This window comes from Symsagittifera roscoffensis, chromosome 5 (assembly GCF_963678635.1).
Source record: "Symsagittifera roscoffensis chromosome 5, txSymRosc1.1, whole genome shotgun sequence".
NCBI classification, from domain to species: Eukaryota; Metazoa; Xenacoelomorpha; order Acoela; family Convolutidae; genus Symsagittifera; species Symsagittifera roscoffensis.
Genome location: NC_087066.1, coordinates 27887616 through 27959704, shown reverse-complemented (window position 1 = coordinate 27959704; position 72089 = coordinate 27887616). Strand labels below are relative to the sequence as shown.

Sequence of the window (72089 nt, the reverse complement as noted above, 5' to 3'; positions counted from 1 at the left end):
CTCTATTATCGGGTGCATCTACGAGGAAGGGGTAAATGTCGTCGTCATGTGGACTATCGTCACTTTGAGTGTGGCTGTGGCTCATTTTTTTGCTTAATGACTGTTAATATGTAACTATCGATGTGTCTAATTGGTTGATTCCAATTATACAAGTGTACTGGTTTGTGTTTATATTGCTTTTTTATTCTTCTTTTTCCTCTTTTTGATGAATTTGAAGTTGTTTCTGAGTCGGAAAAATATAATTTATCGTGAATGGAACAATTTTTATCAATTGATTCTTTTAATTTATAGAGTTCATCTAAATTGCTGGCTTCTGATTCTGAAAATGCGTTTCTATTCTTTGAAAATCTTTTTTCGTGTGATTTGTCTTTGTTTGTTTATTATTTTTCTTTTTATTGTTAGTCGTTTTGTTCTAATATATCCAACTGTTTGTGTATGAGGTGTGATTACAAGATCATATTTTTTGTTATCTATTTCACAGTTGTGTAAAACGATTGTTTGTTTATTTCCTAGATTTTTGAATGACATAAGGTTCAGGATGAGGGATGCAAAAAGTTGTTAGATGATTTCTACTTTCTTAAACTGTTAGTCCTTACGATTGTTTGGTTAGCTTTACCTGGGTCTATTTGTTCAGGGTTGGAGAGAAAAGTATATCGATTCCGAAGAATGATTTTTTACTTTCTCGTGGCTAATATAAGCTAAGGTGTTAACTTACTTAATCTTACTTAGGGGTAATGATTGTGTTCAAGGGTTGGAGAATAGTAAATCGATCCACAAGGTTCAGGTATAATTAGAACGCGAGTAGTTCGTTAGATACTATTTTAAACTTACTAAGTCTAAGATTTATCCTGGATCTGGTAAGAGGAGGGTTCAAGTGAAGGATGAATAACCGAAGTTCTTCACTGTTTATCCTAATTTGAATGGTTAGTTTTGTTGAAAAATTTCTATTAGTCTTGGGTTTTTTGGAAGGGTTGGATAGTGAATCGTTTGAGGTCGTTAGACACTTGCTAAGTGAGTGGGGGAGAACAAAATTGTTCTTTTTGATCCAAGGATTGGCCTTGATGATCAAGTTTTAAATTTAGTGAAATAGAAATTTAATTAAGATCCAAGGATAAGCCTTGATGATCTGATTTTAAAATTAAGTGAATTTAAATTTAAAATGGTTTAAATTTGTTTAAGAAAAAGATTTAGTGTTTTAATGATATTAGTGAGCTTATGATTGCTGTTATGTTTAGGTGATGAAGCTGGGACAACAGATGATTTTATGATTACTATTAATTTATTGTCATTCTACTAATTTTTGTTTTGATTTTCAATAAATATTTTCCAAACATGTTTTATATAATACTGCGGAATTTAGGAAAACGATCTGAGATTTTTTTTATCAATCGTTTTTGTATATTAATAATTTTGTTTAGCGCCTGAAATGATCATGATTATTGACTTCAAGATTTTATGTTTGCAAATGAAAATCTAAATTCATTGCTAATAAAATTCTAAATATAAAAGTTTGTGTTGGCTTTTGCCGTACTATCATATAACTATATGGTAAGTTTCTACTTTGTCGTATGTCGTCCTGGTTCGAGGTCTTCTTACGATTCCGGGTAGTTCTGTTATCGTTCGGAATATTGGCTCTGATCTATTGAGTCGTAGAGACATTTCGATTAAATTATCATCGTATAACATTTTGAAAATGTTTTGTCTAAATTCTAATCTATTTTTGGTTAATTCTAAGCTGTTAAGGTCTTGTTCGAGACTTATGGTCGCACCAGATGAGTTAGGACCGATGTGGTTAACTCATAGAGTAATTTCGGATAGGGTACACCGTCTGCTCGTCACGCTATCTTATTTTCGGCCGGATAGATTCGTGCAACTTCTTAGTCTAATACCGATCCTAATCTTACTCTTACACTATCTAGTCTCAGGTTGTTTAACTAGTCTCTGCTAGGCTCAATAGATCTAGGGTATACTGGTTTATTGCGGCTGCTGAAGTTCTCTTGGAGAGGCAACTAATTTCTAAGTTAAATTCAAATCTCTCTGGTGCTGAAATTACAAGTAATATCAGCACTTACAAATAAGTGGGTTGTTAGTTAGATGGATCATGATTGGTTAATATTAAATACTTTACAGTGGTAAAATATCTAATTTATCCAATCATAAAATATAGTTTAGATCAGGTTCCACCCATCCGGGTTTTACAGAGTTTTTTAGAATTATCTTTCTGCAATTCAAAGGATGGATGATGGACGTTGGTATTTGGCTAACATCGTATTCTGGTCCGGTTTCTCTTGTTAGAGAAGTTCCAGGACGCTGGAGTTAGGGACATTGATCCTGGTTCGTTGGTTTCCATTTTCATTGAACTGTTTGCGGCAAAACTGGCCTATTAGACTTCAATTCATTAGATGAGTGACATTCGGGAAAAGTTGCGCTATTCAAAAAAACATCATCAGTCTCAAAAATTACGGAAACATTTTATTGAAAGATTTCTTTTTCTAAATTCTTTTTAAGAACAAGTTACTAGTGGCGTGATGTGACAGTCTTTCACTTCATGACCTTCTGCTTTGGTGTTAAATCCTATCCGGATCTCGCCGGCAAGGTGAAACCGATTTTTTTTGCCGCGGGGTTGCAACTGAGGAGTCCAATGTATTCAGCATTACACTCATGCAAAGTGTAACACAGACCAATTAGTTTTGTTGAAAAAGCTCAGGCCTGATATTTTCAAACCCTGGATGCTAGGGTTCGCTACCAAGCACATCTGTTCAATAATACTTGGAGGGTTCAGTTTTCTCCTTCTAAAAAGGTTATCGTGCCTGCCTAGGTTTTACTTTGACTTGCTGATTTGAAAAAGTCGATATCACTTTTCGGTTACTGTTATCGTAATTATCGGTCTCCTTACAGGTTTCTTGTCAAATTTCTCGATGAGAATCAGGCACTGTTCAAATCGATGATGACTTGAAGAAGTCCCGGCCTAAACAAAGTAGTGTGATTTGTACATGTTCACCACCACCAGGAACTCCATCTAGAAATTTCATCCTCCCACTTGGAAATCTAAAACCGTAATCCCTCTGCCACTTAAATGCTTTCGCGGTCAACGTCAAGGGAGTATCAAGCGTTCGAGATGCAGCGAATGAGCTCTTAATTTGACCTTGAGGTCATGTCAAGCTGTATTATTAAATAAATCTTTAGGGCGACCTCGAGGTTTTGATTATCTAATTTGTAATTCAATTCCTGTTTTGACTCAACAGGCTTTTGATTAATCCGTCCGGCTCCTTGCCTATGGGCAACCGCCCGCTACTCAAGCCAAAAATCATGATCAACAAAATTACAAAAATTCTTCATCCGCCGTAAGCTTCGAAAAAAAGTCAGTTTTTGGATTTTAATTTTGTCTCAATATTCAAACTCCTCATCAGGTAGTTCACAGCTCACAGTTTAAGTTATCTTTTTCCAGATAAACTGTTTTGTTGAAATTCAGTGGGGCTGAAACTGTCTTCGTGTTACTCACAGGTGCTTTCTTCATTGGTTGATCCTGGACTGTGTAAAATTATTTGACAGCGTTGTGACTGCGCCTCTTCATGTTCTCTGAATAAATCCTCATTCAGAGTCTTTGTTTGTTTTCGAGCTGGTGAGGTTTACTGAGATTGTGATGATCTGTTGAACCACAATGGGAAACCAGAGTCCGATTTTGTCTTTCCACTAAGCCATTCGTCTGGGAGTGGCGCGTCGTAGAGTGAGCCTTCGCTACCCCCTGAAGGTCTCATGAGCTCCTTAGTAAGCTCCCCCATAAAAGCAGTTCCATTGTCTGATTGGAATGTCGTTGGGCATCCGTGTCTGGCTATCCAAGTAATGATCAGATGATCGCAAGTCTCCTCGGCTGAGGCAGTTATGCACGGCGCGGCACGGCACGGCACGACCTCTGCATACTTTGTGAAGTGGTCGATTATCACTATAACCTGATTGTAGCCACTGTCTCTCATATATATCTTCTAGTTGTTTATCTGCACCACTTCATTAAACCCGGATGACTCGATTGATTGTAATGCGAATTGTGATTTCCTTGAATTTTTCAGCTCTTGGCATGACAGACATGCCGTTACCCATTTCTCGCATGCCTTCTTCATCTAGGTAGCCACCTCTAGCCGAATTTTCAACAGAAGAGTTGGACAGCTCCGAAATTTCCTATCGATCAAGAGTTTTGGTCGAAATCGCGAAACCCTGGCCTTGCTCTACGGGAGTAGATTCGCTCGTTATCCTCCTGTTCCCATTTCCTTTCGTTCCACGTCCCGTCCAGTTCTCATAAAGAGCGGAGTTTGGAAGAATCCCTACTTCCAGTGTTTCCCTTTTGTCTTCGGAGGTCTTTTGACTCCTTGTTTCAACGATTCCGTCTGAAACTTTCTTCCCCTTTTTGTTCCGAGTCTTCTTGGTCCTTTCCACAAAAGGATCTTTCATTGATTTCCTTTGTTTCTTTTGTACGAAATTTCAGAGCTATAACTTAGCTTAGGTATCCTCAACTTGTCTAGAGCCATCTTAATCTATTGCTCTATACTGTTCTTTCACCTGCTTCACTTACTACTGTATTTTTTGTCTGACAACTGATAATATTAACACAACAGGATAATGTCCAAAAGTTTTAGGTAACAAGTGACCACGAGGCTATCGCAGTACAGCGCATATCTGTATTTTGCAGAAAAACTTATTATTGGTTTTAGGATAAAAAGATGATTATGGGAGCACAGTCTGTTGATGCTATTATCTTTTAAAAGATAGTGCAGTCAGCACCCGATTGCGAATAATTATTAAGAATTTAAAATAAAAAATTTTACCCAGCTTGAATAAAAAAATATCCAGAAAAGTGTGTTTACTGCAATTGCTCTGTCTCAAATTAATAGTCAAATTGGTTTCTAAAAAATAGAGTTTTCCCTGTTTAATGACGCACTAAACAGACAAAATTTGAAGGAAGTGTTTTTATCAAGTGGGCGACTATTGCACCCACCGAGTTCTGTGTTACCTTTCTGCCTTCGGATTGCCCGAGCTAGACCAACTAAAATCCTCAAGGCAACCACTCTTCCAAAAACAGTTTCTGATTCTACTCCAAATAAATCAGTGTCAATTTTTGTTTTCGGTTAGTTCTAGAGTCGCGCACTCCGGGCTTAAACCTGTTGTGGTTTTAGTAAAGTCTTTTCAGTTTTTATTCAAAGGCAAAAAATGAAAGAATTCACTGGTTTTCTGTTCTTGATGGTCTGCATATTTGTCCTAATATCTTAAGACTAATCAATAAATGTCTCGTTTTCCTTCATTAACGTATTTATTAAGATCACTACAATTGCGTTTGTAAAAAAAAACAATTTTTAGACCCTTCCGGATCGGCGTTCAGAGAGCCATCCAAATTGGCAAGACCGGACTTCTCCGAATTGGCAAACAAAACAGGACGCTCCAATGTGGAACCCCTCTGGATTAGCAAAAAATTGGATCCCTCCGAAGTGGGTCCCTCCGGATAGGCAAAACACAGGACCCCTCCGAATTGGGACCCCTCCAGATTGGCGAAAAACAGGACCCCTTCGAGTTGGGACCTCCCCAGATTAGCAAAAACTAGGACCCCTGAGAATTGAGACCCCCTCGGATGGCAAAATAGGACCCCTCCAAATTGGGACCCCTCCGGATTAGCAAAAAAACAGCACACCTCCGAACTGGGACCCATTCGGATTGGCGAAATCTGACCCTACCCTTCCGAGTTGTCAAAAAAGGTAATCCGAGACCTTTCCAGATACGGTCTCGGAGCCTAATAAGCAAAATCATATAACTAGGAAGGGTTCTTTTTGGCTCCAAACCACTCCGAGTTGAGGCTAAACTGCTTATTTGACCATTTCCCTTGACTGTGAGGGGTCTTTTAACTCGCCTTTTTCCGACTTGACTGTCGTTTTCTAGGTTCCCTAACCCTTCCTTTGTAGTCGAGGACAACGTAATAGGTAAATAAATCTGACGAATTTGACGTTACCTCATGGTAGGGGTATAAGTGTTTTCCAAAAGAAGTTTTACGAACCGCGACGCGTCAACCTTAAAAAACCGGTGGTTTTGCTAAAAACAATCCAAAAAATTTCTATGCTTGACTTCTTAGAAAAACAATTTGCTTGCGCCTAAGCCTACTTAATTCCTGTTCTAACAGTTTCAAGATAAGCTGGATTTTTCTAATTGTTTTAGAGTTATAAATCTAAACGTCTTTTTGCAAACTCAAAAAAATTTCAAATTCAAGGGTTCCTCTTAACTTTTTCCGTAATTCGTCTTATTGACCTAAAAATCTTTGATTCGAGCTCAAAAGGCCTGTGTTTCTCTTGTTCAATGCAAAAAAAAATCCGACCTAAAACGTTTCAGTTGAAAAACTCCCCAAAAACAATGCTACTCTGACCCCTCTGCACTGATGGCTCCATAAAATCAAACACGTTAAGTTCGATTTCACTGGGGCCAGGAGGGTTGTTGGCAAACGGGGTTTTAAACCTGTCGATTCACTAGTGTATGTTAGCCGAACAATAGTTTTTATCGCACTTACTCAAAAACTTCGAAAACTTGTTGTTATTTTGGGTAAAATCATGAAAAACCGGATTTCGGTACCCAATTAGTTCCAATCACGTCCAAAGTAAATTCAACTGGCTGCTTTAGTTATTTTAGTCAAAATACGATGTGACTCACTTATTTCGCGCTTTTTTCCGATTAAAAAATTAGATATCTGAGAAATTGCGATTCGTGGGGGGTGAAAATATCACTTTTTTGGCCCTGAAAACCTGTCTGTTTACGGTCTTTTTGACTGAAAAACGGTTTAAAATTATTAATATTAGTAGTATATATAGTAGTACTAGTAGTATTATACCCCTCTGGCTGCGTTCAATATCCGAATCAAGATGCTTAAACCGGAAATTCGCAACTCGGTGGAGGGTCACTACAGTGCAGTCACTGTCAAGCACCCCACAGATTGATATCGTACTTTCTGTACCAAAAGGGATACAAAACTTGTTAACGATACCCAACAGTCGATTTTTGTTGTCCTTGAGACCTTTTTGCTGCTCCTTGCACTGCTTGCCCGATCAAACTTTACTCTAATCCTGTGACCCTTCCAAATTGAGCGCAAATTAGCATTAACGCGATTCCAACAACACAACAGTACAGCGGGAAAGCCGATCCCCCACACATCACGATACGTGAATTTTCGGTCTTAACCAAGTAAAAAAACTCAATCTGGGAGTCCGGCTTTTCTCCGCGTTCCGAACCACCCTTCCAGCCCTTGGCTAAGGGCCTTATATAGAGCATCGCTCGGCGGATAGTGCTTCGTTTACGGGTCTGCCGATCATGATGTTAAAGAATAACAACCAGGAGCGCTATAAAAACATTTATGTAACATTCGCCCGGAAGTACACAACGACCTAAAATAAAGCTAGATTCTAAAACGACTGGCTAGCCTCTAAGCACAGCTTCGCATACTTTAAACCATCTCTACAACAACCAGTTCAAAATGTGGTCATTACTATGTAAGGCTATCAGAGAAATCGCGCAAAAAAAATAGTTGTTTGCAGAATTAGTGAGCTTATGGCTGGGTCTCAGTATCTCCGCATCACGAGATCACTCCTTAAAACAAGGTTAGTTCTTATAATGATACTACTATTCTTTTTTGTTCAGTAGATATAAATCATCATATCAATCGGAGATGGATCAACCCTTTCTCTCAACTCCTAGCTTCTCATGTTCTAAAAAAACAATTTGATGTTATTTAAATTCATTTAAAGGGATTCCGAGAAAGCTAACAATTGTTACTATCAATGTCTACTGTCTTTCATAGGACGCCTCCAAGTTCTCGAATCCGGTCGAGGAGCTGTCTTCTCGGCAATCAAGAATGGTAGCAGATCTTCCCAATAGCCCTCGTGAACAGCTCGGTGGTGATTGAACTGTACAAACGCAACACCTCTGAGCGTTTTTTGAATATTGATGTCGTTCGCTGTTTTTTTTATCGCGTATCTTGTTTTCATCAGCAAAAGTCGTTGTTGTCCCTCTTCTGACTAGCAAAACTCACCGTTGTGTTTTCTGCGCTTTTCAGTAGTCGCGAAATCTCAAGGTGGTGACGTGTTTTTAATATCGAACGAAATTTCAAAATTGTTTCGTCACCACAATTTCACCCTTCCCGATTCGTTTAATTGAACATTTAACACCGTTAATTTTTCGAACTAACCCATTTTCTCACTCAACAGCTACAATTAAAAAATCAATTCTGCCATGAACTTCAGGTCATTCTGGTCAAATGTCACATAAAACAGCATACAAAGGAGCAGCAGAACATGGCGGGCATTCTTAAACCTCAAATGCCGGGCAAACATCTCGTCTCACGCAAATCTTGAAACAAAACTGAATGCTTTTATCGGTTTATCGGTAATTTTGTCCCAGTCATTTCATATGCATTGGAGGTATGGTACCCTTCAAAATCTGAAATGAAGAAAATGAAAAAGTACAACAAAAGCAACATCATGGAAACTAAATGAGACAATTGGATACAAAGAAAGACTACGAGATTTCAAAATGTTGCCAATCTCGATATACATTGAATTCATGACATAGTATTCTTGCAGTTAGTGATGGACGGTAAATACAACGTCAAAGACGAATCAATCAAAGTAGCTCTGAGGAACAGCACCACTAGACAGAGCAGCGATTTCGAACTCAGCGAAAATCGCCTTCACAAAACAGATGAAAGTTTTTGGACGAGAGCCGCTTAACTATTTAACATGCTCCGAAATCATTTTCGCGACAACTGGACAAAAAAAACAACTGAGAGAATGTTACTACAACTACTTTAAAAACAGCTACAATCAACTAGACAGATGCACCTGGTGTGTACTGTGATCCTGTGGATCGTGCAACCCATATCAAGAAGAAGAAGAATTTTAAATTAACATCTGAAAATAACATCAGATAAACTAAAACTAAGAAACTGCGATGAAACTGTGATGGAATGATGAAGTCAAGTGAGTTCACCAGTGCCTTGGTCCTTCTGGCTTTAGCACTCTATCCGGATCTATTTAGGACGCCTTCCGACGCGTTTGGGCGGTTGCAGCATTTTTGGAAGAATCATTGGAAAATCAATCAGAATCCGAAATTTCATTCCGGTCAAAAGGCTCTTAGCAATATCAGTGATTTGTAAGCCAAGTTATAGAACCTTACTAATAGCGCTTATATTCCGAGACCTCTCAGAGATTTGTCCCAAGTTTCTAAAATTTCCTCAAGAAACTGTCAGGAAACATAGATCCATACACCTTTTTGACTGCCAATTCGGCAGTCGGGGGCGTTTTCTTAACCATTCGGAATCGTAATCGCACCTATGCGGCAATATGTCATATAGTTGATGCTTCGAACCAGTTTTAGTGAAGTTATTCAGAAGTCTCGCGTCTTTGACTTTAATGTGTTCTTCGAAGGAACAAATTTTTTTATAATACCCATACGAACAGCGCGTTTTTGAACAGCGTCCACTTTTCTAAAAACCGTTTTCGCAGCGCCGCCCCATACTTCCGAGCCGTATGTTAAGACTGATAGAACAAGTGACTGATATAGCAAAGAAAGATCATCTGCACGATATCCCATTCGCTTTACTTTAAGAAGCAGAAACAGGTTTGAGGAAGCTCCAAGGGTTGTCCTGGATACATGTGGTAGAAAAGTCAACCTGCTGTCTATAATAATTCCTAAAATTTTCATATTTTCAACCAGCGGTATGCTTTCGATATCTGAGCAGATGAAGGGTACCTTTATCTTGAAATTGAACCTAATTTCTTTGAATTCAAGGGTGTTGACTATAAAATTATGATGCATACACCACTTGATGATTCCTTCGATAATGATGTGCTAGGGTCGTCGAGTCCTCTAACGCCAATTACCGGTTTATTGTCGTCTGCAAACTCAACTAGACAAGCATTTTCGTAAAGACACTTCAAGTCGTCGAACGACATATTGAAGGACGGTGGTCCAAGTACCGTCCCCTGAGGTACACCTTGGTTGATGGAGGCTGGTGTTGACAATTCATTCTGATATGATACAATCGGCACTCGGTCTGATAGGAAACTTTTCAGCCAATTCACTACATGTGTATTGACTCCTGGGTATATCTGTTTGATCTGACTAATTATAAAATGATGGAGCACTCTGTCGAATGCTTTGGACAGGTCCAGCGAGAAGAGACGTACAACGCCATAATGATGAGTATCGAAGTCACGGACTGTGTGTAGTATTCGAAGAGCAACGTTGACGGTTGAGCCTCCTGTTCTGAAACCAAATTGATAATTATTCAGTGAAATTTCGTAGTTGTTTTTATAAACTTGGTGTAGACCAAACGCTCAAAATGTCTGCTGAGTACTGGTGTGATTGATATTGGCCGTAATTGGTCCACGCCGTCTGGTTCCGGGACTTTGGCAGGAGGAACAATTTTTAAAATCTTGAAAGCCTTCGGGAAAACACCATCTCTGAGTGACAAATTGTAGATGTGTTGAATACTAGGAGCTAAGTTATGGGCATTTTCGCTCAAGACCCACGCTGGAATGTCATCAAACCCCACTGCAGTTTTTTTAATTTTTCTCAGATTGTGATGATTTTTGTGAAGAGTCAAGGCTGAGTAAGCGCCGTTGTGACTTTCTGTGTTTTCTGGTTCTACATAGTTGTCTGTATGGCAAATATTAGCGAAATTTTCATTGATATTATCAGGAGTAAAGTACAGTGTCGCCGAATCTGACTTGGTTCGTCCCCTGGTCTGATTCACAACACGCCACCAGTTTTCGAACCTTTACGATTTGTAAGACTCAGATTATCGCGTATCAATAATTTTTCTTTGGCTTCCAAATCAGCAGTTTTCTGATTTTTTTAAGAGAGTACGCTCTGTTTTTTTGCTTGGTAAGAAATTTTTTCAGTGGAGCGAAATAAAAAGGATCTCTGGTTTTTAGTTTCACTTCATTTAGCGGACAGTAGTGGTTAAATTCAACCATTAAACCCGAATAAGTTCATCCATTGCATCGTCAACATTAGTGTACTCCAGAATATAGTCAAAATCTTGAATATTCCAGGACAAGACTGAAAGATTGTCGATTCCTATCCCGCTGGTCACAAAATAAGACTGATTTTCGGAGGTTTTTTGGTCTGTTTGAAGGGGAAAAAATTACAGCCAGATGATCAGTTGGCACGGTGAGACTACTCACTTAAACATCTTGCAATGGAGATGGAAATGACGTGAGAGTTCGGTCAAGCTGAGTGCTTCCTCGTGTAAATGCTTTAAAAACCTGCTTAAAACCGGATAACAAAGTTATGTCGAAATAATTAAAATCTTCGCTCAGAAAAATCTCTGAGCAGGACAAATGATGAATTTTGTGAAGAGTCAAGGCTGGGTATATCGAATAATCAGCAGCACTGGAAACATGTCTAGATAAGTCAACTTCATTGATAGCATACTCTGAATCCATACACTGAATCCATCTCGGTAATATACAACTACGCCAACACCAATTTGTTTGTTAGAATTTTTAGTCGCCCTGTCCGACCGCAAAACACTGTAGCCATCGTTTTTGATAAAAACTATTGTGTACCTCTGAATTAAGCCATGTTTCAGTAACAAAACACATATCAATATCATTTGCAATTAAATCAGCAGCTAGACGCTCAATGCAGTGTGGGTTTTTTGAGTGATCTAACTTTTATTAGCATTATTTTTGGAGCAAGTCATAGTTTGATATTTTGCCATTCTGCCAGATTGGCACAGCGCGACCTTCCGGCGGGACAGAAAAAAACAAATAAAGGCCTTAGTAACGAAAAAGTATTGCGAAGGAGGGTAGGAATATTCTAGAGTTTTTATTTTTAAAATTTCGATCGAAGAGTGAATATTTCTGAGAAATAGAAAAAGACGGCCATTTTGACTGAAAAGGACGAAAAAACAGAAAAACAACAAATATAGTGAGAAACGGTCGTGCGGGAACACGAAGAAAACGGAGCCTCTTATCGTGACAATAACACATGATAAGAACCTTAGCAGTGGATATTAGTGGAGAAGGAAGCTTCAGTGGGGAAGGAATATTCCACGGAACCCTCCCGTGCCACAAATTGGGAGAGATAACAGCGTTATCTCGGGAAGATTACGGGAGTGGAGGCTTGGTCCCCCAGAGACTGTTGTATGTGAAGGGACTATATAAAACTGACTTTGTAGCTACTTGGATGTCGTAGAACTCTGAATTAACACCGGTATAATTTGATATTTTAGAATATGAGTAGCTAGAAAGAGTAAAGGGTTAATCCATCTCCAATGGATTTAATATAGAACTGTAACACAAAAACATGATAAAATAGGGTATTCGAGCCGAGTTTTTAATAGAAATTACGTAGTCTGAGGATCCGAGACTCAGCTATGTGGTTGTGTTCGCATGTAAACGAAAGCTGATCAAAAGTCGTTTGACTGATGGCCTAAAAATAGTAACTTTTTACTTAGCCCTAAACAGACCAGAAAAACAACTGGCAAGGTCGAGACGCTGAAAAACGAGTGGAATTAAGGTGACTGACGCCTAACAGTCGTTAATAGGTACTTTTTCTACGCTCCGTCGCTGTGTAGTATTTGGGCGAATGTTACATAGACGTTTTTATGGCGCTCCTGGGTGAACCTGTTAAGGGCATGAGACCATCATGATCAGCAAGCGTTTCAGCGACGAACCCTCCGCTCCGGGCGTATTCCCGATTTGGAGGCCTTAATGACCGTTATTGTACTAGGGGGAAGGTGCGTACCCTCTGTCTAGTACTATTTAGCTTTTTAACTTAGTTAACACCGAAAATTCCGGGGGCCGGAGGGTTAGGTGGGAAATCTAGAGCTTGCTTGTCTCGAGGTCCCAGGACCAAAAACAATTAAAGAGAAAGCGTAAAACCAAACAAAAATAGTGTATAACCAAGAAAAAGCCAAAAATAAATTTATTTGAAAACAAAAAAGTACAAAAAACAGTAAAAAATCCAAAAAAGACCAAAAACAGTAAAAAACATAAAGTGACAGTTTATATGTTATTTCCGGACGAGATGTGATCTGACCTTCCTATTTGTTGTTGTTTCAGATTGATCTATATCATTTCTGATAGAAAGATTGTGTGTTTTAGTGAAGGGTTCGATACCCTCCCTTGAGTGTAATTTGAGTATTTAAGCACGTTAATGGTGATTTTGCCGAAGACGGAGGGTAGAGTGGCAAGCTGACCGACGTATTCCACACTCAACAGGGACATAGGGACAACATCCACAACGACTTTTGGGTATCGTTGAAACAATTTTAGTATCGTTCGGGTACTATTTCATTAAAACTTAAGTGGTGGGGGGCACGATTGGCGCGGTCCGATTGTACCCTCCGTCGATCACAAATTTCCGAGTTAAGGGTCTTAATTCGTGTATTTTGGTGCAAAGGAGAGTATAGTAATATTCATTAACGACTACTAATAGATTATTGTCCTTAATATATATTACTTATCTCCTATTTAGACCCAAGAAACACCCAAATTTTGTCGAAAATTACCGATTTACGACCAAACTATAGACCCCCAAATTTTTGGATATCCGAGCTTTTCCGAACAGCATAAAAGCTTTTTTATAGAGAGTAGCTACGTCGTTTGATCCCCCTGACAAGAGAAACCGCGTGAGAAAGGACTCAGTAGAAGTTGGAAAAAATGAAAATTTTTTGATAAAAACTTCGATAATTTTCTGAATTTTGTCAATCTGTTTTGGGGATCGAGTTTTTGAGTTTTTAGAGTTAGAGCAGTAAAATTTTTGTGTCAAGAGCGTCCTAGCATAACGTGCTCGGTTGGCAGAAAAATTCTTGAGTAACCCTCCGATTAGCTCCGTGGATAGAGCTAACGACTTAAGGATTGGAAAAAGAAGGAATCGGAGGGTCCAAATTTGATAGTTATTGGCCAAACTTTTGTCTCCAAACCAATTTTGGTCCGTTTTTTTGCCTTATTCCAGTGCCGTACAGGGCTACTACGCTCGTTTCAATTATTTTTAGGCACTTTCAACAGGAATTGCGGAAAAAGTTTCTCAGAACCTATATAGGTGGTGAAAAAAGGCCAGTTGGACAAACTCGTTATTGGCAATTTCTCAAAGACTAGCCAATCGATTGGAATAATTTTGGTCGACGTTTTGGACCATTTTTCCGGACCGCAACTGTTTTTGGGTTGATAATCTCGGAAAAGAAAATTTTTTTGGAATTTGTTGGTTTGGAGGGTCCAAATTAGAGGTAACCCACCGAACGGCAGAAAGTTTTATCAAAACACCTTTTTATCCTGCTGGGAAGGTTGACCGTGTCAACCAACCTGGTTTTAAGCAAGTAACACCGCATTCAGAGGCTTTTTTGCGGTAAATTAACCCCTTTTTCCTGATTTTTGCGGAACCCTCCGGAGTAACCCTCCGGAGTGACTTAAGCCCTTTAGCAACCCTCCTTAGTGGAGATTTTCCACGAGACCCTCCGAAGGAGTTAAAAACAACACCCCATAAGGAATTTAGCTTGTTTTGACGCTTTCTTAAGCTAGTTGAAGGCCCTTTTTAAAGACTTGGAAATTTTGGAAGAACCCTCCGAGGTAACCCTCCGGAGCATATTAAGCCTCTTGTTGACCCTACTTAGTGAGTTAAGGGGGACCCTCCGAAGTCTCTTGGGTGACTAACGTACCCTCCGAAGTAACCCTCCGGAGTAGGCTAAGTGTCTTAACAACCCTCCGAAGTAACCCTCCGGAGTGACTTAAACCTTCTAACAACCTTCCTTGTTGGAAACTTGAGGAAACCTGTGGCAATTTGGGAAACGGAAAACATCCATTTAATTAAGATCATATTAGGATATTAGGCGTGCTTATTAGGATCATAGGAGCCCATTTTGACCCGGAAATTCGTGATCAACTTTGGAGTCTAGGTCGGGTGTATCGGAAGTACCCGAACAAAATTTTTTTTGATTGTGATTTTGGTTGTGTGGTTGCCTTGAGCTACTTAATAGGAAGGTTCGAGCAATCCGGGAACAAATAAAAGAAGACCTCGGTGAGTGTATTAGGCAAATACACACTCACTTGAGAAGAAAAGTTGTTCCCTGCTCTCGTGCACTTGGAGCGTTCCGTGTGTGGGGGAGCTTTTTCATAGACTTTAGAAAATTTCAGTCAGAGGTTGTCTTGAGCTACATAATAGGACAGCTCGGGCAATCGCAGGACACCTAAAAGAAGACCTCGGTGGGTGTATTAGCCAAAAACACACTCACTTGAGAAGACTGTGTCCTAGGCTTCGTTCTTTCGGATCGTTCCGATTGAGGGAAGTCTTTTTCTTTAAGACTAAGTTTTATTGATCTGTTTCTGAATCATCACTGCTTTTTACCAAAGATTGTTTGATTTTAACAAAGCACTGACTTGAGAAACTGTGTGGCGATAAATTGATACTGACGAGAGGTCGCTGTCACCTGTAGGATATTCTTATCTGATTATCGATTGTGTTTTGTGTGTTGATTATATCTTGTGAAAATTTTGTGATACTGTTATACTATACAACAGGGTTGAGTTAGCATTATATCAATACTGAGCAAGCCCTGTGTGTAACTTTAGCTGAATCGCTAAGATTGTCTTTGAGAAGTCTAAGAGACATTTTTGATACCTACGAGATCCAAGAGGCAGCGTTAAGTAATTTAACTTGAACTTGTTGCGGTACGTGTGCATCGCCATTAAATAATAAGAATATTGTTATTTGTCACAAAGTATGCAGCGCAGGGACTCGTTAGGATCGACTACTAAGATTCCCAGGCTGAGCAAGGGCAGCACGCGAAAATTTAAAACTAGGCGTAGCCAGTCCTCGTTTAGCAGCGCCTCCGACGTGTTTGCCGAAACCGAATCGACTAAAGGTCAACCTGATCTTTCAGTGAGCGAAATGAAACTAAGGAGCGAGAAAATGCTTGATGGCGATCAAGGGCGGAGCGCCGAGGCCGGACCCGCGAGCGAGACGCTTGTGGACCCCTTTGACGAAGGAGAACGTACGCTTATTCGACCTGACCTCGAGCCGAGCGAGGACCTCCAGCGGGAGGAAGTTGAGAGGACGGAGGAGACCTCGGAGCGTTCCGAGGTCGAGCCGCGAGAGGAAGTGTTAATCAAGGGAATGTCCAAATCGGAGACCAAAAGTCATAGGTGGAGGAGAGAAAATTCACATTCAGCTAATACCCACGCATCTCTGGCCAAGCAGAGCAACAACGCGATGATGTCGAGTATAAGCCCGAGTGAAGAACAACCGGGTTCGAAGGCCAAGAAGAGCTGGAAGTCTTTTTACGATGAGCGCATGGCGTCACTACGAACTGAAGGTTTATTTTCCAGTTATGACTACCCGGAGATAACCCATCCGGATGTGAACTTCACACCGTGCCCAAGGAACGACATGAGCAGGAAGGCGTCGTCCGCCTCGCCGACCAGGCCCATGTCAACGCTCGACAGATTGATGACGTCGATGAGCAAGCAAAAAGGCGGTGCGTCATCAAGCACCAGGCTGCAGCCGCAGTTGACCTCATCATCTTTGGGACTAATCCCGCCATTGGGGGCAACTGGCGATATAAGTGACATGTTCGCTGGTGTAATGAATGGTCTGGATGAATTGAGACGGGACATGACCAAGAGGATAGATCAAGTTGACGAGAGAGCTCACCAGGGTCGGGAGAATCTGAGAGTCGCAAGCGAGGGTTGATCAGGCTCAATTGATTCGCAACACCGATCAATGCCTGGCGGAGAGCCTGGCACAGGCAAGCAAGGAGTCTGAGGAAAGGAAGGCTAGGATGACAAGAGAGATCGAGCGATTGTTGAACGATCATGATAATACCTACGCCCATACGATGACTGGCATGGAAAATAGGTTAAATGCCAAATCTGACTTAATGATGCGGAAGCTTGACGCGATCTTGAATGGGAGCAGTTGGGAGGAGCGTTCCAACCCAAGGCATCGCTCACACCATGCGAACGATGGAGATGGGACGGGCAGCTATGCCAGGGCCCAGCAAAGCTCGAGAACGAACTACGAACCTAGGATTACGGAGCGGCCAAGGGCAGCCCCGTCTAGGCCTGGCTGGACGAATTCAGTCCCGCTGGAGGCAGATGCTACTCCAGAGACAAGGTTGCCAACTGTGCCACAAGTCAGTTCAGTGCCAGATCTGACTACAGTCTCACAGGACACGACGATGTATGCCTCGATGTTTGAGCCTCTGAACAGATCTCTCGAAACATTCATCACCAAACTCTCGAAGTCAACCGAGAGAGGAGAGAGGTCAAGAAGGACACTGAAAAAGCCGAAGTCATACAAAGACGAGTCAGACGGCTGCATTGATACTTCGATAGAAGTGATGAAGTTACACTTTGAGGAAGAGAGTCTCTCCAAGAAACAAGAGTGCAGCGCGCTAACAAGCAACCTGGAGGGTACTGCACTAAATTGTCTAATGGCGAAAAGAGCCAATGAGAGAGACAGCGCTCGCAAGATATTCGACATCCTGCTGAATCGTTTCGGCTCTGGAGTACAAGGGCACCAGGCTATGGTGAAGTTCGAAAAGAGGCGTCAAAGAAATGACGAATCCATAGACAAATTTTTGGACGACCTTGAATTGCTTAGGAGGAGAAGCAATCCCGATGAGAGAATATCTGAGCGAAACTTGGCGATTGCTTCGAAGTTCATGGACGGAGTAAAAAGTGAGGAGTTGAAAATGATGTTGGCCACACACTTCACCCTGTCACTTGACCAGGTACCCACGCCCGATGATTTGCGTATGAAACCACGCGAGTATTTACTCATAAGACCGAATGCGCAAAACCGTTACACTAATTATGGTAACTATAGCGGGACAAACACTGGTGCGAACTCCAGTTGGTACAAACCTCGCGATGACATGGATAAGAGGAGGTCGTGTGCGAATTGTGGTTCGATGGACCATCACGTTTCCGCGTGTTCTGCATACAAACAGAACATGAAGGCAATAGGCTACTTTCTCGATGACGTCGACGCGACCGACGAGGATCACGAAGAGTACGTCAGAGGGCTCATCATGAAATATGGTCCGAGGTGTTTCTTCTGTAATTTGGAGGGACACTTCAAATCGTATTGCACTCAATTTTGGGATGCAGTGGCGGACGCGAAACATCCCCGCCACGAAGAGGCGCTTTCGGGTGTCAAGGCCAGTTGAGCACGTCTGATGAACGAGGCCGAGTCTCGGAGAAAGGAGACGACACCGAGCACCTTTACGACTAAGAAGGTAAAGACACTGCCTGACGAGGTGGTAGCCTCGAACCTGGAGGCAGAGTCGGCTAGCCCACTCAAGGTGGATTACGGTCTGGCGGCAAGGACAGCGTTGCAGAATGTCAAACAGGAGCTAGCCACGAAAGAAGTGGAGCAGTGGGTAAGGTGGGAGCTGGAGAGCACAGATCTTCGGGAAAGTTTTAATGTTCTGGGTAAAACGACGAAAATAGAAGACAAAGAGGAACCCAGGAAACAGGGACTAAAACTGAACGTTATATCTGGGAGAACTTTCGGCGTGACGAAGCAAGGGACAAAAATGTTTCCATTATCTCAGTCGCAGGGCACCAGGTGGTCAAGAACTTGAGTGAACCATCCGAGATTACACTAGTCCACCTGGACATCTATGCCGACTACCTGAAGGAAAAAGATCCCAAACTGGACTCCAGGGCAGTGCGAGCGCTGCTCACAACAGGAGGTCCGAGGCTGATGAAAGTGGATGGACATTACATCGATGTCCATGGCCCATACCCGATTCTAATGAATGTGGATGGCATCAATATCTACACAAAAAGCTCACATAACTGATGCGAACGATCAGATTGGCCGGATATACATTGGTCAAGAGGAGCTGAAGGTTAGACGAATCGGACACAATGCCATGCTCGAACAAGATGCGGTGCACATAGGTTGCCAGGCCGATCTGGCCGCACACGTGCTGGGCGTGCAAGGCAGACAACTTTCAGTAAAGGGACTGCTAGACACGGGGGCAGTGGTTAGTGTCATGCCAGTCAAAACTTGGACCGACATGGGTTTTGAGAGGTCGAGTCTCATACCGACAAACATCAGATTGGCAGCTGCCAATCAGGGAGCGATCTATGTGACTGGACGAACCCCGATCATTTCACCGCAGCTCGGAGGAAGACATCTTTGGATGAGCTTCCTAGTAGTGGAGAATTTGGACGAATCCGATCAGTTCATCTTAGGAAGGGACTTCGTACGCAATTTTGATGTCACGATCGATCTCAATGACGGATTGATTAGGATCAAGGATCCTGAGAGAAAGTGTGAAAAGAAACCCCTTAATAAGATCTTAATTAACCAGGCCAAGGTGCCGATTTTTCTGCATCGAAAAGTTAGATTAAAATCAAACCAAGCCGTAGTAGCGACGTTTAGGATGAGGAACTTGAATGAGCTCAGCAATGACAGACAGGTGTGTCTGGTACCAAATCCAAACAGTGAAAGCTCAGCTATTTTAGGAAGAAGCTTCTCACTCACTCAGAGCGGACTGTGTGTGATTAAGTTGTTGAACACAGAAGCAACAACAGTGACAATACAGAGGGGAAAGAAACTTGGCTATGCTTTGCCTCTGAGCACATACTTTCAGAGTGTTGAGATTTTGAAAAAGTTTGATGTAACTAAATGCCCATTGCATGCGAACCAAGAATATATAATGAAGAGAGTAAATGAATTGAAATCTTCTAGGAAACTTGTTTTCAATGAAGTCGGAAACAGATGATGGGCTGTCTAGTTGTTCCAACTTTCCTGAGAGGCCGACAGAGACAGAGTTAGCAGCGAATAAACCGGTCCTACCTGAGATAGAACATTTGAAGGGCAAAATATCAGACATGGAACTAGATTCGCTCAGAGCGGTGCTAAGTCGGAACGCAGACGTTTTTTCGAAACATAAGGCCGACATAGGTTGCTGTAATTTTGTAGAACACGAGATTGAGATAGAAGAGGGCTCGGTACCTCATAGGGAAGGGGCGAGAAGGATGACCCCTCACAAGTCAGAAGCGTGTAGGAAGGAAATCGAGATGTTAATGGAGTATGACATGATCGAGCCGTCGAAGTCCCCGTGGGCTTGTGGCGTGGTCATGGCGAAAAAGAAAGTGGGACAACTCAGATTTTGTTGTGATTTCTGTTATCTGAACGCAGTAACTATAAAGGACGCATACCCGATTCCCTGCATCGATGAGAGCCTATCCAAGCTGGGGGACAAGAAGTTCTTCACGACGTTGGATTTGGGCTCTGCGTTCTTGCAGGTGCCACTCCGAAAGCTAGATCGAGAAAAAACAAGCTTCGCGTGCGAGCTGGGATTGTTCCAGTGGAAGAGGATGCCGTTCGGATTGTGCAACGCGACGGCCACATTCCAGCGACTGATGGCCCAGGCACTCACGAGCGTCACTAAGAAATACGGGAATCTCATCATGTGTTATGTCGATGATGTCGTGATTGCAACACCAACCTTAGAAGACCATATAGAGAGGTTGGAGGAGGTGTTTTCTTGCATGAAGCAGGCGGGTCTGAAATGTAAACCCTCTAAGTGTGAAATCCTCAGAGATTCCATAAAGTATCTGGGCCGCCTGGTGGATAAACATGGAGTGAGACCAGATCCTGAAGCGGTTGAAGCCGTGCTGACCTGGAAGGCACCTAAAACAGATACACAGCTGATGAGTTTTTTGGGATTCGCTAATTATCATAGAGAGTTCATCAAGGGGTATGCTGACAAAATATACCCCATACAGCGGTTGATGAGAAACAAGGGCAAAAAGTTCACTTGGACTGATGAGGCACAAGTTTCATTTGGAACATCAAACGTGAACTATGCGAGGCACCGGTCCTCGGCATGCCAACAGAGAAGGGGATGTTCGTGCTGGACACGGATGCATCAGTGGTTGTGATATCGGGCATACTTCACCAGGAGCAGGAGTGGAACGGGAGAACGGTTCTTTGTCCGATAGCCTACGGGAGTAAAGTCCTGAGTGATACTGAGATGAAGTACGGCGCACCAAAAGCGGAGATGTTCGCGGTGATCATTTTCGTGGAAAAATACAGGGCCTACTTGGGGAGTGCTCCCTTCAAGTTGCGTGTGGATAATCGTGCCCTTGCCTGGCTGAAAACCTATTCGATGGATCAAAGTTATATTGGTCGTTGGACGGTGCGCCTGGATGGATACCACATGATCATAGAGCACCGTACCCGTGACAAGCACCAGAACGCAGAAAGCCTCAGTAAAAAGACAGAATTTTATGAGCGCCTCCAGGAGAAGCAGGCTAATCAATCGGAGATCAAAGACGGGTTTCATTTCTGGACAAGGAAACCTACGACAAACTGCCACTTACTAGGTGGTTAGATAAGTCAGGGCATCCTATACCCGGACAACCTGACCTTCCAGTGGAGACGGCCGCGGAGATAAAGTTTTTAGCCAGAGGCGAGCCCGTTCCGTTGGATCTGCTAGTACGATCCAATTTGGTACAGCAAGAACTTACCAGGCTGGGTATAAACAGCATGGCTCTTTTGAACAGGACGGTGAACGTGGCGCCGGTCGTCATGGGAAAGCTCCGTGACTTGTTGGACAGGGAAGTGGATAGGCATGATCGTGAGTGGATGGAGACCATGCAGCGGTTGACTGTCAATGAGAAAACAGAGAAGAGGCCAGTGTCCATTCGCAGCCGAGGTGTTGAACGGGATTGCAGGTCGATAGTCAACCAGCTGGTGAGCTCGATGCCGAAGGAGGTCTTGTTGAGAACTTCGTTCACTGAATATTTGACACTGAATCAGACCCAAGCCACAGAGGAAGTCAGGATCAAGTCGAAATCCAGCTTCGCGAGGAGAGTGCATTTCACGGATGCAAGAGAAGAATACGAGCCGGGCTCAGATTTTTCTTCCGGGGACGAAACAATGTCCGGGGAGTCGGACATCTTCAGGCCCGTACAGGACGATTTGTCTAGGGAGAGGTTAATGAGACCACCCAGAGACAGAATTTTGTCCGGGGAGTCGAGAAACATCACAGACAGAGTCGAACGTGATGGTGTAGAGTCACTCGACTGAAGTGATGACTCAAGGTCGCAGTCCTGGGACAACACATCCGAGACTACTTCTAATTCTGATGTATCGGAGATTGCGATTCATTCCTTGTTGGTGGACTGGAAACAACGCGGGCTGGACAGGGAAATGCATCAGGATCCGGACAGAGACAGGTACACCTCCGATGAGGAGGGCACCGTGGTGGATAATGCCGCCGATGAGCTCGAGTTGATACCAGTTTCGAAACACCCAACCAGATTACTGCCACATGGTACGGTCGTCCGTACCAATCTGGAGCCATCTGTGCAGGAAGCAACGCCTTTGAAGAAGATATGGTGCGTTACATTGATGGACGATGCCCATGCCCCGGAGATAATGAGCGGGCAAATGAACGTGGTAAAGACGTCTTTGAAAGCCAGGTACAGGCTGTCGGATCTCCTAAGGGCTCAACGAAATGATAGAATGACGAGCAGTCTGAAGAGATGGATCGAGAATGGAGCACCTGACAAAGGAGACTTGGAAGAAGACAGCTACAAGATCTTGAAGCAGTTGTACCTGAAAAGAAAAGATCTGTTGTACCTGAACAAAGACGGAATCGTAGCCTGTAAACGTAGAGAGGAGGACAAGGTCCTTTACAAGTACAACTCGATAGTGTTACCACAGTTATACCAGACCGAATTGCTCTTTCGTTCACATGACCAAATGGGCCATCAAGGCGTGGACAAAGTGTACAACAGGATACAGAAACGATTCGAATGGCCGGGATTGAAGAAGGCTTGTGAGAAATGGATCACCGCATGCCTGTCATGTCAGCAGGCAAAGGATCCCAGGAAACTGAGATTCCCTCTGCAATCAATAGAATCATCAGGATTCAATGAAGTGGTGCAGATCGATCACCAAAAGATATGCATGACAGCCACGGGCTACAATCAGGTGCTGGTAATGATTGATCATTTTACGAAATATGCAGAGGCAGCACCCTGCATGACAGCATCAGCGGAAGAAACGTGCGATCATTTGATAAATGTGTGGATAGCGAGGCACGGCTGCCCCATCACATTCCAATCGGACAATGGCAAAGCATTCGTGGGTGATCTCACGAAGGAGTTAATGAAAAGGTCGCAGGTAGCGCAGGCCCACTCGACCACTTATCACCCGCAAACGAATGGCCTAGTCGAGAGGCAGAATCGCACGCTGGTATCCATGTTGAGAGTTTTTTGCTCACGCTACATGGATGACTGGGATAGACACTTACCGCAAGTGATGGGTGCTTACAACAGCACAGAGCATTCCACCACGGGAATAAGTCCGCATATGATGCTAACGGGTCACGAAAAAGCGCTTCCGTTGACTTTTTACTACCCTGAATATGAGGGGAAGAGAACAGCACCGCAAACGTACGTGCGGGATGATATTAGAACACAGCAGGACCTCAATGACTTATGCAGGAGGAACACGCAACAAGCGCAAGTTAGACAAAAAAGGAGGTTTGATAAAAGGACAGCCGATGCAAAAGCCTACTCAGTTGGCGACTACGTCTGGGTGTTCCAGGAAGTGGTTCCACCAAAAGAAACCAAGAAATTATTAAAGAAATGGCGTGGTCCATTTCAGATAACAGAGGTGCACCAAGGTGGTCGTTTTTATCGATTGAGCACTGGAAGAGCAGCTCACTACGAAAACATCAAACCACACAATGCCTCGTCAAAGGACTGGTGCATCCCAGCGGACATGCAAGAGGGAGACTATTTGATAGTGGATCCTGCTTGTGAGGTGAATGAAAGGTGTACTCGCGACAAAAACGACGGGAATGAGGTGGTGGACGATTGCGACCTACCACTGGATCTGGAGTTGACCGAGCGAGTAGAGGTGGACGATGAAACTCTACCTTATGCCGAGGAAGACTGGGATTGCCCGGAACAAATCGAAATTGACAAAGGAATACAGCCTGACTTTCCTCTCACCATGGAAACACGCCAGAGCAAGAGAGAAAAGACAAGAAGAAATACAATCCGTACGGCGAGGATTTCGTCGTAGACAGGATAGTTGTAAGTGATATGATGGACTCGCTGGTAAGACTGGACGAAGTGGCGGTGCTAGAAGAAATCGACTTGGTGAATGACATGGATCAAGATTGGATCGACGATCGATCAGAACCGGAAGTGGAGTTCGAGCCAGAAGCGGAACAGACTCATGAGCAAGAACTAACGAACTTGCGGGTGCTCGAGTGGCTCCATGATCTGCCGACAGATCCAAAAGAGACAATCGTGACGATTCAGGACGTCGATAAAGACGGCATCAAATACGTCAGTCATGACAATACCGAGTCCAACTGGGTCGCCCCAGATGGTCCTCAACGTGTTCCACAATCCAACCTCGATCTCCTAGACTTTGGGCGATCGACGGGGACGTCGATGGATATTTTTGTCCGGGGAGTGGGGATAGGACTCACCCACACCGAAAATTTGATAATAAAAAAATTGAAATCGGCAAGGGAAACCGGAGAACTAGAGACAGAGGGCAAGAATGCTAGAGAACCACCTTTTGGACGAATTTTTGAATTGTAATTTGACCTACTGAACAATTATTCAAACAATATCGTCATAACTGACAGCGATTTCATACTCACGGAACGCACATGTGCTATAGCGATAACCGCGGTCGTAAGCTTCAAAACAAAACTAGCGGCTGATTTCAAAAGAGAGTATAAGAACATCGAATTTTTATGGAAACAGAGGCCTGTTGTGGGAGGGATGATAGCGCTGCCCCCTGTTGCATCACAGATACCAGGGAAATATTTGTGTTTCCTGTTTACTAAGGCCACTGATAGGCAACACGTAGATCCAGAGAGCTTGGTATTGGCCTTGACTCGACTTAGGGATTTTCTGGTTGAGAGAGGAGTGACCTCTCTCTCGTTACCAGTATATGATCCTAATAGGGGAAAGCTACATCCGAGAGAGTTGTACGCCCTTGTACATGTGATATTTTCAGAAACTGACATAGAGGTTTACTTACATAAAAAATACTATCTGAGCATATGCTAGGAACTGCGTTCGGCAATAAGTGGTTTTTATCAAGTTCACTTGAGAAGAATTAGTGTCAAGTTTAGATTAGGAGTAGGTTTTAGGTACATTATTAAGGATTATGTTTTTATGTGATAGTGTAGATGTGTGATGTTTATGTGTTATGTTATTGTTATGATATGTTTTATGTTTTGTATCAAAAAAGACCTAGAATACTCCAGGTCATCAAGGTGACAGCGCTCATTTGTGCTACCCTGACACAGATACAGGTGGACGATCCACCTTGGTGCTAAATTTATAGAAGAACGAGGTGTATGACTGAAGTGGTCAGGAGAAGTGAAAGTAGTGATGCTGGAAGTGGCAAAGGAGTGCAGAGGAGGCTCAGACATAACGATAGAGGACCTGGCACCACATGGCGAGGAGTCCGTAGAATTCCTGGTGAACGATGAATTGTTTTATCACGCAGGAGACATGACCATACCGGCGCGGCCGGACTCGGGCATAGACACACGACAAGGCCCTTCAGGACCTAAGCCGAAACCTGATGCAAATGACGATAAATTGATGGATCAAGACGATGACGACATCAGGGGAAAGACGGAAAAACCGGGTGAGACGGATCTAGGAGCGTTGGAGAGAGACTTGCTAGAATACCGGTTCAGTGAAGACGACGATGGGGAAGTCGATGGGAATCTATTGCTGATGACGCCATCGTCTTTCATGTCCCCTACAAAGGAGGCGTCGGCCGACTTACCCCCGATGGACCCAATAAGTCAGGCGAGAGAGTGTCGAAGTAGGGATCCACAAAGATTGCTCCATGAGTCACCGAGGAGGAGAAAAAATGAAGAGTCGATGAGGGTATCCTTCCTGAGTACGCTACCGGAAGAGGAATGGGAGAGATACCAAAGTGAACTAGAAAGCAAGACAGGAGCAACCTGGAGCCGAGTGAACTTCATGGAGAGGTCATGGGACTTGATACGACGATATGGGACGCAGTCCATAATGAAGGTGAGATTGAACCAACCCATCATGCGTGAGGTCCTGGAGAAAATAATGAGCTCCGTGGAGTCTGATGTTCTGACCGAGTCAGTTACAGAAGACAGTGCCGATGATCAGCAGGTCACAAAGAAATTACCCGTTAGACGAGCCAGAAAGGGGCTGAAGCGGCTGAAAGGGAAGACAGGAAGTCGAGCCGTGAACCAGAGTGGTGAAGTCAAGAGCCAGCGCAGTTGTGGCCTCTTTGACGAGCGCAGGTCATTCAGGCGAGAGCGGCAAGGAGATGGTGCGACGTTGACCGGGGGAGAAAAAGAGAACCTGATACCACCTATGCTCTTGGCAGGTCTGACCACGACAGCCACAAAATCAAAGAAGACTGCACGAGCCCTAGCAGACACTAAGCTAAAAATGGAGATCATCAGTCAGTGTGGATCTGGAGGACTTGAAGATTACAGGCCGTCGCGAACCAACATGGCCCGGATGAAACTGGAGGGACAACTCGACGTGGTCGAGTACAGTCGAGTCACTGTGCCGGAATCGGTCCACGTGGGAGATCCAGCAGGGGGTTATGTGGAGATGTTGAAGGCAAGAAACTCCGCGAGAGGGCACCTGATGGCTTGGAGCGAGAAGCGAGCCATGCAGGAATATCTGAAAGGGCTAACGGAGAATTCTAACTTGAATCCGAAAGAATACGGCACGGTAATGTCCTCAGAGGCGAACGAAATCGGGCTGGAAAAACTACTGGAAATCTCTTGGAGGGCGACCCTCCAAAGATACTTCGACGAGACGATGCGTGCACCTGCGACGATGGCAGCGTACCTGGCTCATCCTTGCACGAGAACTGACCTGCAAGTACGGTTGGCTTGGTGCTTGATGGGCATCAAGAAGGCGGAATATGAAGCTAGTAATGATTTGAAATCAAAGGAACAGGAGCTGGAGTTGATGGAAGCCCTGCGAGCGTTGACTTCAAAAGACGATTCTGCGATAGTCTCGGCAAAGCGTAAGGATGCCCTTTGCTTTGTCAGGTTCGTGGTGGATCGTATCTCCACTCCTGTTTTGGGAGAATGCATAAAGATCATTCGGCAAAAGGGAGTTGACTGCGAAAAAAATTTCCTCAGGGCACTCCTGGAACTGTATCAGGATATGCCGTTGATTGTACCAATAAGGGAGTCGAATGAAATGGAGAGCTATCGCAAGTTGGAAGAAGTGAGAAGGTATTCCAACAAAGAATTGAAAGTGAGCCGGGAGTTGATTGAAACAGTCAGGGGACAAAAAGACTTTGCAACACTAGGGAAACTGAAGTCATTCCAATATGTGTCTGGCATACCGGGGATGGCGTATAATCCCTTCGTGAATGAAGAAGCCATGGAAGCGTACTTCGACTATGAGCAAGTCATAGTGCTCAATTTCTGGGTCGAACGGATTAAGGAAACTGGAATGCTGATGGTGGAACAACCCAAGCTGGAAATTATTTTAGAAAAAAGAGTGGTCGAACCCTCGGTTCCCGAGCTGAAGGGGCAAGTGAGATTTGATTGTGGTTCTTGGGACGGTCCCTTGAAAACCAGCCTAGTAACCATGTGGGAGCTCATGAAGCCTTCTTGGTGTCCCCATTCTAACGCCATTCTAATGATACACCATCTGCTGGCCATGAGGATGACGAAGCGGAAGAGCAACCCATCCACGGAGCTATCCGAGGAAAGTCCATCGAGCAATTGGTTGAAGCAAGGCACCTGTTTGGCTCAACATAGTGGGATGGAAGGACATGTTTGCAACTTGAGACACTGCCTGATTACGATGAGCGAGCAGCATCGACAACTGGCACGATTGTACGGAAGATTGAGCATGTCGGATAAGAGTGGCATGGAGTTGGTCGCGGACTGTCATGGGGTGACAGATTTAAACTTGACCACAGCTTTGGGATTTTGTAGCATGATGAGTTCGATAGAATCGCTTGAGCGCCTGGAGCGTGCCCATGAGCTAGTGACGTCCCTCAGCGTGGAAGTATTCTCTGGAGCATTGCAGACAGAGCAGAAGATCGGAGGCTGGCGAGAAGTCCTGGAAAACGTAATGAATCTGAAGGATAGTGAAGCCTATCATAAATCTACTAGTTCAAAATATCTGGTGGGTTCAAGCTCCGCGCCATATTGCAAAAGTAGGTATCCTACACACATGGTGGTGATTGATGCGAGGACGCAGCAGGTGTTGATTGACCAACTTTTCTCTGTGCCAAAGTGCGTGAGGTTGGCCAGAATGTGGGGTAGGTCATATGATTTGTTGGCGAAGATCTTTCGGGCAGTCCCGAAGAGATCTGAAGGCGAGTTGCAAGGTGTAGTGGGTGAAGAGTTCCTGAGACTGAACGAAGGTAATGTGAGAGAGTTCCAAAAGCAGAAAGCGAGTGGAGCGTTACCCACTGAATTTCCCACCAAGAAGAGAAAGACGATTTACACAGAATTATGATGGAGGTGGAACCGTTGCTGGGAGCCTCAGGGTATCGGACCCGAAGGAACATAGTGAGAACCCATGGGGAGTATCCTTGCCACTGCTTGGCGCAGACGTTGTGGTACCCCAAACGCGGGAATCTGATGCTAGCATGGGACGTGGAGGAGTTGTACTCTACGGGGTTGCCCGATCAGAATCAACAGGTGTCAATCGTGGTGGTTAGTGCCATGCTGGCAGTGAGATGGTTGGAGGCTAACGCTGACACAAGTGAATAGGAGACGGCCGTGCCGACTCCTGAGCAGCTGAGCAACGTGAAGATGAGTCGCGAATTGGATCTTTTCAGAACCACCTGCAAGGTTCTGAGAGTACCCAAAGCCATTGAAAGAATATGGTTAAGGCAAAGATTGATGCCTTGGTTCCGTGCAGTGATGACGTCATTGATGTATGAACGCGCGAAGCGTCACATGTCAAAGAACACGGAAGCCTATCAATCTTTCTAGCTAGATATAGGACCGGAAGCCTATAAGAGAGCATTCCTAACTCACAGAAACGCGGTCACCACGGCGATGAAGCGAGTAGCTGGAGCGCCTTGTGTAACTGAAGAGGAGAAGAAAGAAGTCTTAAGAGCTGACCTAGAACAAAATATTAGCCTGTGTCTTCACAACAGCTTTTGCAGGAACCGGGAGCAAAAGGTGAATGTGGACCTGCTACCTTGTTGCAAACCGAGGCTGTTGGAACAGGAGAGTTGGGGCACGGCCCGCAACTCCATGGACATGCTGGAGAAAGTCCTAGAAGACAGCGAAGCTGAAGATCAGGATGGAGAAGCAATGGAATGAAGGTGATGGAACGAAGAGGTCAAGTGAAGACGTGAGCAAGAAAAGAAGAGAAGGAGAAAAAACTTGATTGTCTTTGTGCGTTAAAACTTAAACCAATCAACCAAGTTTGATTATTGAACTTGTTAAACTTTTTTTTTGATTTAGTTTGTTCAAACAAAACTTTGAAAATTGTTGCAATTGTTAAAATTGTTGAAAGAAAATTTTAGTTATACTACTTATGTATATATATAGAACATAGGTGAGTATATTTACCTATTTAAACACGACTGAAGTTTTTAACCTGTGTAAGACACAATTTCACTGTGTGGCGACATGGTAAGTTTGAGTAAACTCGCTCGAGAAGGGTGAGTAACTCAATAACTTTCCTAGCCACAGAGTTTCTTAGTTTTTATATTGAAAGGACTGCGTAAATAACTGATTATACTTGGTGAGTGACGTTAAGTTAATTTTAATGGGTGCGTGGCCGTGCCACGTCCCAACTTTTTAATCACAAAGAGCGAAAAGAAGTTTTATGGCAAGTGACGTAAGTAGTCAGAAAAGAAATTTTAGCTAGGTCATTCCTCATGGTGCAAATTTTGTAAAAATGTTGAAAGGCAGTGAGATGTAGTACGATGCCATTTGTGAACACGTAGTGAGTTGAGGTGGAGTAGATAAATTTCATTTTCTTATGCGATTTGTAAGATTGATTACAGAGAACTGGAACACTACTTGACGATAACCGGGTGTTATGCGATCAATAGGGACATTGATGGGGACTTGTCCGGGGAGTATGTGCCATTCTTCCAGGTTGGCACAGCGCGACCTTCCGGCGGGACAGAAAAAAACGAATAAAGGCCTTAGTAACGAAAAAAATTGCGAAGGAGGGTAGGAATATTCTAGAATTTTTATTTTTAAAATTTCGATCGAAGAGTGAATATTTCTGAGAAATAGAAAAAGACGGCCATTTTACTGAAAGGGACAAAAAAAACAAAAAAACAACAAATATAGTGAGAAACGGTCGTGCGGGAACACAAAGAAAACAGAGCCTCTTATCGTGGCAATAACACGCGATAAAAACCTTAGCAGTGGATCTTATTGGAGAAGGAAGCTTCAGTGGGGAAGGAATATTCCACGGAATCCTCCCGTGCCACAAATTGGAGAGATAACAGCGTTATCTCGGGAAGATTACGGGAGCGGAGGCTTGGTCCCCCAGAGACTGTTGTATGTGAAGGGACTATATAAAACTGACTTTGTAGCTACTTGGATGTCGTAGAACTCTGAATTAACACCGGTATAATTTGATATTTTAGAATATCAGTAGCTAGAAAGAGGAAAGGGTCAATCCATCTCCAATGGACTTAATATAGAACTGTCACACAAAAAACATGATAAAATAGGGTATTCGAGCCGTGTTTTTAATAGCAATCACGTAACCTGAGGATCCGAGACTCAGCTATGTGGTTGTGTTCGCATGTAAACGAAAGCTGATCAAAAGTCGTTTGACTGATGGCCTAAAAGTAGTAACTTTTTACTTAGCCCTAAACAGACCAGAAAAACAACTGGCAAGGTCGAGACGGTGAAAAACGAGTGGAAATAAGGTAACTGACCCCTGCCAGTCGTTAATAGGTACTTTTTCTACGCTCCGTCGCTGTGTAGTATTTGGGCGAATGTTACATATAACTGTTCCATCTCGTTGAAGGCGGAAATTAACATTTTTCAGCGTGGATTTGTCAACACTATTTTAATCAGTTCATATCTCTGTTTCAGTGCCTGTTTTTCTAGATTTTGTTCATCTATTGTCAAGTCTTTGCTTACGAATACACCTGATGTGTTGTTGAGTTTGAAAGCAATAGCTTTGTGGAGAACTAACTTGGCGTCCCTGTTGCAATTACATTCAACAATTGCCCTTTTTCTGTCAGCGCTATATCGTCCCAACCTTGTTATATTCACAACAGATTGAAGCAGGTTTTGGACCGAGTTTTGCCTATTCATTTGTCTTCGAAAAGGCTCTTTGCTTGTGCTTTCAGTGAAACCTTTAAAACGCAATCGTTTGCAAACAAAGTCAGGCGATGGCGCAGCTCTTTGACCTGTTGATCCGATATCTTGATTGGCATGTGAAAAATCTTTGATGTCATACGCGTTAGCAACAACGGCTTGCTTTTTTTCTTGAATCTCCTCAAGAGTTTTCTCTTGATCCAGCAGATTACTTTGTTTAGTTTCAACAGCAGGTAGGCATATCGGACAGTACCTTTTACAGGCAGGTATTTTTGATATAGGTTGACGCATACCGGATGCCACCAGGAATCGCAAGAGTCGCATCCAATAGATGTTACACCAGTCGTTGGACAGTCATCCTTGAAGTTCTTTGCAATCTTCTGCTTGGCTCGTCCTTCTCCCAGATCAAATCTAATTAATAAGTTTATCGCAACAATTAGGCTAATCAAAAACTCATGCTAGCTGAAAACAGGGGTTCACACCCTTGGGCAATGAGCCATAAAGCCTCTACTACTGCTACATCCAGAGAATTGTCAATTAAAATCTACCTTCCTCGATTATAGTAATGATGGAATTGTCTATGTTGGATGTATTTTATTCATATGTAGTCAAATGAAATAAAATTTAACAATCACATGTTAATTTGATCCAGAATTTAGCCTAATTGTTGTGATAAACTTATTAAATAGATTTGTTATGTTTGATGTTTGTGCCTGTATGTGGAGCGCCCTCTGAGGGATTTTAGAGACAGGTCTGTCAAGTGGCTTTCAATGGGGGAGGTGGGAAACTGGAACTGGCTTGAGGAGTCTGGTGGTGCGCCGCTGGACCTACTGAGCTCGGGTGAGATTGTTCCTTGTTTTTGATTTTTATAATTCGATTTTAAATTTGAAATTAATTTAGTTGTCTTTTTTTTATTTGCTGATTTGTAAAATTCCCACTAACCGCTTATCATGGGTTAGTTCAGTCCCCTAAAGTCCAGTCAAAATCCTTTTTTTTAACCTTTATGCTGCGTCAAGATGAGGAAAAACAACAAAGAGTGTACAAGCAAAGATTGCTTAAAACCTTCAGGACTGATAAATTGGATTAGATGTGATTGTTGTTCTAGTTGGTATCATATCAGTTGTGTAAATATTTCTCTTAGCGACTCTAAGAAAACCCAATGGTTTCAGTGTCCTTTATGCGTTGATGTAAAGTCTGTTAATAAAGCAACAATATGTAATGATTTAGTGCTAGACAATTATGTTAATACAGCCATCTCAAATGTCCGAGTACTCAAGAGAGTACCAAAAGACTCGCGTGTTCCCTTGGCGGAAAGTCTGTCGGACAAAATAAATGACATTGTCTACAATGTAGAAGATGTTACAAAATGGCTAATTTTTAAACGTCTTTCTTGTGTTTTTTGGAGCAACCGAAAAGAAGTGGACGCAAACAGACCACAAGCATGAGTTCTTTGATTAATAAAAAAGTTCGAGCAAATGACGTGTCACTTCCAAAACCCCATCCCCAAGTTTCAAGCCCGCCTCTGAGTGACCTCGAGCAGAGAATAAAGTTAATAAGTAGTAAGCTCGATGAAGGAAATGTAAAGGGAGGAATAAGGCTTGCTGCTTCGGATGACAAAATAGCTCCTTTATCAAAAATTGTTGTCTAAGCACCCGCAGCGAGCCAAATTTGCAGCTCCAAATCCAAGAAAGTTGGAGAGTTTTTGCGTAACCGATTTCGACCTATACAAAGCGATGATGTCCTTTCCAAACGGATCAGCAGCAGGTCCTGATAAAATAGTTCCTCAAAGTTTTAAAGATCTTGTTAGTAAGTCGAATGGCAGTGCAGGACTTAATTTTTTGAAATCGCTTACTAAGCTGATAAACCTCATTGGAGATGGCAAAATACCCGAACCATTAAGACCTTTTTTTTGGCGCAAAGCTTATCGCCCTCATAAAGATAGACGGAGGGTTGAGACCGATTGCCATAGTAAACACGCTGAGACGTATCGCGTCTAAATGCGCTGGAAGCAAGACCCTCTCCGAGCGACAAAATTTTTTCGGAAACGTACAGGTAGGATGCGGTACCAAAAGAGGAGCAGAAATAGCTGCGCAATCGTTTCGAAACCTAATTGAACGCAACGAAAACTCGATTTTAAGAATGCCTTTAACTCTTTAAACAGAGAAACAATGCTGAACCATGTTTATTCAAATCGCCCCGAACTGTAAAATTACACCCATTGCGCGTATGGTAAACCTAGTTACCTTTTTTACGGAAGCTCTGTCATAATGTCAGAAGACGTAACTCAGCAAGGTGATCCTGAAGCCCCATCCCTTTTTGCGGAAACAATTCATACACTAGTCAAACAGTTGGAGTCAAAATTAACATCTGGTATTTAGATGATGGGAATTTAGCCGACGACTATAAGGTAGTACTCCGCCACCTTAAAAACATTCTGAAATTGGAACAAAATTACGGCCTGAGCTTAAACGCTGAGAAGTGTGAACTTTGTTTTTTGGGACCGACTACTAGTACACAGTATAATTCAATTTTAACACAATTTCGGAAAATATGCCCCAAAAAAAATAAAAACAAAAGAAGAACTCCTCATTTTAGGATCTCCAATCGGCGAACTTTGCCGAAAAGAATTGCTCGACGAAAAAATTAAGGAGCTTGAAAAAATCTCGGATGTCATTGACAAACTAGACGCCCATTATGGTTTTTACCTCCTGAAAAATTGCTTTAGCATGCCAAAACTCCTATATTTTTTGCAAAATGATTTTTTGGAACGCTACGATAAATTACTAAGAAATTCGTTATGCAAGGTCACTAACGTGAAAATGGATGATAACCAGTTTTTACAAGCAGTTCTCCCGGCAGCCAAAGGTGGCTTGGGCGTTTCTTCCGCTCGTCTACTCGCTTTACCCGCTTTCTTAGCCTCAGAAGTAGGAGCGAAAGATGCCTTGAGCGAAATCTTTGGTTTGGAGCATGTGGATGGAACCTATGATGATGCTCTTAAACGGTGGTTTGACCTAGGAAAAATTGAAATGGCTCCGGAAAATTAAATCCAAAATGTAACATTCGCCCGGAAGATACATATCGACGGATAACAAAACTAAGTCTTAAGACGACTGGCTAGCGTCTAAACAGAGCTTTGCATGTTTTTCACCGTCTCTACCAAGCCAGTACTTTTCGGTGGAATTTCTTACATCGGGTCGACAAAAACGTTACTGTTCTCCGGCTTCGACCAGAACGCTCAAATTAACTGAATTACATGCAAAAATAGTGAGCTCATGGCTGGGTCTCAGTATCCCCAGACCACGAGGTCACTCCTAAAAACAGGGCTACTATTTATTATATTACTATTGTTTTTGTTCAGTAGATAAAAATCATCATCTCCATCGAGGATGGATCAACCCTTTCCCCCCAACTCTTGTGCCAGTCGGTCATATTTGGAAGTTTGACCTTGAGAGAAGCAAAAAACACTTGATTTTGGAGTGAAATTTAATTTTTCAAAATTTCGAATGGAACCTGTCATGCACGATTTTCTCGCGATAACTGAAAATCAGAAAAAAAAAATCAGAACAATTTCAGAACGATTGAGTCACACACGCGGGAAAGTTGTAAGAAAAAGCAGTAGGAAATTGCTATTCGCAATTTCCATCACTATCATAATCGAGAGTAGAGCTGTCTCATCTGTGACAGAGACGAGAGCATTCCCACGAATTGGATTATAGCGACTGGAGTGTTATTCGGAACTGGACTAGAGTGAACCTTCGGTGGAAAGGTGGACAACTCGAGTGTCCTAATGGTTCACAAGAAAACTATTGTCTAGAGTATAAACTCGTTCTCATTGTTAAAACTATAAAACATTAGACTCATTTAGTTACGTTATTTAATTCTTGAGTTAACTACCGACTGGATTATTTCCCACTTCTTGAGCGTGCTACTATGTGAGTACAAATTTAAATTCCTAGAGTGTGTTTTATAATTGTTATGTTGAGGTAAGGCGAGTTTTAGGTTGATCCATCTGAAATGGATCAAAGTTCCACTGTCTAATAAAAAAAGCAACTTAACGGATTGTTCCAACCCGGTTTTTAACGGCGTTCATGTATTTTGGGTATCTAGAGACCTAAGTATGGGGACGTTTCTAATTCTAGAGTGGGGGGATATTTTAGTAGTAGCCTTTAAGCTGTAACGGGTCGTAGTCTCATGTCACAAGCGAACCAAACTGGCTCCGACCGTTCTTGAGGTAGAAAAACACAAGAGATGGTGTCCCTGACCCTTGAGCCAGTGGTTATAGGGCCTATTTTTCTTAAGCCTCATGTGTGACTGCAGTAGACGAATGTTACATAGTGTTTTTATGGCGCTCCTGGGTGTTTACGACATCAAGACTACGGAGTCGAACCCACTTGAGACAGCTTCGGGCTGAATGCCCATTCTAGAGTACCGGCGGTACGGTTCGACAGGAACGTGCAAACCTTCCGGTTGTACCGTGATAGCTTTTTAAGAAAACTCGAGAAAATTTCCTGGTACGCTCTCCGAACGAGGCTTAGCTAACCGAGTAAAGGGGGGCAACTAGGGGGACAAAAACACGAGCAAAAAGACAAAAAGCAAAACAAAAACCAAAAAAGAATAGAAAAAGGAACAAAAACCATAAAACGAAAAAAGACAGTGACTTTGACACCAGATCAGTTGGATCAAACCTTTATATTAATTAAATAGTATACCCATACTGTTTTATAAGTTCGATCGTTTCGATCAACCTAGCAATTTAACCCAGTAACCGTAATAAAGTGCCCGAGTGTGGGGCGTTGTCAAGGGTTTTCAGATAGTTTGGAACTTAGCTGGACCAATAGGAGACTTCACTGGAAGAGGTGACCAGCCGAGTGGGAAAGTGGTTCAGGGACACTTGAGCTGAACCAATAGGAGACTTGACTGGAAGAGGTGACCAGCCGAGTGGGAAAGTGGTTCAGGGACACTTGAGCTGAACCAATAGGAGACTGGACTGGAACAGGTGACCAGTCGAGTGGGAAAGCAGCCAAGAAGGATTTGGCAATTCTCGAGTTCTCAAGTTGGGCAGAACGGGTATCGTTAAAATCCACATTACATTATAGGAGATAAGCGTAAAATAGGATAAGCGACATCCCCCGGTTTTGAGGAACGTTTTTACTTGAGCAGGCCTGGAGACAGGTCTACGGTTTTCTCTTGAGAGGTTTAGCACCCGGCGCTTAAGGTAATTTTAGGCTTAGGAAGGGGGGATAAAAAGGGGGGAGGTTAGAAGGGGGGCTGGTTAAGTTAGAGGTTGGCGGTTGTAAATTGTAAAAAGGGGGAAATTAGAGTAACTAATTAGTCGACATCGTTGACTTAGTTACATTAGAAATTAACACGCGTTGGTAATATTAGGTGGAGATCGAAATTTGAACTCGAGTTAAGGAAGGTACCCTGGTCGGATTGGTAGGGGGGAAGGGACATAGACAGTTTTTGTAATACCCCATAAGATCGCTGGCAGGGGGGAAGGAAAACGCGTGGCAATTAGGTACCAGACATATTTTTTAGACGAAAGGTAGACATTGATCACCTTTGAATTTCAGGTGGACTCATTTTTCTGTTTTTATTATTTTTCTTACTTAGATTTTTGTTGCATTTTAGTGAGGATTTGTGTTTGGTTTTATACGAACAGGTGATCACAAGATACCTGCGCACCTACATTGAAATAGAAACAACCAAAAAGAAGAGGGGGGTCAGCATTTGGCTTTTAAGAGAGGGTTTTTGGGAAAATTTTACTAGAGCTTGAGTGGTGGTACAAGGTACGGTGATTCAAGAAGACCCTACAACGAGGAAGACACTCCGTGACGAGTCTTGGGACAGTACCGAAGAAGTCTTGGGACAGAGCAGTCTTGGGACAGTGGTCTTGGGACAGGGTCTTGGGACAGTGGTCTTGGGACAGGGTCTTGGGACAGTGGTCTTGGGACAGGGTCTTGGGACAGTGGTCTTGGGACAAGGGTCTTGGGACAGGGTCTTGGGACAGTGGTCTTGGGACAGGGTCTTGGGACAGGGGTCTTGGGACAGTGGTCTTGGGACAGGGTCTTGGGACAGTGGTCTTGGGACAGGGTCTTGGGACAGTGGTCTTGGGACAGTGGTCTTGGGACAAGGGTCTTGGGACACTAGTCTTGGGACACTAGCCTTGGGACACTGGTCTTGGGACACTGGTCTTGGGACAGTAGTCTTGGGACACTAGCCTTGGGACAGTAGTCTTGGGACACCAGCCTTGGGACACTGGTCTTGGGAGACTACCCTTGGGACACTAGTCTTGGGACAGTAGTCTTGGGACACTAGCCTTGGGACACTAGTCTTGGGACAGTAGTCTTGGGACACTAGCCTTGGGACACTGGTCTTGGGACACTACCCTTGGGACACTAGTCTTGGGACAGTAGTCTTGGGACAGTAGTCTTGGGACACTAGCCTTGGGACACTAGTCTTGGGACAGTAGTCTTGGGACACTAGTCTTGGGACAGTAGTCTTGGAACAGTGGCCTTGGTACAAGGGTCTTAGGACACTAGCGGAGAGTACTGTGATAGTGACGAATAGTCTTGGGACGGTATAAAAATTGAAGTAAAATTACAACAAGTGTGTCTTAAGACAAAATAAGACAAATCGAAATAGGTACGGTTGAGACCACATTAAGGGAAATTTTTCAAAGGTTTTAGAAAGAGAGCTACAACAAGGTTTTTAACACGTTGTACAAAATTTGTTACCACAAAAATTTTTTTTTGTTTTATTATTTTTTTTTATTCTTAGAATAGAATCGTGTATATAATAAAATTGTAAATAAAAGGTGGACTCATTTTTCTGTTTTTATTATTTTTCTTACTTAGGTTTTTGTTGCATTTTAGTGAGGATTTGTGTTTGGTTTTATACGAACAGGTGATCACAAGATACCTGCGCACCTACATTGAAATAGAAACAACCAAAAAGAAGAGGGGGGTCAGCATTTGGCTTTTAAGAGAGGGTTTTTGGGAAAATTTTACTAGAGCTTGAGTGGTGGTACAAGGTACGGTGATTCAAGAAGACCCTACAACGAGGAAGACACTCCGTGACGAGTCTTGGGACAGTACCGAAGAAGTCTTGGGACAGAGCAGTCTTGGGACAGTGGTCTTGGGACAGGGTCTTGGGACAGTGGTCTTGGGACAGGGTCTTGGGACAGTGGTCTTGGGACAGGGTCTTGGGACAGTGGTCTTGGGACAAGGGTCTTGCGACAGGGTCTTGAGACAGTGGTCTTGGGACAGGGTCTTGGGACAGGGGTCTTGGGACAGTGGTCTTGGGACAGGGTCTTGGAACAGTGGTCTTGGGACAGGGTCTTGGGACAGTGGTCTTGGGACAGTGGTCTTGGGACAAGGGTCTTGGGACACTAGTCTTGGGACACTAGCCTTGGGACACTGGTCTTGGGACACTGGTCTTGGGACAGTAGTCTTGGGACACTAGCCTTGGGACAGTAGTCTTGGGACACCAGCCTTGGGACACTGGTCTTGGGACACTACCCTTGGGACACTAGTCTTGGGACAGTAGTCATGGGACACTAGCCTTGGGACACTAGTCTTGGGACAGTAGTCTTGGGACACTAGCCTTGGGACACTGGTCTTGGGACACTACCCTTGGGACACTAGTCTTGGGACAGTAGTCTTGGGACAGTAGTCTTGGGACACTAGCCTTGGGACACTAGTCTTGGGACAGTAGTCTTGGGACACTAGTCTTGGGACAGTAGTCTTGGAACAGTGGCCTTGGTACAAGGGTCTTAGGACACTAGCGGAGAGTACTGTGATAGTGACGAATAGTCTTGGGACGGTATAAAAATTGAAGTAAAATTACAACAAGTGTGTCTTAAGACAAAATAAGACAAATCGAAATAGGTACGGTTGAGACCACATTAAGGGAATTTTTTCAAAGGTTTTAGAAAGAGAGCTACAACAAGGTTTTTAACACGTTGTACAAAATTTGTTACCACAAAAATTTTTTTTTGTTTTATTATTTTTTTTTATTCTTAGAATAGAATCGTGTATATAATAAAATTGTAAATAAAAGCAGTTGTAAATAGAAATAATGAGGCGGAGTAGGGTACCGGTGCTCGAAAAAAGGTCAAGTGGATCAAACACGAAATATAATTCATCGCTGCGCGGAACGACATCAACAGGCCCAAAGATAACAAAGAAGAACTTTTCAGTTAACATGGTCAGTACGAGGAGTGGCACCGAGAGCAAGACACGAGAAGACGTGGGGGAAAAACAGGTGGAGCCCACAATCGAAATCGACCTAGAGACACCAGACCAGAGCGTAGATGAAGTGGAGAAGAGGACAACGGAATCCACACCGATGCCCCACGTGGAAGACCAAAGTCCAAAAACCGTGGAGTTTTCACGAATAGACGCATTGGAAGACACAACAGGCAATACCCGAGAGACTGTGAAAAACGACTCTCAAGTGAAAAAGACATCCTTCACAGACAAGTTTGCAATGATGGTCGGACTCAAATCGAAAGAAAACGTGACTGAAGAACCAAAAACAGAAAGAGCACGAACATTTGGTACAGTGAGCACGAAAGCGACAGAAGCCGGCCAGAATGAGGAACAAGCTAAAGCAGAGGCTACGGCCGAAGAGAAACCGACGGCTGACCATGAAGAGACTACCATTGAGCTGGGCGACTTGTTGGCGAAATTAAATCAGATCGACAAAAGACTTAAGAACAGTGAAGAAGACAGAGAGGTGATAAAAAAGGAGATAAGATACAACAAGCACGAGTATCTAGACAGTTATTTTAACCTAGCTAAGGCAACAGAGGAGAGACTCAAGGAAATGTCAGATAAGGTAGAAGCCACCAATGAAGAACGAGAAAAGAACATCAAAACAGACATGCAACAGTTGAAGAACCGATATGATGATGTCAACAGCCAATTAGGGAGCCTGGAAAGGAGAATGGACACAATGAGCAAGAGTCAAGCCGAGAGTTCGTGTGCAATACAGGCGAAGTTGGATGCAATCTTGAGAGGTTCTACTCCACAAGAAAGACCGGCAGCGGATCGTACGCAAGGCACCAGAGTTGACTTTGTAGAACCACAAAGGAACAAACGGCAATCGACACCGTTGCCCTTAACCAGGGATGCGATAAGCATAGCACCAACAGCTGCGAAAACAATAATGAAGAATGGAACGTCGAATACAACGACTGGTCCGGGAGATGCAACAGCTAACAGCAACACAGGACCGGATGCTATGACATGGGCCAGCACTTGGGAGATGATGAACAGGCTTCTAGAGGCCTTCGCCACGAGGAACACTGACTCGAGCGACAGGAGAGAGGGAAAAACAAGAAAAACATTCAAGAAGCCAAAAGAATTCAAGGACGACTCCGATGGATGCATTGACACTTGGGTGGAAGTGATGAGATTACATCTAGAACAAGATAACTTGAGTGACGAAAGACAAGCATGTACAGCCATACTGAGCAACTTGGAAGGAACGGCATTAAAATGCGTGGTCGCAAAGAAGGAGGAAGAACGCGACACCGCGGACAAGATCTTCGAGATATTGCTGAATCGATTCGGGTCAGGCATGAAGGGTCACCAAGCGATGATGCGATTTGAAAAGAGAAGGCAGAGGGACGACGAGTCAATAGATCGGTTCCTAGATGACCTCGAGAGCTTGAGAAGGAGGAGTGACCCAGAGGAGTCGACAAATAGACGGAACTTTAGCATTGCCTCGAAGTTCATCGATGGGGTGAAAAGTGATGACTTAAGGACAATGTTAGCAACATACTACACATTGTCGAAGGACAGCGCACCCACCCCAGAAGAAATGAGACAGAAATCAAGAGAATACATGCTGATGAAACCTAAGAAGTACTCATATTCTGAAAACAGGAACACGCAAGGGGGAGGCCAACCCCAGAGGTCATCATGGTACAAACCTAGAGATGATATGGACAAGCGCAGATCATGCGCGAACTGCGGGTCAGCGGATCATCATGTGGCTGACTGCACAACGTACAAACAAGGCATGAAGAGCCTAGGTTATGCACCGGATGAAGAGGATATGAGCCAGATGAAGGAACACGAGTACTATAATGGCTTAATCATCAAGATAGGCGCCAGATGCTTCTTCTGTAACCAGGAGGGGCACTTCAGGATGGATTGTCCCTTGTTCTGGGAAGCGGTCAAGGACCAGAATCACCCCAAACATAAGTTGGCATTAGCGGCGGTGCAGAATCAACGGAACAGGCAAAACGAGTTTGAATCTAGGAACTTAGGAGCACCAAACACCGAATTGCCGACGAAGACAGTGAAAGCTGTAACACATGTTAGCGGTGCGTTAGAGTCCGCGGCCGGGAGCTCTCTAGAGATAAATTATGAGAAAGCGGCGACGGAAGCAATTGCCAAAGTGAAACAAGATCTGGCTGCGAAAGAAATAGAGCAACGACTGAAGTTGGAGATCGAAAGACAGAATTTTAACGAAGCATTAACCGGATCGAACTCAGTACCAGAGGCTAGAACGGGCTCAACAAAGGACGGGAATTGTAACACCGTGAAAATGGTGACAGGTAAACCTTTTGGAATATCGAAAATCGGAGCAAGAATAATGTCGATAATCACAGTGGGCGGTCACGAAGTAACCAGAAACTTGAGCGAGCCAAGCGACCAGACGATAATGCACATTGACGTGTATGCAGACTACTTGAGTGGAATAAGTCCACAAACGACTTCTAGAGCGCTCAGAGCATTACTCACGAGAGGGGGCAGCAAGTCGGTACGTGTTGATAATAGGTACACTGAAGCTTATGGTCCACACGAGGTGATGCTGAATATAGATGGAATCAACATCTATACCAAGACGATGATAACATGCGACGAAGACCTAATTGGACAAATCTATGTAGGGAAAGAAGAGTTGAAAGTAAGATCGATCGGACACTGTGCCATGCTTGAAGAAGATGCAATGCACATCGGGACGGAAGCAGACGTGACAGGGCACGTGCTAGACATAAATGGCAAAAAGACTCAGTTGCGTGGATTACTTGACACGGGAGCAGTCTTGAGCGTCATACCAATCGAAACATGGGAAAAGATGGGCTTTGACAAAGGTGACTTGATAGACTCGAGAATACGGCTGTCAGCTGCAAACAAAGGGGCCCTACGGGTGCTGGGCAGGACGCCGATAATAGCCCTCAATTTGGGGGAACGTAACCTGTGGATGAGCTTCATCGTGGTAGAAAACCTAGATGAATCTGACCAATTCATTTTGGGCAGAGACTTCATCAGGAATTTCGACGTAACGATAGATCTAAATAATGCGATGTTCAGGATACGGAACCCGGATAGGAGGTACGCAATCAAACCGGTAAATTTAATAATGGCAAATGAGAACAAAGCACCGGTATTCTTGAGTAGGAGAGTGAGGTTAAAAGCTAATGAAGCGGCAATCGTAAGCTTGAGGATGAAAAATTATAATGAACTAAGTGACAACAAGCAAGTGTGTATAGTTCCAAATCCTAATAGTCAAAGCGCTGCTGTTTTAGGAAGATCATTTTCGATAACGAAGAGCGGCCTCTGCGTCAGTGTCTTGTTGAATACCCTTGATATACCGATCACGATACAGAGAGGGAGGAAGCTGGGATATGCTTTACCGGTTAAAACTCGATATGAAACAATTGTAACAAAACTCGATATGAAACAAAACACTATGTAACATTCGTCTACTGCAGTCACACATGAGGCTTAAGAAAAATAGGCCCTATAACCACTGGCTCAAGGGTCAGAGACACCATCTCTTGTGTTTTTCTACCTCAAGAACGGTCGGAGCCAGTTCGGTTCGCTTGTGACATGAGACTACGACCCGTTACAGCTTAAAGGCTACTACTAAAATATCCCCCCACTCTAGAATTAGAAACGTCCCCATACTTAGGTCTCTAGATACCCAAAATACATGAACGCCGTTAAAAACCGGGTTGGAACAATCCGTTAAGTTGCTTTTTTTATTAGACAGTGGAACTTTGATCCATTTCAGATGGATCAACCTAAAACTCGCCTTACCTCAACATAACAATTAAAAAACACACTCTAGGAATTTAAATTTGTACTCACATAGTAGCACGCTCAAGAAGTGGAGAGGACCGTTCATGATTACGGAAGTACATCAACAAGGACGGTTTTATCGCTTGAGTACAGGGCGAGCAGCACATTACGAAAATCTGAAGCCTCACGTCCCGTCCCCGGAGGACTGGTGCCTACCAAAAGACATGGAAGGTCTTGAGTACCTGGTGGTGGAACCAGCGTGCGAAGTGAATGAGAAAGGCACTAGAGAGAAAAATGATGGTAATGAGAACTTGAGTTTGGACGACAACGAAAAGATAGAAGTGGAGTCGGATGCAGGTTCATTTGTAGAAGAAGACTGGAACGACCCAGAGCAAAACGAGGTACCGAAGTGGATGGAGCCGGATCGACCAACACCACCGGAAACCAGGACTGGCAATCGTAAACGAACAGGTATGAGGTACAATAGGTACGGGGATGACTTCTTGATCGATAAGATACAGCCAGACAAGTTGGGCGATGAACTACTAAGCGCAGGCGAACTGGAAGCCGAAGAGGAATGGCAGGTCATTGACGATGGTGGACATTATCCGCAGGATGATTACTCGACGCCAGAATTGGAGACGGATCTCGAGCAGAGTGAAATAGAAAGGAGGGAGAACACGAACTTGAGGATTCTAGAGTGGATGCGTGATGTCAAAGACGAGAGCCGCGAAGGACAAAGCATTCAGCAAATCGATGTATCAGCAGCAAATTACATGAAGACAGAGGACCCTCTTTTCGGATGGACAGCAACAGACAGACCACTGGACATCCCTAAGGACAATTCAGACCCGACTACATCGACGGGGACGTCGATAAATATTTTTGTCCGGGGAGTGGGGGTAGGACTTACCCACACCGAAAATTTGATGATAAAGAAGCTCAAGGAAGTGAGGGAAACAAGCGGATTGGAACTGGAGGAAGAAGAACCAGAGCCTACCATAGGAAGGAATTTCAAAACGAAATTCGAAATACCCAATGAATACTCAGAGAACATCATGATAATGGATAGCGACTTCATCCTGTCAAACAGGACCAGCGCGATCTGCATCACGGCGGACATGAGTTTCAAATCAAGATTGGAGGCTGACTTCAAAAGAGAGTACCAGAACGTAGAGTTTCTGTTCAGACAGAGGCCAGGACTGGGAGGCATGGCAGCGCTTCCACCGTCAGTGGCACAAGTCCCGGGCAAATACCTCTGCTTCCTAGTAACGAGAGTCAACGACAGAAACACAATTGATCCCGAACACGTGATATTGGCACTGACAAGACTACGTGACTTCATGATTGAAAGAGGAATAGTGGAGGTCTCGATGCCGGTGTACGACCCAAACAGGGGCAAACTGAGCTCGAGGGAATTGTATGCTATCTTACATGTGGTCTTTGCAGAAACAGAGATAATGGTGCATCTTCACAAGAAGTAATACTTGAGCATCGCCTGAGTCGGGTACATGGAGGTATCAGGTCGGGTGTGAGGGAGGAGTCTTGAGTTAGGTACTGGGGTGCGGCGCAGGTAAAGGGATCTTAAGATGTGATTGGCATGACAATTGAATTTTAAAAGAAAGAATTGATGGTGCTAAAACACAAAATGAATCTGCATGTTCTTAAGGGAAATCCAATCGAATTGCTTTAAGTGATATGAGAAGGATAAGATTTTAACCATATGGGTAGAAGGGGGGTCTCTAGGTTAGGAACGTGACATGCTAAGTTTTAATGAGCTTTCTGTTTTCAGATCAAGTTTGAAAAACAAAGTTGAAAATCCAACTACACTCAAGCGAGAAACAGAAAGAGAGAATCTTGATTGAACACGCGATAATCCGAATCTACAGCAAGTACTTGCAAGAGAACATTTCTAGAGAATTCTTGAATTGGGTAATACTTGAGTTGGTAAGGTAATTCTTGAGTTGGTAAGGTAATTCTTGAGCTGGTTAACATCTACCTACATACATCCCGAAGTTACAAAGAATGACAGACCGATTCTGGAACTCCGTGCCCGCGGCCCTGAGGAAGCCCACTCTTGATGAGCTGTACAGGCGCCTGAGGGACTTGGACTATACCCAAATAGACGAGAGAATGGCGGTGATGCTGAATGCCATCCTCCAGTTGGAGGACCAGGGCGAGTGCAGGGAGTCTGCAACGGAGGCTGTCTTGATGATCGGCTACACCACCGAGGGAATATCGAACCAAGAACAGACCAGATGGTTGTCTTGGAATGTGGATGGAGGAGTAAGGGGTTTTGACTTGGCAAGGAATCCTGGCTTGAATAACAATACCGAATATGGCGCAGGGGAATTCCCACTACCGACTAGGCCAACAGTAAGGTCCACCAGCCAGAGCTCGAGTAGGGTGCCATCGATGTCACGAATGCAACAGACGACCGAGGCATATCCGGATCTAGGTGTTCTAAAGAAAGAGCTCGAGAAGACGCAGAAGGAAAGGAATAAGGCGAACCTCGATCGGGATCAGGCAAATCTGGATCGGGAGAAGGTTCAGCTGGAAAGGGACCAGGCGGTCAATGAGCGAGACCAGGCTCTGAGGTTGCTTGAGATACAAAAAGCTGAGCATCAACAGGAGTTAAGGGTGCGGGAGAACGCCGCAAATCGTGATCAACTGAGGTCGGAATTAGACAGAATAGAACAACGACAACGCGAGCTTGATGCACAGAAGGGAGCCAGGCCGAAGGAGCGAGTGGTCACCAGCTCGAGGCCAGAGTCACGTATGGAGGTGGATGAGGCCTCCAGAGCAAGAGCACGGTTCAACCTTGACCGCGAGGCCCGTGAACACATGAGTGAAGGGTTGGAAGTTTGGATACCGAATGACGCAACGTCTTCCTTGCGTAGCCTAGAGATGCAACCCATACGCCCACTGATGGATGTGGAGCTGCCGGGATATACCCCAACCTCGACCTCGAGTGACGGTCAGGTGAGCGGCGGCTCATCGCGTCTGAGAGAACTGGGCGAGAGATTGCGACAAAAGAGTCGTGAGAGTTCGGCAAGACCGGAGCTTCCCCCGACGTGGAGGGAGCAGCCGGTTAGGAGTGTCGTGATCTTGAGTTATAAGAAGAATACAGAGGGGAGGTACCACAGGCACAATCGGCTGGACTGGAGTACGGAGCAGAAAGCTAGGAGAGACTGCTTTCATGATGCGGCCTGGGTGCAATACATGGCGCCACCCCGGGTACCAGAAGGTGCGGTTCATCTAATCGTAGGGGACAGCCTGGTGCGGGTGTTGACCCGGATCCGATCGCACTGGCAGACGGGAATCTTGAGTTTCGCTGGAGCTGCCACGCCACAGATGTTAGCAACGCTTGACATGCTGGGGATGACCAAAGTATACACGGTGACCCTGATGATCGGGACCAACGATGTATCAAGGGGTGAAGCGAGGAAAATAACAAGGCTGCACGATAAGGTGAGCTGCCTTCTTGAGGAACTGAGGATTCAGATGGACCCCATCCTGTTGACGATATGTACTGTCCCCTACAATATGATGTTTGATCAGCACGCCTTGGAGATGAACGAGAAGGTGCGGAATCTAAACAAGGGGATAAGAGACATCCACCGGAAGAGTGTGCTCCCTGTCAGACTGTTGGACGTGGCAGAGCGCATGGAGGAAGAGGGATTCCCTGAAGACACCTCCAGTGATGGAATCCATTTTGATAGACCGAGGGGAGCAGAGTGGCTAAACGACGTCTTCCAAGAACACATAAATGCGCTGGAGGCGGATCTGCTAGAGACAGCCCAATTCACTTTAGGACCACCTCCGAACCCACCATTCCAGGCCTCAAGGGCCTTGTCTGGTCGCTTGGGACCGAGAGTTGACACTAGAGACAGTTCAAGGAGCAGCCAGACCAGATTGCAGAGTGCCACGCCAATGGAGTCTGAGGAGGTGACGTCATCAACACCTCCAAGCTCGGCGATATCCTCAGTGGTAGTGGCAGAGAGCAAACGGGAAAATAAGTCTCTGGAGACCGCTCGCTTGAGATATCCTGAGAAGGTGAAAGAACTGGATCTAGAGAGTTTGGAATGCAGGCAAGAATTGGCGGAAACCCTGGGGATCGAACGAGTATCACACGAGGATTTGAATAGGCATCATTGCGTGGACTGGTTGAAAGCTCATGAGGCGCACTTCTCGAGAGCGAAGTTGATGGAGACCACAGACCTGACGGGAATTCCCACAAAAACGATCATGGGACCCATTAACTACAGACCTCTCAAGCTGCTGGGGAGTCCGGGACTTATAGCAGAACCTCCCAAGCACCGAACTAGCATCGCCAGGATCAGGTTGGCAACCCCGGCACAGTTGAAGATGGTAGACAAGCTACTCAATCCGGGAGGAACGGGATTGCCAGATGCCGCTTACGAAGGCTCGAAATTGGCGGAAGATCCCAGGTACGGGAAGCCCTGTGGGAGTACCCAGCTGGCCAAAACCCTGGCAGTGTATGATAGAGCAGACCCAGCTGCTGCGAGAGTAGTCATTGTGGCGGGATCAGACTTCGAAGGAACGTCTCCCAAGTTGTTCTGGCCGGAGACTTTGATATACTCTTTGCCAGGAGCTGAATTGAATCAGATGTTAACTCTGGTAGTGGCAATAAAGTCGGAGATGCCCTGTGAACCTGAACTGCTATTGTTTGCAGGGATGAATGATCACCTGCACGCGATGGGACTTCTTGAGCAACTAAAGGGCGATGAAATTCCGACATCGAGGAAGATATGGGAAGCCATTCAAGCGTTGTTTGCGGCGATGAATGAAGTGCAAGAGAATGTTGTCTCGAGATTCGGGTCCAAGACGAAGGTGGTGTTTACCACATCCCCTGGATACGCGAATATGCCACCCGCCCTACAGTTCGTGTACGCGGTCTTGATCCTGATAGCAGAAGGGAGTGAATGGCGGATTCTAATGGCAGCCCCCAATCGGGAGTTGGAGCCATCGAACCTGAGGCTTCGCAAGTCAGAATTGGCGGCGGCATGGGCGGATATATCTCATGCACTGAGGGGCTTTTATGGACTAGCCGACATCCTGATCGTATTAGACGAGGTGCTCTTGCTAGAGATATCGAACTTTGCCAGGCAGCTCAAGTTCAGCCCAGTCATCGGGGACGATCACCCGGCGATAAGCAAATTAACGGCCAGCCTGTGGTTTCGGAGTATGGATGTGAAGATCACGAACTCCACCAGCAAGTCTAGAGGTCCCAGTAACGAGAGAAGAAATGTGGCCGAGACGGAAAAGCAATTAGGATCGTTGAATTATCGTTTGACTCAAGAGAATGGCTGGTGGCCATTTTTGACACCAAGGCTGGAGAACGCCACGAATAAGACAAGGGAGGAAGCACCACTCCTCGTGAAGCAAGTCTGGAGTTTCCTAGAGAAGCAACTGGAGCTGGCCGAAGTAAGAGACATGACGGTGGCTAGATTTGTCTCGGCCGCCAATGAAGTGACGATCGCAGGGTTCTGGAGAGAGCACGCCAAAGGCGAATTGAAGACTCGGAGGGATTACGAGATTCTCAAGTTCTTGAGTCCTTGCTGGGAGAAGGAATTCTTGGCAGGAATATTCGGTACCACGGCGACTATCTTTGGAGCCTTCGTGCAGGAGATACTGGGCATGCCCATCAGCCTGCTCTTGGCCCTGTATTTGGTCTACCCCAGATACTTGTTCAACATGGGTCCAGCATACATGTTTAGTCGGGGAGTGGAGACACTTCGATTTGATGGGTACCTGGCACTAGTGCTCTTGACCCATGGGAATTGGTGTCGTTTCATCGATTAATGGAATATGGAGAGCCTCTGTCTATGGGGAGAGTCCACACGAGCATTGAAACCAGCTCCTACAAGTGTGCCGCAGGATTGAAGACGTTGCTAGTGCAATACCTCATGATGCAAAATCGGCACATGACGGGTGAAGATGAGAATCCAACTTCGAGAGAAGAATGGAAGAAGACGAACAGAGGGATGCCTCTGCTGACGGACCTATGCCTGGCAATGAGGTCGGACCCAATGGGGATAATCCGGGGCCTAGAGGAGGTGGTGACCTGCATTTATGGTCCAGCAGTGACGTACGCGTTCCCAGACCCCCTGGTGACAACGTATCGTCACTCTGTAACGCACTTGAGCCTTGTCAGTATACTGGATGGGACGGCGTTGAATTGGTGTCAGCAGGAGGTGCTCAGAGGGCGAATGAGCAACACGGTACTCTTTGGAAAGGTGAAAGATGCCGAGCTGATAGTGTACAACTTCAGGGGGCAAATGCAATGTAGAATGGGAGGCAAGCGAGAGGGTCCCATTGAAATGTATCCCAAATTCTGGAACTTGAACCCATTGACGACGGACGGACGAGAAATCTTGAGAATTCCTGCCTGGAAGGAGTGCTTCGCACTGGTGAAGAGGGAGCTGGAGACCATAATGGAGAAAGAAATCCTCCCGGCCACCATGCCTGAGTTCCCAATAGTTAGGAGGATGACCTTAGGAATGAATAGTCCCTTGGTAGTTCCCTCCATAATGGCGAGGATGACGACGGAGGAAATGCAGAAGGATTTCACTGATGGCTGGGACCCCCTGTTCATTGGCTACACGGCGGCGGTCTACTTCCATACCAGCGAGATGAAGGTAAATTCGTGGACGACGCAAGCGAAAAAGAGTAGAGGTTCGCAGCCCCCAGGGTATGAGGTGCGGAAGGTCTTGAGAACTCTTGAGAAGGAGGTACTTGAGAACATGTTACCCATATGGGATGATGGCAGGATGATCGTGATGGAGGGGCACGTCGCACTGGTGGACGACATGAAATTTGCCACGAGAAAATATAAGGCGCCCTATGGCTTGGAACAGGTGGAAATAAGACAGGAAGGAACAGAACTAGATGCAGCAGGTCAACTGCATGTAGCACTGACGGAATACAAAAAGCTGGATCCTACGACACCATCACCACTGTCCGTGGACACACCTGGAGACAAGAGGAGCGGACCCGTCGAGGACCGATTTAAGAAAATTCTCGAGAGAAGGAGACATGAGTCAGAAGAAGAGAGTATGGATGAAACTCTCAGTGAAGCCGGTGAAGACATGGAAGTGGGGAATACGCCTGAACCAGGGCCATCAGGGGAGGAGCTCACCACTCAAGAGCTGTTGAAAGATTTGAGCGAGGAGAATTGGGCAGATACTGCCACACCACCCCTGATTCCGTCTCCCCGGAAGGATCTGGAATTGCCATTGGCAGGTGAGACCTTCAATATGGGGATGTTACTCTTGAGCTCGGAGGAAAGGGAGAAGAACACGTTCGAAGGGAACAGGGACATATTCTTGGGATCTCTCGAGGATGACGCTTGGCAGGAATTCCTGAAGGAATTCAATCGAGAAGTGGGCAGCGAGACGACGCTGGACAAGTTCAAGAAGGAACTGTGGGACGCAGTAGTGAGATTCGGGGAACCGCTCCTGATAGGAACGGGCCTGGATGAGAAAGCAAGAAAAGAGCTGCTGAACAAGCTAGTGGAGCTGAGGAACGCACGATCGAAGACTAGAAAAGAGAAATGTGAGGACAGCTCTACTCTGAAACAAAAAACTGTGGATAAAATGGTTGATGATATAAAAAGGGATAAGGTTGGGACTAGTAATATGATTAAAAGTACTAATATCCTTAAGGCTCGAGCAGGGGGAGGCAAGAGTTGGAAGGAGTGGATGGAGAGGTCGAATCAATGATGATAGCCACAACACCCTCGAGCAGAGATGTGAAGACTCGCAAGAGGAAGAGAGAAGTGGAAGGATGGGGTAGTCCTTCAGTGGATGCTGTTTCGGAAGGAAACTTGAGAGAGACGGCGCCCATCGTTTTGGCTCGATGCAAGACGGCGGCATACAAGAACAGCTCGGAGCTCAGGAAACCACTTGAAGTAGAAAAGGAAATAGAGGTTTCCGCCAGTTCGACGTCAGAAGAAGACTTCAAGCCTCAGAAGATAAACGTGAAGAGAGGTTCAACGAACGGACAGGTAGGGGAAGTGGAGATCGGCAAAGAATGGATCTCGAAGGCACATCAGGACATGGGCAAACAAGTGACGAGTGATCCATTGGAGAGGAACAAGACGAGGAACACTTCCCGGACGTGGTGGGTGGCCCTCGAAACATTGAAGGAAATGGAGGACTGCTTGAAGAAGTTGGACAGTGGAATAGCTCGCAAGCGACGCAATTGGGCCACCCAGCAAAAAGCCGAGGTTAATAAGATAGAGACGGCAAGTCATCTGAAGAGGTCCTGGCAGAGTTTGTTGAAGGATCATTTTGAAGAGGCGATGAGGACATCCTCATCAGCACCGCCGCTAATGGCGAATCCCTTCGTTAGAACTGCGGGACAATTAATGTTCATCTGGAGTCTGGTGGGAATAGAGTTGGAGACATTGACCTCGTATGACAGGCTGAAGTTGGGAAGCAAGAAGCTAGAGGTGTATCAGGCACTGATGCAACACGTGGCCAGGGACAATTCAGGCTTGAGCCTGGCTAGAAGAAAAGATGCCACATGTTTCTTGAGATGGATAATGTCAATGATGTCTGATAGCACCATCCTGGCATGCCACCAGAGAGCAAGTGGAAGTAAAACCATGGAGAAAAGAGTCTCAACGATCATCTTGAACGTATATCAGAGTACAGGAATAGAGAAAGAAGATGGTTCCAGACTATCCTTAGAGAACCATCGAAAGCTGGACGAGGTACGGAGGTTCTCTAATAAGAAGTTCGAGGAAGAACATGATGTTCACCGTAACCTGGCCTCGTCAGAACAGTACTCGAGACTCAGTGAGAAGGGGGAATACCAATATGTGTCTGGAGTGATGGGAATAGCCTACAATCCCTTCTTAGACTCGGAAGCTGGAGGAGCCCACAGAAACCATGAGGTAGCGGAGCTACTGAAGTTTTGGACAGAAAGAATAATGGAAATAGACGCGGTGGAAAAAGAGGGGCCGAGCCTGGGCCTGATTCTTGAGAAAACACCAGAGGTGATAAGCATACCGCGCTCAAACAAGAGAGTTGAAGTGAACATGGGCGGTGAAAATGGCTTGTTAACCACGAACTTGGGAGTGATATGGAAGCTACTAAGACCCTCCCATGCGAGTCTAATCGAGGAAACCACCGAGCGAGTGAGGTTAGCACCAACGGAAGATGAAGATCTGGCGAAGTTGAGTGTGCTACATAAGCTAATCACGCCCCAGATGCAAGAGCCAAGCGAAAGGACGAGCGACCCCGGGTCAGCAAAGAAATTGGAGCCGGGTAGCTGTCTGGATTCGACGTGTGGGAACGGAGAGCACATCTGCGATGGACGGTCATGCGTCAGAATACTGTCGTTTCAAAAAGAAGACCTGGTCACTTGGTTCGAAGACATCACAGAAAGGGAGAAAAGTGAAGTGCAAATAATAGCGGAATGTTACGCGAGAACCACGGTGAATATAGCGACAGCTCTCGGATTCTTCTCGAGAATGTGTGGTCTGCAGGCACTGGAGAGACTGGAATCTGAACATCATTTAGTGACGGCGTTGAGCGTAGAATCATGGCCCGGGGTGTTGCAGGTGACTCAGAAACACATCCGGAGCTGGAAGGTTGGTCTTGAGGCGGAAATGGGATTTCCCATGAGCGAAGCTTATGGCTTGCCGTTGAACGCGAAATCGCTGATAGGGTCAATGATGGCCAACTTGTGCGGAAGTCACTACCCGCTACACATGGCGATGGTGGAAGTGTCCAGCCAGAGAATACTGGTGGACAAGGCCTTCTCAGTGCTCAAGTGCGTGAGGTTGGCTCGGATGTCGCATCACTCGCACAAGTTGTTGAGGAAAATCAAAGGGACAGTACCAAAAGAATTGAGAAATGACTTAAGCGAAATCTGGGGAGAAGATCTTCTGAAGTTGGAAAGAGAAAACACAAGCGATCACGAGAGACAAAACGTGATCGGGAAACCTGTGGGAAGTACTCCGAACCTGGAAGACAACGACACGATGCACGAGAAAATGATGGAGCTTGAGCCTCTCTTGGAAGCCTCAGGGGAGCGTAATCTCAGGAGCATTGAGATCTCTCATGGGGAATGCCCATGCCACTGTTTGGCACAAACGGTGTGGTATCCAGATCACAAGAACCTTTGCCTGGTGTGGGATGTGGAAGAGATTCCGTCGATCGGACTACCGGATCACCGGCAGAAGGTGACGCTCTTAGTAGTGAGTACGATGTTAGCTCTGAGATGGATAGAAGAGAATATAACGAAGTATCGGGAGGCGACGACGCCAACGGCTGAGTCAATATACGCGATAGACTACAGCAGGAGACTCGAGTTGTTTGAGACTGCGTGCAAAGTATTCGCCATACCGACGGAAGTCAGGCACGTATGGAGTCGCTTGAGGTACTTTCCATGGTTTCGGGCGACACTGACGTCTTGGTTGTACATGACAACGAAAGATCACATGAGAAAACATCAAAAAGAGTATCGACAGTTCCAGGCCGAGATTGGGCCGGAAGCTTTCAAGAGACCCCTACTAACCCATCGTAATGCGATCACGACAGGATGGAAAAGAGTGGGTAAGATGTCTAGAGACAATACCAAAGCGAGGGAGTCGATACTAGAGGAAGACCTGGCGAAGAACGTGAGCTTGAGCCTGCACAACTCCTTTTGCTTGAACCGAGAAGCTAGGGTGAAGGCACTACCCAACCAAGCAAAGAGGTTGCAGGAGCAGAGAGAATGGATGCGATCCTATGAACAGCTGAAGGCTTGGGAGGAGATTGTGATTAGTTCCGATGATGAAGAGGAACTGTTGAGACAGTTTGCCGCATCTAGCACTTCAGGATGTAGTACCTCTAAGGCGAAGAGTACGAGATGAATGGGCAAATCGGATGGATCTTGAGTCTTGAGAGGGAAGGGGGGCTTGAGCGTGGATCCGAGTGAAAGTTGGATTCACGAAAAAGAAATTTTAACAAAGCAAATATTGTTACTAATATACTATATTTATTATATAAATCGAAATGCTGCATGACAATTTCCTGATTGAATAGGACAAAAGAGATTTTAAAATGATTGGCTTGAAAAGCGAAAATTCAAGGGTGCAGGTGTATGCAGATTTTGGTTGCTGTTTAGCAATAGTGTGAAAATTTTAGATGGCTGTGAATTTTGGGGTGTAGATAAGCTTAAGTCTGCTGCAAACTTCTGTAAATGACCACTGGCACTGTATCTTGAGCAACACTCGGTTTTTCTGGGACTCACTGGCAGAAGACAGCGCGCGATGAGGACATCGATCTCGAGTCCGGGGAGTATGTGCCAGTCGGTCATATTTGGAAGTTTGACCTTGAGAGAAGCAAAAAACACTTGATTTTGGAGTGAAATTTAATTTTTCAAAATTTCGAATGGAACCTGTCATGCACGATTTTCTCGCGATAACTGAAAATCAGAAAAAAAAATCAGAACAATTTCAGAACGATTGAGTCACACACGCGGGAAAGTTGTAAGAAAAAGCAGTAGGAAATTGCTATTCGCAATTTCCATCACTATCATAATCGAGAGTAGAGCTGTCCCATCTGTGACAGAGACGAGAGCATTCCCACGAATTGGATTATAGCGACTGGAGTGTTATTCGGAACTGGACTAGAGTGAACCTTCGGTGGAAAGGTGGACAACTCAAGTGTCCTAATGGTTCACAAGAAAACTATTGTCTAGAGTATAAACTCGTTCTCATTGTTAAAACTATAAAACATTAGACTCATTTAGTTACGTTATTTAATTCTTGAGTTATCTACCGACTGGATTATTTCCCACTTCTTGAGCGTGCTACTATGTGAGTACAAATTTAAATTCCTAGAGTGTGTTTTATAATTGTTATGTTGAGGTAAGGCGAGTTTTAGGTTGATCCATCTGAAATGGATCAAAGTTCCACTGTCTAATAAAAAAAGCAACTTAACGGATTGTTCCAACCCGGTTTTTAACGGCGTTCATGTATTTTGGGTATCTAGAGACCTAAGTATGGGGACGTTTCTAATTCTAGAGTGGGGGATATTTTAGTAGTAGCCTTTAAGCTGTAACGGGTCGTAGTCTCATGTCACAAGCGAACCGAACTGGCTCCGACCGTTCTTGAGGTAGAAAAACACAAGAGATGGTGTCCCTGACCCTTGAGCCAGTGGTTATAGGGCCTATTTTTCTTAAGCCTCATGTGTGACTGCAGTAGACGAATGTTACATCTTAGCACCTCATCCTTGTCAAAACTAATCCAAATATCAATTAAATTCAAGTCAGGACATGACAGGATGCTAAAAGTTCATATGAGTCCATAAAAGTTTTCCGTCCCGAGACCCTTCCGGATTCTTGAATCCGGTGAATCAAGCTCCTTGATCTTGATTTCTTCCTAATCCGGAAGGCTGGTTTCTTACCCTTCACCGTTGTTTGCAACGGCCTTGCAACTATTGTAGCAGCACAATAGTTGCAACTCGGAACGCTCTCTGCACTCTGCTGCTGTTTTTCTTCAATTTCGACTTCTTCAATTTCGATAAAGTTGTTCTCGTCAGCGCAACTAACGTTGTTGTTCTCTTTTTTCACTCTTTTTTGTTAAAAATGGCCGTTTCAGCATTTCTCAGAAATGTGACGTCATCATTCGAATTTTTGAAATTTTAAAATACTAGAATATTCCAGCCTTCACCGTTTGGCTAAACGTTCCAATAACGCCCTTAGTTCTTAAAAACCACCAATCCGGAAGGCTTACTGCTAAAATTCCGAATTCTGCAGAGATTGCATTTTCCACATTCTGGTCGAATGTCACAAAAAATTGGACGGAGCCAATTTTTGACAGCGAAATTGCAGACTTGATTTTACGACTCGAACCAACGGACGTAAAAAGGTTCAACGCGTTCCAAGGTAGATTTGGCTCCCAATGGTTGAACGTCATCCCGTGCAAAAATTTAAGGTTAAAACTGTCGAACCAACAACTCAGAATTGCGATAAGACTTCGATTAGGATCAAAAATATGCGAACGGCATAAATGCGTGTGCGGAAAAGACGTTACCGAGGATGGTTGGCATGGTCTTTCTTGCCTCAAAAGTGCAGGGAGATTCTCTAGGCATTCAAACCTGAATGCCCTTATAAAGCAGAGTCTATCATCTACTCACATTTTTTAGAACCACGACACCTCTACAGGACCGATCAGAAGCGACCAGACGGTTTGACGCTCGTTCCATGGGCTGATGGTAAGCAGCTCTTGTGAGATGTAACGGTAGTAGACTCCTTAGCTCCTTTTAGGATTAATGCGGGGTCTGTTTGTAACCCTGGTACGGCTGCCGCTGAAGCGGAAGAGCGAAAAATTGACAAGTATAAAGATCTTGTAAATGATGGATATCTTTTTCAACCGCTAGCTTTTGAAATTCAGGGCGCGGCCGGCCACAACAGAAGTTTTTTTGAGCAATCTTTGTAAGAACCTAAGCATATGCACTGAGGAACCCAGAGCAGGCAGCTTTTTAAAACAGAGAATCTCCCTGGCAATACAGATTGCGAACGCCGCTTGCGTACTCGGAACAATAAATGACAAAATAACTTTTGAAGAAATTTTTTACTTGTAACAATTGTATATTATATTATCTCGTGTCGAGTTGCGTGTTCTTATTGAAGAAACGTAACCCGTATCGATTTTAATTGAAAAGGACCTAAACACTTGTCATCTTCTTTTATCATTATCACTTCCATATCTAAAAAAATTCCAAGGATTTTGACTGGAATACATGATGAAGGGACTCATGACTGTAACCTCGGTTACTATGATACTTTTGACCTTCTGATTACATTTGTTCCAGATACAAGTTATGGTCGATGACGCAACCAAATCACAATTAGCTCGTATTCCTTTGCTAACAGTAAAAGCTGGTCCCCGAGACTCGGAACAGTGGCCTGCTCGTCTTAAGGAAGAATACCAGTCTTTAATTCAGTACGTAAAAAATAGCAAAGAGGCAGATAACGATTGGTTCAGACTTGAGTCAAATAGAGAAGGTACTAAATGGTTCGGAAAATGTTGGGTGTACGACAATTTAGTGAAATATGAATTTGATATCGAGTTTGACATGCCTGTGGCATATCCATCAACAGCTCCTGAAATTGCAATTCCTGAACTTGATGGTAAAACGGCAAAAATGTACAGAGGTGGAAAAATTTGCTTAACGGATCACTTTAAACCATTATGGGCACGCAATGTTCCTAAATTCGGAATTGCTCATGCTATGGCGCTTGGGTTAGCCCCATGGCTTGCTGTTGAAATTCCAGATCTGATTCAAAAAGGAGCTATTGTGTCTAAAAGCTAACTGGAAGAAGGATGTACTAAAATTATTTATTGATGTAAAATGGTGCGCTTTATTTGGTGAAGTCACAGGTCCCGCTGATGTATGTATTTTTTTTATAATGCGCTGTGTTACATCAAATTATTGAATATAATTCTGATTAATGTGTTTTTTGACAAGGAAATCAACCAGCCGTCATTAAATACTTTTGCTGTCATAGCGGTAGATACAACATTAATAAAAAATTCAGTTTTACAGGTTTTTAATCAATGGCTCAGAGTGAAAATCGAGCGAAATTTTCAGAAGCTAAACCGAAGAAGATAGGAGGGGATACGGACATAGAAGATGAATTGACTAGGTAAAATGAAATCAGAAAATGTATTTATCGCAAGCATAACCCAGAAAAGTTGTGTGACTTACACTTGCTTAATAATTATTATTATCATTTTGCAGGTTGTGTTCATTTTTTTAATATGATTATGCTTTAAGCGGTATTAAATCGTATATAGACTTTTTTACGGGTTAACAATTAGCTTAACAGAATCATTGAATCACTTGATTGCTTGATTTTTAACAATTCAATTTAATTGGAATCTGCGACCCGTTTGATCTAGAGGCAAAGACTGCACCTGGTCTGATTATTGTCGGCCTATCTGTTTTGTCAGCTTAGTTAAATTTCGTAATAGTGGTTTTTCGACATTTTGCGGCTTAGTGGCTGTGTTACATTCGTTTTCTGCTAGCTAGAAATGATATGTTTGCGTGGTATCGCAAGTGGTGCGATGTGGTAAAAAACCAAGTGTGACAGACGGGTCCCAAATCACGGTATTTTGGGCAGAAAATATAGCAATTGAGTTAAACAATAGACGCCACGCGATCGTGTGGTCGATGAACGCAGTTCAGATTCTTATAAAAGGCGTGATGACTTTTTTTCAGGAAAAGTCTTAAAATGCTTTAATATTTTACAAGTGCAGTCATACATAATAATGAATTTATGAATGCTTTTAGGTATATATGCACTATTTGGAGTTTTCTTTTTCAACTGCTAAAACTTAGATAAGTTGCGCTGTCCAATTACGAAGATGTTAAGGTCACGAAAAACGTGAACGATTTCTAGTTTCAAAAGTAGAATTTATTATGAAGTTTTTCAAAAAACAAGTCAGTTATCTTTTGTTTTCTTGTGTTCGTTGACTCTTTTCCAACTGTCTATTGGCTAGGTTCAAACTTTCTCAAATGTAATTAACCTGACTCTGCGCTAACTTTTTTAATGCTTTATAGTTTGTGAAGTTGCTTAATAAAAGTCTACGGAGGGTAGTGTTACTGCTCATTTGCAAAAGTATCGCAAGCTTTTCAGATAATTGATATCGTTTACAATGCCCTACAACAAAAATAAAACTGTAAACTCGCACACCAAAGCTTTAGCTCAACAAAATACTCCAAATCAAAAATCTCCGGATATGTCTAAGATAAAGCAAATTAAACCAATAATGCGGGAGAATGAAGAATCCAAGTATGCTAGCATCATTAAGTCAGTGTTGAGTTGTCCTGCGTGTCAGAAAACGCTTGCTGGTCCTCTGACTTTAAACTGCGGGCACATGATGTGCGGAGATTGCTTTAATGGATCTCAAGAACCAGCTGCTTCTGAGTTGAAGTGTCCCGATTGTGGTGACAAACATGATCTGAAATCATCGAAGCCTCTCCATGTAGATGCAGTTTTTCAGTTGCTTCAAAAACTGGATTTGAAAGAAGCGAAAAATCAGATTTCAAGACATTGTGTTAAACATGAAGAGCTGCGAGATAACAGAACAGAAAAGAAAGAATTGGAACGAAGCTGTCGAAATAGTAACTGGAAGTTGAACTATGACAGTCCGGAGTTCGTTAACATGGTTAGTCGACTTGATTCGGACAACATGCCATATGCCAATGAGTTAGTGTTGAAATCTGACGTGTTCAAATGGAAAAACGGGTTCCAAGTCGAAAGTGATGTTTGTTTCTCGGAAGGCTTGAGATGGGCTGTAGTTGTTACACCCTGTCGAGATGATGGAGATGGTAGTTTGCCGAAGCCGCTCAATTTTAATCTTGGGTTGATATGCAAAGGATGGGCGGATAAAACGAGTACTAAACCTCTTACGAGAGCAAAATTAAATGTTTGGCTTACAATTAACAACTTGAATGACTGTCAACTTACGTACAACAGTGGGCCTAGAAGTGTGAAGTTTGATAACCTATCGGATGCGCGAAAACGGAGTCAAAATGTTGTGTGTAATGTGATGCAAATGAATAAATTGAAGGATGTAAAAAACGGATGGATTGAGGGTGGTGTTTTGACAATAGTGGGTAGATTCAAAGTGCCAAAGAAGATGATAAAACTGAATTTAGCGCAGATGCAACAGTTAGGATTGAATGTTGTGGTGCCTCAACAGAATCAAGATGCGACAACAAAACAGAGTTGTGGAGGCGAAAGCTCGGAACATCGAAAGGAAAGCACGTCTTAAACATTTTGATAAGCTGAAAAGATACAGAAACGTAATTTGGGGCTTATTTCATTGTTAGAATGAAACTGAAAGATTGAAAGATAAATTTAAAGTCTTGATGAAACATCAAGAACTTAGAATTAAAGAAATTTTTGAAATTAGCACTAATTTGAATTTGTTTTAGATTGTTTGTCGTAAGTTAGATGAACTTAAAGTAACCTAAAATTTAGACTATCTGTTATTTTTGCTTTAAACTGGAAGATAATGGAATATAAAACACAACTTTCCAGTATTAGCACAATTAAGGCGATATCAAATATACATGCTTCTACCAGAAACATTTCAGATAAATGCACAATCTTGCTATCGTTGTCCTAATTTGAAATCTTCCTTTAAATCAAAATGGGTGAACGAAAAGGCCAGCAGAAATACTACCCTCCAGACTGGAGACCAGAACATGGGTCCCTGGATAACTACTATGGAACCCACCCTCTCAGAGACCGGGCGAGAAAACTGGATCGCGGCATTCTCATCATCCGGTTTGAGATGCCATTCAACATCTGGTGCGATGGATGTAATAACCACATAGGCATGGGAGTCCGTTATAATGCCGAGAAAACAAAAGTGGGGATGTATTACTCGACGCCCATTTACAAGTTCAGCATGAAATGTGTTTATTGTCCGAGTATAATTCAAATCCAAACAGACCCAAAAAATTGCGATTACACCGTAATGTCGGGAGCCAGAAGAGTTAATAATCGCTGGAAAGCAGAAGACGCTGAACAGATTGAAGCTGTGGAATATAATGAAAAGCAGAGGCTCAGAAATGACGCCATGTTTAATCTAGATTACGGGCACAAAGACAAAACGAAGGCGGCCAAAGAAATTCCGACTCTAGCTGAGATTTACCATACACAAGATAGTAACTGGAAAGATGTCCACACCGCAAACTCAGTTCTAAGAAAGAAGTTTCGAGAAGAAAAGAAACAAATATTAGCCAATGAGAAAGCAGACGAAGAAATATCCGATAAACTAAATTTGAATTTTGATCTCGTACCAAAAACGGAATCAGATGAAATTGAAGCAAAGCAAACATTTCTCATCGAGAGCTCTTCCAAACTTTCAGTACCCACAGTTGCTAGCAAAAAACTGGGTGTTAAACTATCGGCCCAGTCTCAAAAACTGAGAGTCATTAAGCGTTCGTTGAATGTCAGTCTTTCGAAAAAGGTTAAGCTAATAAAAGATCCTTCAAGCGTTTTTCGCAGTGCTTCGTTGACTAATCTCGTTGCTATTAAGCCCAAGTCTAAATCCTCGATTAAAAAGACAGCAGCAAGTTCAATTAGCGATCTTCAAGAAACAAGCAGGAACGACGTACTCGGAGATACAAGAAGTTTGACAAATTCCGATACGAAGACAATTAATCAAAATAATAGCTCTTCATCCTTGCTTTCGCTCGCAGGAAATTATTCAGACTCAAATGAAGATCCAGATTAGAATAAAAAGTACTGTATAGCTTAATAAGTCAGGTTTATGGTTTTTTAAATTTGAATTAATGATCAAACAAATGTTTTTAAACTCGAAAGAAAGGGTTTTCAACTCGAGTAATTTTCAGTTGAGTGTGACAAAAAAAAAACAGTTTTTTTTTGTATTCGGCAAAAAAAATTCTGTTGAATCTTTGAAATTTGGCTTTATATTTCGGCAAGCTATTCTCTAAGTGTAAAAATCACGTTCGTTACTCATAGATCTCAGTTTTCAAACTCTCCAAAAAATTGGAAGCTTTCATTTTAAGACTTCATAAAAAGCTTTTGGTTATTACACTTGCGAAGCGAGTGTATTAGTATGAACCTTCTTTTTTTTCCCAACCTTAGTCGCAAAAATTGGTGCCAATTTTGGGACAACTGTACAGCTTTTTCATAGCATGTGCTTTGACATTCGAATAGTAATAGGTTAACACAGTTGATGCATTTTTATTTCATGAAATGAACCGAAAACTGATTTATTTCAAGCAACATAACAATAATGAAAACTCGAACAATATAACAATCATGAAAACTCGATTTCAGATATTTTCTAACTCAATATATCTCGAAATTTTTTGAAATGCATAATTTATACATAATGTGCCTTTCTGCTTTGCGATTTGTTACAAGCAAAGTTAGTGGGGATGCCTTTAGTTTGATATATTTCAATTTTATTACATGCAAAATTGAGTCTTTGTATTTGGTGCCACTTCTGCTGAATCGCATTGGCAACTTATTAGCATATGTAGCTTCTTTACCCGTGACTAGTGTTTGTGGGTTGTTAAGCTTGCGCGGCTGAGTAGATAGTGCGTGAGACTCAAAATCTCTTGATTGCAGTTGCTTGCAGATTCGAATCTTACACGTAGCCGAGTTTTTGCTAGCTCGAGGCTTGTTTCTACTTTTTCTTTTCTTATTTCACTAGAAAGAGCTGCTTTTTGATCGTGTTCTTGCAAGTTTTTGAGAAGCGCAGCTTCGCCTCTGTGTTTAACTTGTCGTCAAAAATTATGTGCGCATACTATACTGCTGGGTACTGTTTTGGCAAGTTGGTTGACTTTTCTTAAGATACCTTTCGTGCCAAAATATAATTGTTTCGTTGTTATAAGCTCAAAATCAAAAGGATTTTTCACCTGAATTATGGTTCATATCTTACGGGATTTAAAAACTGAGAATTGGACCAATTACCTGGCTGAGTTCTGCGTTCTCTACATCCTCCCTATGTAATGTTCATTGCTTGATGGCGAATTTCTTTGAGCACATTAAAATAATTGTTGCTCACTTCGAGTCAAACTTATTGGTCCTATTAATTTCCTAATAGACTCGATTTTGATCAATTGATATTCCTTGTTTGTATTTTAACTTTCGAAGAAAGTGAAGAAAAATTGATGCTTGCGATGAGTTAGCAAGTGCCAATAAAAGGTAACCAAAACACTTTTATAGGTCGAGTTAATTTTTTTCCTTCGTTTTTTTTAAGATAAATCGCTTAAAATTTGTTGACGCAGAAATTGATCTGTTTTGGTTTAGCTTTTGGTTCCCCTTTAAGAACAATTCAAATTCATCTAAGAAGGCGGAAGGCAGATTATGAGCTCTAATTTCAATAGCTAAAATGGCGCGTAAAAACGTGAACAACTTATATTTTCGAAATTTGATTTTAGTTTTCAGGTTACCAGCGGAATAAAAAGTTTACCTTTTGATCTAGTTGTCTCGAATTGGGTTAATTTTATTCAATCGAAAAGTTCTCATGAAGTTTGAAGCGGTTTAAGGGCATGTTTTTTAATTGAAATTTGAAAGTTGTATTTTCCTGGCTTTCGCTGACATTTTTCCAAATGTGTGTTGCCTACAATTTTTTTATTCAGTCATACTTAACTAAGCGCTGTAGACAAATTTTTTTAAAACAAACTGAATTATATCGTTGTTCTGAGCCGATATTTAAACAGCTTCTTTAAATCTATCATTAATTTTCACCTGTTCAGTTCTGGGCATTTAAAAAGTACTAATTCGGAATAGTGTAAGCGATATGTTGCGTTTTTAGAACACGTTTAAGCGGCGATTTTGAAAATTCCAAATTGGAATTGAGGCCAGACATTTAGTCCTAATAGTACAACATAAGACACTGGAAACATCCCTTCGTATTTTATATCGGGTATGGAGGGCTAAAAGGAAGACAACATTTAAAAATATTTTCTTTTTTGATGTTTTGTCGAATTTAGCTTTAAGGGGCCGTCGGAACTTTCAGGACTTGATCTACGAGCACTCTTGTGTGTTATATACTTTTTTCTAAATAGTTAAGATCACGAAGTCGAATATTCAAATTAAATAGTTTTGATGCTATTTACAGGTGAGCGGTTTTTAACTGTTTTTTTTTCAAGATAATTGTGTTTCGGCATTTTATTCGGAAAGTGTTTCGGAAAGCTTTGCTGCTCTGTCTTCACAGTTAGTTAGGCTTATAGAAAAAATTTATTTAAAATCGACTGATCATTTCATTGAAATAGCGTAAGCTCCGCTAGTAGTAACTGTTTTTTTTTAAATTTCTTGTGCCTAAGAACAAAATGTGCGTAAGACCAAAGCGATGCCGTCCATAAATAATCGAAAATGTTCCCCGTCAAAACCAATTGTTCGTTACTCGCTTCTGAATAAAAAAAGGTCGAATTGGTATTTATAAATGTCGATATGGATTTTTCAACCAAAATAGTTTCTGTAAGCTGCTTCCATTCAGCAAGGTTAAACAGCTTGAGCTAGTTGCGCTTGAAAGAAGATTTCGTTGCTGCTTAGGCTTGACTTTGCTCATGATGAATGGAAATGACTCTCAATCTGGGGTTGGGTTTTTCGTTAAAAACCAAATTTTGAAAATTTTTCCTCAATATCAGTTATTTTTTTGGTTTCCGTTAATTCAGTGATACTTCGACAATCTTTTTGGCTATTTTATGTAATTGCGATTCATTTTACGCTTTGGTGAAGTCACAAAAAAAAGCAAAACCGAAAACACATTTGGATTGAGTCTCTTTCGAACTCACTGTTTCATCTAAAAACAAGCCAATTCTTGTAGTATCGGGTCGCAATTTTTAGTTCAAGTTAAAAAATCAGTTTACTGAAAGCTGGGTTCGTACCAAACACCTGAATGTCGAGCATCTGCCATTACAGAAAATAACGAATTAATCGAGACGCGTGCCTTGGGAATGGTACTAAGCGCAATATCTTGACTCGTGCAATTTAATCCCAGGTTAATCGCTATTATGTCGGGTTCGGGATGCTAGATTGGGATTGGGACTAGAGGATGGCAAACTCTTAAAGTAAGGCATTTTTGTGCCAACGATTCAAAAAAAGTTGAACAAAGCCGAAGAAAGCGATCGGTTATAGGTTTAAGTGCGAACAAGTTCCTTTGTATTTTTTTTGGATCAAAATGATGTCGAGTAATAGAAATGGCTTGAGAAAGTAGTGATTGTAGTTATTGCAAGGTTAGAAAAAGAAGGGAATGAAATTGTACGGTTTTTAAGTTGGACACCAATAGACAGGAGTCGAAACATGTTGCTACACTTTTTTCTGCATCCTTTTTTTGTTTTTCTATGCTATTTTTCATTATACCACCAGTTTTGCAAATTACTTTCTTGTGTAAACTACAGACTGAATAATACTGAACGCAGTACTTCAGGGATTAGTTTGGTGAATTTGAATAGGTGTTATGGGAAAATAATGGTAGGTTTAATGAGAAAGAGTTTATTTATTTAAAAATAATTTTTGATTTCAATTATGAGGTCCGCGCAACACCACCAATTTTATTTGTTTTGTTGATTTTCGGAAAATTTTAATTATCAATATCCACTAAGTGTATGTGAGCGTGACAATGTGAAAACAATAGTTCAAAAATTGAAAGTGTGAAAGAACTTTATTTTCGGGTGGTTTTTATTTCTACGCAAAATTGGGTTCGAATGATAATTCACGTTAAATCCCTTTCAATCGCGCTTCTATTTTGATTTTTTTTGGGTCAACAGCTAGTTTAACAAAATCAGTTGTTATGGCCCTCGGAATAGCCAAATTTTTTATTTTCTTTAACATCCTTGTAGCTTCTTTAGCTTTTCTCGAAAACTAACCTCCCACAACTGAGGTTGTGGGTTCAATGGCGATAACAGGTAGTAGGAAGCTCCGCTGCATTAGCGGCCACTCATAATCATTATAACGAATTCAAAATATATGTAAATCGAGTTTTAGCTGGGCCCTAGGTGTCTTTCATCGCTCATATGCAAACTTTGGTTCACCTAGTTTTTTTCAACATATCATTTTTTTTCAACTTATTCTTTTTTATGATTGTGTTTATAGCAACAAGTGCGAAGCTCCGCTTCGCCTACCTGCAAAAATTCCAACAAAGTTTTATTGGTTTCGAATAAAACTTGTGTGGATTTTTTTGCTTCGACTAATTTGAAGCAAATAGTGAAACATTGGGCCGCTCTTGATTTCAATATTTCTTCGAAGAACTTTCTTCTATTATAAATAGTATTTTCTGCGTTATTTAGGATGTTCAGAAATAGTTTTTAGAGCCTACTCGACTAACAGAAGAAACACGCTAAAGCACTTATCTTTTTTATTTGTTCAGAAGAGCCGTTGAAGAAATAGGGAAAGAGACAAAAAGAGCCAAGATGCGATACGAGTCCATGGGATCGATGGCGTGGTAAGTCGTAACTGAGCTCTTCGTGGTTGTCTGATCTGAATTCTGGTCGGTGAAGAAGCTCATCAAATTTTAGGCAAGATTGTTAATGGTTGTAAAAATCTTTTTTATCTTGTTTATGCATTCAATTTTGAAAATAATTAATTCGACATTTAATTTTTTGAGAAGAATATTCCTACACAAATAAATTATAACGAAGTATAACTAGTCAATTTTGTCAGTTATTTTTCTCGTTAAGGAAGAAAAGTCCAGTGCAGCCCATCAACAAACGTTTTCTCCGGAATATGATTCAATCCTCTTCATCTACCTCCACGCATAACAATACACGCGGAGAAAGATCGACGAAAGCGAATTTAGAAAAACAGGAGTTTCAGAAAACAACAGGAAAAGTTACAAAGCGATCAAAAACTACAACTTCGTGATACGATTTTTATTTTGTTTTGTGCCCTCTTTTTACAATCATTTTTAAAATTGAGTTTGATCTGTTTCGTGAATTGAAATATCTCTGGTTAGTTTTAATTTTAAATTTAAGTTGCAGATAACTGAAGTTGTGGTTAGATTTTCCATTGATAATGTTGTTGCAGAACGATTGTTTAATGATTGAGTATCGCAATTCGTAGTTTTTTCACCGCTAAAATATGGCTAGATTGATGTGTACTTTTAGAGTGGTTTTTTTTTATTTTTACCAGTCCACTTGTTTTTGTGGCGAGTATATATTGATCTTTGATTTTCAATCAAAGTTAGCCAATAATTTTTGCTGGGCATCTTCATTGTTTGGTCAAAATTATTTCATTTTCATAAGCCCGCGGGTAAACGCCAAGCTCCTGAATTTACCTTTTCATCTTTTCATAAAAAGAATTTGTAATCCAAGGTCAGGTAATCAATCGTTTTTGCTCCGGCCATGGAAAATGGAGAGATACTTTGTATTCGGGTGTTTTAGATTTTTTTTGTTTTCCACGCAAAATAAGGAACCACAAATAATCATCGGACTGGGTTGAGTGATGTATCATATGATTGGAACCACAACAAAAAATGCCAAGCTTTTTTTCTAGTGTTGAGAAAACCACTTTGAAATTTTTGATTTTTTGACTAATTTCGAGCTAGTCGGGAGGCTTACATTAGCTTATTTATGCTTAGCTTAAGCCTTGATAATGTATTTTTATTCGAGTAAAGTTAATTATTTGAGTTTTAGCGCCTTATTAAGTGTCAAAAAGATAAAAATTTCGAAAAAAAAAATAATAATTTTTACCATTTTTTTTGCGATAAAATGTGTTCATTTTGAAAATGTTCATTTTAATCAATAACCAGCTATTAAATACAGCCAATGCTAAGGATTTTAACACAGAATATTATTGTTCTGACTTTCCCAATGGAATATTTGTGCTCGGGTTTTTTTTCTTCGGACAAATTTCGACTTTTTAACTGGCCATTTTTGACGGTATTCAAAAAGTATTGTTGTCCTGAGCTTAAATTTGGAAAAAAATTTCACCTGTGATCATTTTTCATAAAGTTATGGCGGTATAGAAATTGCCAATTTGGGACAATTACTGCGCGATATATTTCGCGCTATTAGTTGTCCTGAGCTTAATAGTTGTAAGCGGAGATTTTATCCGTCATAGAAATCTTTCTAAATTGGTTGAAGGAAGCTTATTTGCCATAATTGATTTGTTACTAGGAGTGAAATCTATCATTTTGCACTTTATATGGTGTGTGGGAGGATGATTTTCACAAAAAATCTCAAATTGAAGAAAAAAAGTTTCAATTTATTTTTAATACATTTAATTTTTTCATGCTATCACTGCTCCATATACTGCTCTATAAATTGAGGCATGTGCGTTGGTAAATTTTATTTTTCTCAAAATGACTGTTACCGCTAATGCGTCATAATTGGCGTCCGTCCATAAGCAATTATGTAGACTCATAATTGGCGTGCGTCACTTAAGAAATTTTGTTGACTGGAAGTTTTACTCATTCAGTTTTTCTCAGTAGCGTTATCGGACATATTTTTGCAATTTCGACTCTGTATAGAAATTTTTCGAGAAAACTATTATTTTTGAGTTTGCTTGTTTCACTATGACTGTCAAGTATGCCTAAGTTCAAGTTTTTTGTTCAGATCCTTTTTATCACACCACGTAGAAAAAACTTCATTATTTTGAAAAAAAAATCATATTTTTTCTAGGATCGGAACATACTGTGCTTCTTGCACAGTAACCGGGGATCCTTTTTACACTTTATGATCGAGCTTTTTAAAGGGTTGATGAACATAGTAAAAAAAATTTATTTGAGTTTTTTTTATTTTCCGTGGTTTAAATTTCTGTTTTTTTAAATTCTGATTTCTCTTTAATTTCTTAATTCATTTTAAGTTCCATTTTTTAAAGTAAATGAAAGCAAACTACACTATCGAACAGAAAAAATGTAATTGTCCCGCAAAACATGGTCTAATTTGGAACGTGGAATTCAATTTTTAGATTTTCCAGCGGAAGAAAAATTTTGATCCAGTTTTAGAGTCGATGAAGTTTCAGACTCTTAAACAGGTCCTGATGCTTTTATATCAAGCAATATTTGAGTTCGAATCACTCGATTTGCTAAAAGTTAGTTAAGCTGCCTTCTCCAATTAAAAAAGTGTGTTTCAAAATGGGCACGAAGTTTGTTTTAACAAAAAAAAAACAAGTCAGTTTTAAACCTTTCAAAATGAGAAGGTTATGCATTAATTGACTCTTGTCCAGCTGGCTGTTGGCTATTTTTACCCTTGCGATAAGTAGGGTGTTGCAACAGCCCTCGATTTTTTTCACCGGAAACAACTTAGTTATCAAGATTTCGCAGATGTTTGATCTCGCTTCATGATAAAATCGAAATCAATTAACTATCCAGAGCATCTGGCGTAGAGGTAACACATCTGCTCGGGACGACTACGGCTGTGGTTCGAATATGCACATGACCTGCTTTTCTTTCATACTAGAAGTTTTCTACTTCTTAATACTTTCGTTCGTCTGTTTTCCTTTGTTGGATTAGTTCCCGTAGCGCGGACTCTTTTTGAAGGTTCAGCTTACTTTTTCTTAAGTTTTTTAATGCCATTTCTAGAGGTATAAGGTTTTTCGCGGGTTATGAATCTTGTTTTTTTGCTGGAAAAATGTAATTGAATTTTTAAAGTTTTGTATTTAAACTTTTAAAAAATTTTTGCATTTCATGTTCGCCGAATAATCACGTATGCGATGATTTGCACGTGAGTAGCAAGCGTTATTAGTTCGGAACATAGACTAATTCTTGTAAACAACTTATTCAACAGAATCACTGAATCAGTTTTTTGAATCGGAACTTTCGTCAAGCATCAATAATTTTAAGCACGTTTGCATTTTAAATACCCGTGCTATTGGATATTTGTTTTTCATGTTGGTTTTAAATCTACCAACCCCGGTTTAGAATAAGTTCATTATTTTTTTTTCGTTTACCCGGCCTATTTTTTTTGGCTCATAATATATGTCTTACTGGCATCATTTTGCATCGCTGGATGGGCAAAACAAGTTTCCTCTCCGTGTGAGTCCTTTGATGGGTAACTTAATAATTTTGAAATTTTTCAACTTTTCATGAGAAAGCTTTTTTCTTTAGCTCAACGGGTTTTTGCTCAAAATTGTCGGCTTTGGTACTGCTTTGTTTTGATGCAATTGTACTTTCAATTTTCTTTTTTCTCAAAAGAATTCTATTCAAGACAAGGATACGCAAATTTTTGTGAAGCTAGCTTTTCTCGATATTTGCAAAACTTTTAAAATTTTTGACGTAGCGGTTTTCTTCTAGTTTGTCATGCTATGTTCGTGTTGTATCGCAAGGAATCTGCTGCGCCTCTGCGTCCTAAATTTTTGATCCAGTTGTTTCCCAAGTTATTGAAATATTTGATCTAGTTGTTGTGATATGACATTTTTTTATGATGTTTTGTTTTTATAAAAGCTAAAAAAAGTCAAAGACTAATCCACAGAAATTAATTGTTTCTACCCACTGTTTGTCAGTTTGTTGATAAATAATTGAATCCAAGAGGTCTAAAATTTTTGAGATTTTGGACAAATTATTTGACCCAAACAAAATATGAAAACGTTTTTAGTGATTTTGAAATAAATTTTAAAAAAAATTACAATCAATGGAGCCCAAACGTTGCAAAAGTTCTCTAAATATTGTTTCTATGAACCATTTTTGCAGGCAAATAATTTTGCATAAATTAAGAAAATAGTGTTTAGCAGACCAGTATTTTTCAACTGATGCAAAGTGAAGTGACAGACGTACACAGATCATTAGTCTGGGGTTGAGATTCGCCTATTAAGACAACTGTTTCTTGTCAACAAAACTAATCTTTTCACAAATAATTATCTGAACTAGCCACAAACACTGATAACACTGTCAGGTTATCTATTATATACTTAAATGCGGGCTTCACTATCTCGCCATGTTTGAGCTTTTTCAATGTAATATTTTTGCATGTTTTACGAAAGAATTTTTGCACGATTAAGCTATATCGTATATTACAATGGTTAACTTTTTTTTCAATTTTCCAGCTTGAATTCAGTGGTTTTTTTTCAAGTTTGAAATTAGCAACCCAAAAGGGGGATGTTGTCAGGGTTCGCCTTGGAGCTCCAATTTGGGCCTCCAAATATGAGTACCCAAGTATTTTTAATTTAGTACTTAGCTTTTTTACGAGATACAAAGATTCTTGTGATTTTTCGAAAATTTTCATAAAACTTAGAAAAAATTTCACAAAAATTGAAATTCTCAACTCTGTAATCAGGCGCTGCCAGGGTTTTCTCAAATAATCCAAATCTTGCCTCAGAAATTGACTGGGCAGATCCTTTTACTTCCCGAGATATGACGTTTTTTAGGATTTTTTAAGTTTTCACATAACTTAGATACTTAGATAAAAAAACTCAACAAAAAATGTTATTATCAACTCTACAGTGTCAGGTTAGGCCAGGGTACTCTCAGACATTGCAAATCGTCCCTCGAAATTTGACTGCTGAAATTAATTCAGTTTCCAAGAGATGACGTTTTTTCAATAATTCTTAAAAAAAACTTCGAAAAAATTGATTGGAAAAAACTTTACAACATTTTTATTTCCCAACCTTATAATGGCGTGATTTCATGGTACTTTCAGAAGTTACAATTTGCTTCATCAAGTTTTGACTGCTTTAATAATTTTTTCTACGAGATATGCCAATTTTATGATTTTATGAAAAAACTTAACTAATTTCAACTTCTCAAAATTATAGTAGACTTCTGTCAAGGCACTCTCAAGAAGTGTTCATATGCACTCTGAAGGTTACTGCTCAACAACTGTCGTTTTCCTAGATATGAAATATGATTCATTAAATACGATTTTTCAAAAAAAAAATCACTTTTAAGTTTCAAACTTTTTTTTTTTAATTTTAAATTGTCGACTCATTGGAGGGTGAAGTCAGGTTACTACTTGCAGTTCTAGATGTAGCCTTAACCTCAATTTTAATGCTCAATTTTGTTTATGTTGTTGAACTTGGCGTTTGTTGAGATCATTCAAAAATTTTTGTTAAACTGTCAGTTCAAATAAGAAAAAAAGTCAGCTGTCTTAAATAAAAAATAACTAAGTTTAACAAGCGTCTTATTCATGAACAAAGCGATTTTGCCAACGAATTTATTAAATATGGGTAGCTTACTTGCATGATGTCAGCCATTCTGAAACCCAGTAGTTGAAACCCAGTAGCTTCAGAGATTTAAACATTTTAGTTTTAAAAACATTTCTGTTGAAATT

The 72089-nt window shown here is 42.4% G+C and overlaps 3 protein-coding genes across 3 annotated transcripts; all 3 read left to right on the top strand.

Annotated features, from left to right (window-relative positions):
* The first annotated feature begins 31984 nt into the window (after positions 1-31984).
* Positions 31985-66829, top strand: LOC134845513 (protein POLR1D-like). The gene is made up of 4 exons (XM_063862437.1): positions 31985-32013; positions 57936-58035; positions 66254-66328; positions 66564-66829. The coding sequence occupies exons 2-4, from the start codon at positions 57947-57949 to the stop codon at positions 66745-66747; spliced, it is 348 nt and encodes a 115-aa protein (XP_063718507.1). The 5' UTR covers positions 31985-32013; positions 57936-57946; the 3' UTR covers positions 66748-66829.
* On the top strand, positions 57173-57841 carry LOC134845512 (ubiquitin-fold modifier-conjugating enzyme 1-like). The gene has a single exon (XM_063862436.1). It carries the CDS (start codon positions 57210-57212, stop codon positions 57699-57701), a length of 492 nt encoding a protein of 163 aa, XP_063718506.1. The 5' UTR covers positions 57173-57209; the 3' UTR covers positions 57702-57841.
* LOC134845511 (probable splicing factor YJU2B) lies at positions 60438-61692 on the top strand. The gene has a single exon (XM_063862435.1). It carries the CDS (start codon positions 60551-60553, stop codon positions 61640-61642), a length of 1092 nt encoding a protein of 363 aa, XP_063718505.1. The 5' UTR covers positions 60438-60550; the 3' UTR covers positions 61643-61692.
* Positions 66830-72089: the final 5260 nt, after the last annotated feature.

Bases quoted from the DNA above. Each gene is read 5' to 3' on its own strand.
- LOC134845513 (XM_063862437.1), top strand. From the start codon at position 57,947: ATGGCTCAGAGTGAAAATCGAGCGAAATTTTCAGAAGCTAAACCGAAG. The intron at 58,036-66,253 runs GTAAAATGAAAT...TTATTTGTTCAG, and splicing joins ATAGAAGATGAATTGACTAG to AAGAGCCGTTGAAGAAATAG. The intron at 66,329-66,563 runs GTAAGTCGTAAC...TTTCTCGTTAAG, and splicing joins TCCATGGGATCGATGGCGTG to GAAGAAAAGTCCAGTGCAGC.
- LOC134845512 (XM_063862436.1), top strand. From the start codon at position 57,210: ATGGTCGATGACGCAACCAAATCACAATTAGCTCGTATTCCTTTGCTA.
- LOC134845511 (XM_063862435.1), top strand. From the start codon at position 60,551: ATGGGTGAACGAAAAGGCCAGCAGAAATACTACCCTCCAGACTGGAGA.